At 48.7% G+C, this 62,381-nt stretch overlaps 2 protein-coding genes, 1 long non-coding RNA gene and 4 other non-coding genes across 7 annotated transcripts; 6 read left to right on the top strand and 1 right to left on the bottom strand.

Annotated features, from left to right (window-relative positions):
- Nucleotides 1-6,399: 6,399 nt before the first annotated feature.
- LOC136768667 (E3 ubiquitin-protein ligase ZNRF1) lies at nt 6,400-16,880 on the top strand. The gene is made up of 5 exons (XM_066722970.1): nt 6,400-7,096; nt 13,213-13,308; nt 13,451-13,556; nt 13,750-13,834; nt 13,970-16,880. The coding sequence occupies exons 1-4, from the start codon at nt 6,595-6,597 to the stop codon at nt 13,805-13,807; spliced, it is 762 nt and encodes a 253-aa protein (XP_066579067.1). The 5' UTR covers nt 6,400-6,594; the 3' UTR covers nt 13,808-13,834; nt 13,970-16,880.
- A 554-nt stretch (nt 16,881-17,434) lies between these two features.
- Nucleotides 17,435-17,517, top strand: trnal-uaa (transfer RNA leucine (anticodon UAA)). The gene has a single exon. It is a non-coding gene; the product is annotated as a tRNA-Leu (tRNA).
- Nucleotides 17,518-18,007: 490 nt separating this feature from the next.
- On the top strand, nt 18,008-18,089 carry trnas-aga (transfer RNA serine (anticodon AGA)). The gene has a single exon. It is a non-coding gene; the product is annotated as a tRNA-Ser (tRNA).
- A 2,827-nt stretch (nt 18,090-20,916) lies between these two features.
- trnas-aga (transfer RNA serine (anticodon AGA)) lies at nt 20,917-20,998 on the top strand. The gene has a single exon. It is a non-coding gene; the product is annotated as a tRNA-Ser (tRNA).
- Nucleotides 20,999-21,095: 97 nt separating this feature from the next.
- trnal-cag (transfer RNA leucine (anticodon CAG)) lies at nt 21,096-21,178 on the top strand. Its single transcript has one exon. It is a non-coding gene; the product is annotated as a tRNA-Leu (tRNA).
- An 824-nt stretch (nt 21,179-22,002) lies between these two features.
- LOC136768666 (uncharacterized) lies at nt 22,003-23,663 on the bottom strand. The gene is made up of 3 exons (XR_010822009.1): nt 23,143-23,663; nt 22,393-22,432; nt 22,003-22,148 (listed from the first exon to the last, which is right to left on the bottom strand). It is a non-coding gene; the product is annotated as an uncharacterized LOC136768666 (long non-coding RNA).
- Nucleotides 23,664-24,204: 541 nt separating this feature from the next.
- Nucleotides 24,205-28,356, top strand: sdr39u1 (short chain dehydrogenase/reductase family 39U, member 1). The gene is made up of 6 exons (XM_066722969.1): nt 24,205-24,353; nt 26,272-26,378; nt 26,690-26,772; nt 26,940-27,061; nt 27,243-27,395; nt 27,620-28,356. The coding sequence occupies exons 1-6, from the start codon at nt 24,338-24,340 to the stop codon at nt 28,084-28,086; spliced, it is 948 nt and encodes a 315-aa protein (XP_066579066.1). The 5' UTR covers nt 24,205-24,337; the 3' UTR covers nt 28,087-28,356.
- The last annotated feature ends 34,025 nt before the right edge of the window (nt 28,357-62,381 follow it).

Below are 62,381 nucleotides of genomic sequence, written 5' to 3'. Positions count from 1 at the left end.
AATGTACTCTGTACCAGTGTAAACAACACTACACAGCAAAATATCATTAGCAAATTTAACCCTTTTAAAGTGTACATGCACGACCATCCAAAATGTTTTAAATCAACACTCATGCATTGCTGGGTTCCCAACACTTCACTTCTTTATATATATATATATATATATATATATATATACACACTCACCTAAAGGATTATTAGGAACACCATACTAATACTGTGTTTGACCCCCTTTCACCTTCAGAACTGCCTTAATTCTACGTGGCATTGATTCAACAAGGTGCTGAAAGCATTCTTTAGAAATGTTGGCCCATATTGATAGGATAGCATCTTGCAGTTGATGGAGATTTGTGGGATGCACATCCAGGGCACGAAGCTCCCGTTCCACCACATCCCAAAGATGCTCTATTGGGTTGAGATCTGGTGACTGTGGGGGCCAGTTTAGTACAGTGAACTCATTGTCATGTTCAAGAAACCAATTTGAAATGATTCGACCTTTGTGACATGGTGCATTATCCTGCTGGAAGTAGCCATCAGAGGATGGGTACATGGTGGTCATAAAGGGATGGACATGGTCAGAAACAATGCTCAGGTAGGCCGTGGCATTTAAACGATGCCCAATTGGCACTAAGGGGCCTAAAGTGTGCCAAGAAAACATCCCCCACACCATTACACCACCACCACCAGCCTGCACAGTGGTAACAAGGCATGATGGATCCATGTTCTCATTCTGTTTACGCCAAATTCTGACTCTACCATCTGAATGTCTCAACAGAAATCGAGACTCATCAGACCAGGCAACATTTTTCCAGTCTTCAACTGTCCAATTTTGGTGAGCTTGTGCAAATTGTAGCCTCTTTTTCCTATTTGTAGTGGAGATGAGTGGTACCCGGTGGGGTCTTCTGCTGTTGTAGCCCATCCGCCTCAAGGTTGTACGTGTTGTGGCTTCACAAATGCTTTGCTGCATACCTCGGTTGTAACGAGTGGTTATTTCAGTCAAAGTTGCTCTTCTATCAGCTTGAATCAGTCGGCCCATTCTCCTCTGACCTCTAGCATCAACAAGGCATTTTCGCCCACAGGACTGCCGCATACTGGATGTTTTTCCCTTTTCACACCATTCTTTGTAAACCCTAGAAATGGTTGTGCGTGAAAATCCCAGTAACTGAGCAGATTGTGAAATACTCAGACCGGCCCGTCTGGCACCAACAACCATGCCACGCTCAAAATTGCTTAAATCACCTTTCTTTCCCATTCAGACATTCAGTTTGGAGTTCAGGAGATTGTCTTGACCAGGACCACACCCCTAAATGCATTGAAGCAACTGCCATGTGATTGGTTGGTTAGATAATTGCATTAATGAGAAATTGAACAGGTGTTCCTAATAATCCTTTAGGTGAGTGTATATATATATGTATTGTAATACCCAGACCCAGTAAGACAAGCAAACAGGTTATTCATATACAGGTCATGCTCAAAAGCACCACTACAAGCAGAAAAATAAACAAAAGAAAAAACAAATATGTGGTAGGTGTTGACTCAAAGACATGACTTCCAATTTAGTGTAGAAAAACACAAATGTAAATATATTGACACATTTTACACTCAAACAATAATTGCTTTAGAATAATTAATATTTACGCAATAATTAAGTGCTTATATAAACAATAACACAATAAAACATCAATTATTCTGGAAACTACCACAATGCATTGTGGAAAAGTTTAGTTATTTGGTTTTACATCAATACAGTGTTAATTCAACATTTTTTATTTTGACACCCAGTATTAACACTGACTCTCAAGATGGTTTAACTCTCAGAGTGTTAATTTCACCCAATGAATGTTGAAACGAACACTGATTTTTAACACTACATTTTAAGACTGTAATTTTAACACTATAGATTTTGTTGTGGAGTAGGGCATTAAATGACATGTGCCTGGCATGTACATTAATCAACAAATTATCTGTCTGTCTGTGTCTCATATTATCTGTAATGTGCTGGAGGGGGGGATGGGTGAGATGTTGTCCACCTGGGACAGACCACACCCACACCTAAGGCAGTGGAGGGGTTGTTGGCAGCAGTATCGCTGACGTCTTATCCACAGAATCACTATAAGAGAAACACAGTTTAATTATGAAACATTGAGGCCTTTTTCTCTTTCAGGAAATTGACCTTTCGTGATTGGTTTTAAGAGAAAACCGCAAATGATTGTATTGATCTTTCATTAATGTTTTATACCTGCGGTTACATATTAGATGATTGTGAATGGTTGTCTCGGTTCCCACTTGGTGGGCTTAACAGTAAACTGGTGTACCACACATCGCTTTTAAAAGGGATGAAACTCTGGGAGCACTGCCAACACAGGTTTCACCATCATAGCTGCTGGTCGAAACACATTGACTTAATTGCAGTAATTTTGCCTGCTAATCTACCCTGCTGGTTTTTGTTCCAACTGAGATCTCAATTGCTTAATTGAACCCTTCATTTAAATAATTTACGAAATCAGAGCCTTTTAGTTATTTTAAACAGGGGGTTACCGTTATGCATTAAATTTTATAAGGAACTTATACATTGTTACACAATGAAAACGTCGAAAGTAAGCAAATTAGTTCAATTAAGGGTTCAATGAAGTAATTGAGAGCTCCAGCAGGGTAAAGGGTCCTCAAAACCCAGGTTTGAGAAACACTGCTCTAGATGTCTCAAATTCATTTTGGACCTATTACCCGACCCCCCATGTCCTGTCTCTCTGCAACCCAAAACAACATGCTTTTGACTCTGTGCTTTGACACCGAAGTGCTGAAATCAGGGGAAATAATTTTTAAAAAAACAAGAATTGATAACTTATGGTTCTCAATTAAGAGCCGATCTCTGCATTTATGTTAGAATTTCATAAACTGGACTTTGAATTTTTCAACAACAACAACAACACAGAATATTTGTACATAATCTGTGGTATTACCTTGAACGAAGTCAACATGCCTCTATACGGGAGAGTGAGGTCCCTGTACAGGACGCGGCTTCTTACCTGGGAACTGGAGTCAGTGGAGGTGGCAGCGGCAGCAGCGACAGATCCAAGTGAACACTATCCTCCTTCTCTCTCAGCCAAGGGGTCCCTTGTGAAGGGGGGTGTGAGCAGAGAGAGTGTGAGAGGGAGGGGTTGAAGAAGAGAGGAACCTGTTCCTGTTAATGGCACTTTGGTTGGTTTCCAGAACAAGACACTGGAGTATTCAGCAAACCCAAATTGTAACAATTGTAGAACACGACAGAAATTAAAGTTTTTTCTACTTTTTATTTCCCTGGTCCTGGAGGACTGAGGGTCCAGTACACTAAACACTTACAAGAAAAACAGGTGTGTAGGTATTTCTGTGCATACAGAGTTGCAGAGGTCTGGAGCAAGCCATTCAAATTATGAAATTGAAATTAAAATTAAAGATGAATCATTGTTTTTTTTTTAATATAGAAATTGCTGGATTTCGTTTTTGTGGGATCGTTCAGTTAATCCAAGCGAGCACAAGGGGCTGAACAAAGCTTCTTGTGGATCCCTTGAGGTGTTCTAATGAGGAACTAAATGATAAGTGACCCTTGCGTTGATTATTCATTTGATTAATCCAGTTGATTGACTGATTAATTGGTTCTTGATTTGTTAACTGTGGTTGCTAATTAATGCAATCATTAATTAATACACTGGCAATATTTCCCCAAGGAGATTTATCATTTGTGGAGCCCAGAAGGAAACTCACAGGCACACACAGTATCGTTCAGCACCATGGACAGCAGAAGCAGTCATAGCGTGAGGCAGCCAAATATAGAAATAGAGAAATAAATAATCAATCAATTAATCTCTTGCTGTCACAGATTGAAGACAATACAAAATATTGAGTTATAGCCTGATGTTAATCCCTGGACTAGTTCTGTCACTATTCGTTAAAATGATAAAAACATGTAAGTCGCGTTAGGAGCAGTAATATATGCATCAGTGAGAGTGTGTAAAACTGCAGGTAGGTTAGGTAATTATGTGGAAATGTGGTAAAAGCATGGTAAAAAAAAAAAGTTAAAGTCATGTTCAACATTTAGTAAAATCATGTTAAAAAATTGGTACAGTGTATGGTAAAAACAAGGTATAATATGGTGCAGTATGGTGTAGCATGGTATAAACATGATTAAACATCTGGTTAACTATAGTATACATACGAACACATATGCACACGCCAGTGGTGGTACATTATAAGTATATATTAAGCATACAACATGGGCCAAAGAATGCACTGTGGCCGTTGTAATAGCAAGCAAAACGCAAGTCCGCAATTTATTCAACCAGAAATACTGCTCTTTATTAATGCCAAAAACCGTACTGGCGCAAACGATTATTTTTGCGGCACAAACCAGCACAAACGAATGTCACCACTTGGGATCGATTCAGAGTTTGTTGGAGTGCTAGGTGACGTCATCGCTGATCATAAAAAGATGAATATCTAAAAAACTAGAACCGCACTGGTGAAAACACATAGGACACATACCAACACAAAATAAAATTGCACAAATGTTTATTTTCAGGGCACAAGCCAGCACAAACGCACAAACGAGAGACTATTTCGGTTCCATCTGGATGTTGACGGGGTCCTGAGGTAACAGTTCATACAATATAATGTTTCATATCTCAGGAACCATAACGCCACAACAATGATTTCTGCGACACAAACCAGCACAAACGAATGAAAAATTGTGTTTTAATAATTTCAATACATGGTGTGCCAACTTCAACTGGAGGTCCTCTTCTGGGGGTTTGCAACCTTCAGCTTCGAACCTGCCCAGCAGAGGGCGTTACAGTAATATAACAGGAAAGCACATGACATGAGGTTTTAGGACTGCAATGGGAAATCAAGGTGCATCACAGCAATGTGGTGAGAATATTAGTAATCCTGGCGGGGAGACGGGGTGTATTTGATCATACATTTAGAGGAAGGGCGTCTGTTCGAAAGGCTGTAAATCCTTTCTGCTGATTGGCTATCCAACGTATGATTAACATCAGACTGGCTATCGGCCATACAACTATACAATGCGCAACCATTGAATTTGTTTATGTATTATAAACAAAAAGGATATGCAACGTACTAGATTAGGTATCTGTACGAAGTTTGATATGTATAGCACAATAGGAGGCGTTAGAATTCATCCAAATGGAATAATAATAATAATAATAATAATAATAATAATAATAATAATAATAATAATAATAATAATAATACACACTATGCAAGAGAACAATACTTTGAATGTAATTAAATCTTCATCTATGAGAAGTCTCCGTATAGATGATGTGTGAATTTCTGTGTGTGTGTGTGTGTGTGTGTGTATGTGTGTTCCGGGGCTGTGCATTAGTAATACTAGGTGAATCTCTTTAAATCCAGCACTATCTGCTCTCAGTTGTCTTGCTTAGGGCATCAGAAAGATCAGTGTTTCTCTATCCTGCGCCTGCGTCTCTCTTGTCACACTAGCCAACTGTTTCACATAATTCAATAACACTCTGAGTGGGCAGATACCAATTTGAGCTAATGTGGTTCGATCGAGGGTTGGAGTTATAACCTTCGGGGCTGAGAGACACTGTCCAGCAGACAGTCTGACACTGGGGCCGGTATTGACATATGATTAGCCTACTTCTCACATGGATTGACTCATCTGAGAGAGAGAGAGAGAGAGAGAGAGAGAGAGAGATGCACTTCCTCCTCCACTGCAATAAATATGCCAAATTAAGGGACACATTCTTTAATAAAAAACATAAATATTATAAAATCATTTTCTGAATTGATAAATGAAAAAAAAATAGCTATCCTCCTGGGGGAGGGACACACAGCCCCCCTGGCCGTCCAATATGTAGCCGCCTGCCACAGCCTGAGGGGCTCACTGTGAAAACATACTTGAGCACCAGCTGTAAACTATTAATAAAGTAAATGTACATGTCTATTAAGATTTTATTTATAAATTATATTGTACTGTTTAATTTTTTTCCTCCTTTTGCTTACCTTTTATTATTTTTCAATGTATGTATATAATATCAACTGCTTTGGCAACACTACGAAACTGTTTGTCATGCCAATAAAGCACCCTTGAATTGAATTGAATTGAGAGAGAGAGAGAGAGAGAGAGAGAGGTCGTATTGACCAGACGAGTGGTGGGTTTCTTTGCAAAAACCAAAATGAACTGACTTGTCACCGAAATCCTGGGCTGTACAGGCATGATGCACTTACTGTAACAGCATGAAGGAAATATTTTCCCTGTAACCCAAGAAGCGGGAATTTCCGTTTTGATGCAAGCGTGGAAGAAAGAAACAGAAACGTCATTATTCAAAATCACCATCCCGCCCTCTGATTGGACGGCGACATTGAGGCGGGCGTGTGACGTCAGAGCGCCCACAGACACAGGGCCGGCGCTTCCTGGCTGTGTGGGTTAGAGGTGAGCGGCGCAGGAGCAGCGCCCGTTAACCGTCAAAATACAGCAAGAAATCGCGTTTAGCAGTAAGAAGTGTGAAAGGGACTATCGTTGGGTTTTTAGTATATATTTGTATTATTAAAAACATCCTACCTGCATTGAACAGCCATGGGGACGCGGGCGAGCAGGTTTCAACAGGATGCCGGGACTGTGTTCGACAAAGACGGGCTCAGGCGAGACTCGTACCGGCGAGTTCGGGGCAAAAGGCCCACAAGCCTGGTGGTGGATTTCTCCGGCAGCTTCGACCCCGCGTCCGAGCCGAGCCAGACCCGTGCGGAGGAAGGAGGGGACTCGGATCGGGGGCGGTCGGCGGCGGGCAGCGAGGGCAGCCCCAGCCCCGCCGAGAGGATCGGCACAGAGGCCCTCCCGGAGCAAGGCAGCAGCGGCCACAGTGCCGGCGACAGTGCGACGCCTTCAGCCCCCGGCGCAGAGCGACTGTCCGGGGACGAAGCCGCCCGGGTGACCCTGCGCACTTTCTCCGAGCGGCTCCCGACGGGGCGGCTGTCCGGGCGGAACCTCGCTACACGATCGGGCCGGGTCCGCGGTTCCCACGCCCGGCCTTTGTCTGAGGCTTGGGTCGGCGTGTACAGGGTCAACACCAGGCATGGAAGTGAGTAGACTGAGGACTGAGTAACATGTGTGTGTGTACGTGTACGACAGACAATACAAATAATCAGATGAAGATCAGAAAGATCTGTTATGTAAATGTGTATATATGTATCTAATCTTTAACTTGTTTTCTTGGCTTGATTTCCAATAATGATATATGTGTGTGTGTGTGTGTGTGCATCCGATCTAATGTAACCCTGTCGGAGACGCAGCACTGGGAGTTGATCTGCATCTTCATCTATATTTGACTTGTTGAGTTCAAGCTGTTGCTTAGCGTCTGTGTTTTTTTTCGTCGTTACTGGGGAAGTTGCTGGGCTGGAGATGTTCATGCATCCTGAGAGAGAATGGCTTTGGGGGGAATAAGTGCAGGCATGTTGTGTTTGGGGTGGGGGGTTAGTGATTTGACTGGAGACATAGGAAGCTCTTTTGAAGAGTCTGCAGTGGTTTCCATTGTGTGGACTGGCAATGTTGTCATATAGCCGATGTCCCTGAACACCACCGGGCACAAGAGATTGTGTGTTTGCTGCCTTTGTTCTGTGATTGGGTGGTTTGGCTTTCCTGGCATGTGTACATCTTTGTAGCTGTGTGTGTACCTTTGGCATCTTTGCTGTCATTCACTAATCTGTTGAGTTTGGTATGGCGCACCAAGCTGCACTTGGCACTTGACTGCTTGGATCTTATTCAAAGATTACCAAGTAGGCCCTTGCTTGCAAGTGTTGGTGCGAGGGGACTCGGTTCTACAAGCCAAGTCTGCAACTCCACAGATCTCCGAAGTTTGCCTTGGCCTCCCTTATTTCTTCATTAGGTATGTACAGCTGTTCGAATATCTGATTATCGCTGCCTGTTCTGCACTTTCACATCAGTTCTGCAGGAATGTCTTCATCTTCATCCTCTACTTTTTCATTTTTTCTTCTTTGAAACCAGAGTACCAGTGGAATATCAGTATTGTATCGCAATGAAAACACTTCAGCCTTTTCCAGTCCCAACTTGTCTGCTGCCCTGAAAGGAATGAGCTCCTTTCTCTCCCTTTCAGAGCACTTTCTGCACTGCTGTGATTTTGCTGTATTGTGGTGTGTGCCTGTGCCAGAGAGCGTGCTTTGATACCTTGTCTGCACAAGCCAGGAATCTGGGTAGATGGGAGCCTTCCAAGGGCTCAGAGATGCAAAGTGAATGTAGACACAACAGAATGGGGAATTGAGCAGAAGAAAATACAAAGCAGAAACTGCTTCTTCTTGATCTCATAATTTGTCAGTTAGTTCTTGTTATGTTGTAGATGCACCCATTAAGAAAGTGTTGCCTGCCCTGAGCTTGGTTTAACTTGAGGCCTACACCAAGGATTGACTGTATAAGGTCATGCTGTGTGCAGCTGTAGAGTACAAGGGCAGGGCTCCAGTGCCACAAGGGTCTCTCATAGCCCTTCATCCTCAGGCTTGCATTGCTCAAGGCTCACCTCGAGGCTGGGCTCGTCTCCTCAGCACCTGCCTTGACCCTCCTTGGAGTGCTGCAGCATATGGAAACCCAGGGCCATTTTTCCTTTTTCCAGTTACAGCACAGTCTTGTATAGCTACCCAGCACAGGTCACAACCAGTGTGGGGCTATAACAACCCAAGTGCACTCAACCATCAAGGAATATGTGGATTTGTGTTTTGATCTTGTGGATTTGCTTTCAGGAGATTCACTAAGCTTTTGCTACCATGCTAAGCGGGGAAACTATATTAGAGAGAGGGGATGGATGGAAGCAGAAGTCTGTGCTCCTATTGTGATGTCATTCCACTGCAAGAACAGAATTCTCCCCTCGTGCTGGTGTGCGCCTTGTGTGCCTGGTGGTGGTGGTGCCGTTTTCTTCGCCCGCTTCTTGGGTTACGCAATCTGATTGCAAAATGATTTCAAACAACAACAAAAAACTCCAAACCATAACTTGACTGGGTGGCTGACTGACTCACTCACTGTCCAACAGGATCTCGGTGTGTCTGAACCTCTCCTCTGAAGCACAGTCTATCCTACATTACACTGCTGTGCTGAAGGCAGATTGCAGTCAAATGCACAGTATTCAAATACTTTACAAGCTTGTTTGTTTTCCTCACTAGGATGGAGGAGATCAGCTCCCAGGGGAGCGGGATGGGATTGAGAAGAGTGCCCCTTGCATGAGTAAGGGGTGATCCTATATTTCAGTCCGCCCCCCAGCCCCTTCAGAGTGACACACTCTGATTACTTGGCAAAAAGCCTGGGCTCGACCTGGAAACTTCCTGTCAGTGGGCTGCTGGGATGCTCGGTTATATTTAGAATCATCCTACTAATTTGTTTCGCTACAGACTTCCCACTGTTTGGACTACAGATGAAAATCCCTTCCATCCACACTTATTTTATTATTTTATTATTTATCTTGGGGAGCTGGAGCTTGGGCAGCTGTGTCCCTCAGGATTGACCTCAGAGAAATGTGGGTGTGAGGACAGAGGAGATCAAATCCCTGAAACCGACGTACGTTTCCAGGAAATGCTGCAGAGCTTTGTTGCTGAAGGGCGCTGGCTCTGTGCTTTCCAGGGTATTTCCCAGCCTCCACCGTAGCAGGGAGTGAATACTATGGCACAGAACAAAACGCAGTGCAGCTTCGGACAATGGAATAGGCTGCTCTGTGTGTTATGGGCGTCTGCCAATAAATAAATAAAAATAATAATAATAATAATAATAATAATGGGGGCAGTGTGGGTTGGCAGTGGTGCACGGCTGGCTAAAACGCGACCCCGGCAGATCAAGGTGGCACCTGGCAGTGACGGTGCTGTACAGCTGTGTGTACCTGCTGGCACTGGGAGGACATTAATTATCTCACTGTGTTTATGCATCTCTCTCTCTATTGCACTTCAGAGTGAAGAGTCACCTACTATGTAGGAATTCGTTTAGACCAGGGATGGCGAACCTGTGGCACGCATATCCGTATAGGTTGGCACACCAAGTGAGCGACTGTGTTTTTTTTGTTGTTTTTGCCAGCCCGCCCCTCAATTGTCTAAACTGATTGACACTTTAGAAAACCAGTCGGTATATTTGGCAGTGATGGCACCGCCCACAAGTCATTGAGCAACGTCACGTTATATTCCGAATATTCATGTTTTAGTTGGGTTCTTGTGCACAGATTTTCGCAGATTGGCACAGAACTGCAGAATCTTCCGCTCTTATTGGTGGAGCTGCGCAGATCCGTGCAGAACTGAAATTCTGCACTTCACGAACAAGATGTTAATGTTATGATGAGTGTTTATGCTGCGGTGCGGCACTGAGGGAGCAGGAGGAAGATTATTATTACTATTTTTATTTCTTGGCAGATGCTCTTATCCAGGGCGACTTACAACATAAGTGCAAACAAAGTGCAAAAATACAGTGAAGTACAACTGTACAAGATGATAGAAACTGTAAGTCTGTCATGTTGTGATTCATTATGGTCAACAGTGGATGGGTTTTGTTGAAAATGCGGGGGGAAAGCATTTTGTTTAGTGTTATCTCCTGTATCAAATGGAGAAATGGCCACAAACATTCATATTTAACACTCCACCAATTTAAAAACTTCATGAAGTTGGCAAAAAGCTTAATTCTCAAAAAAACTAATTTTGCCTTTGAGTACATTTGTGCACATTTCTACTCACGGTAGATTGATTACACTCCATTATTGTTGTCTTAAAATATAAGTGCCACACAATGTATATTAATCTACCAGTTTTAGTTACTTTACAAAATGTAAAAGCAGTAGATATTAAGTAAATGTATGTTGAAACAAACGAAGGTGCATTGATAATGAGTGAGTGTAAGTGCACACAAAACAATATGGAAGGGCTACTAATTCAGACAAAACTTCTACTTCTTGTATGTAATGGCAGGGCAATGGGTGAATCTGTGGGACTTTGTTTTTGGGTAGATTGTGATTGGAATGAGGTTTTTAAATTAACTTTAGCATTATAATCCTCTAACTTAAAGCGTGATGAAATGTGATTCATGCATTTTACTGCACTGTAGCAATACTGCAGTATTTAAAATATGTATTCACTTAATTGTATGATGCACGTATTCTTTATTCTTTAATGTTGTGACATGCTTTGGCATGGTGTTCCACTATTTACAATTAAGAGTGATTGATTTAATTTGAATGAGCATTAAAGATTCTCATTCCCCGAAATAAAAAGCGACACATTCCAAAAATGATCGAGCTAGTGAAGTGCTGTTACTATTGCTTTTTTTATATTTGTAAATTGCAACAAAAAACAATAAATATTGATTAAACAAATTGCTGTGTAGCCCCTGTGTAAACTTTTATATCCCTAATTCATCATTGGTATCCTTCGGCACTTACCTAGGTATACAAACCAGATTTTGGGCACTCCATTCAAAAAAAGGTTCACCATCCCTGGTTTAGACTGATCTGAATATAAGTTTCGTGTGACTTAAAATTCAAAATATTACAATCGTTTTTTTTTTTTTTGTAACTATAATGAAAAACTTTGTTCATGTTTTGACCAAAATTATCTGTGATGAAATTAGGGTTACAGTTTTCTCTGGGGTCAGGGTTAGAGTCCCCAGTGAACCCCTTCTTTTGTTAAGATTTTGGACGGTCTCTCTACTGGGTTTACCAGATGGGGCCTGGCTTAACATTGTGGGGTTGCCTGGGGTTGGGCTTCAGCCTGCTGTTCGGGCTTAAATTGAAGCAGGTCACCTACTGATGTAAAAGAACGGGGCACAGTGCCATGTCTCTCAGTCTGGCCCTATAAGGCAGTATCACGACTCATACATGACTGAGTAGGATTAGGGTGGCAAGCTAAAATAGTCTAAAGAAAAAAATAAAAGCCAAGTCAATCGCAGCTGTTAGTTTATGCAGTCTGGGGCTGAGTACCCCGGCCCACTGCAGCTTGCATACTTCAGCACTGCCACACAGGGCCCGGCCCGGCCCGGCCCGGCCCCTGCGCTCCATGCTGGGGCTGGGCAGGAATGCTGTGAGCTCCTAGGTCCTGCCTGGTCTTGTCCTGGCGCTCACAGACAATCCACAATAGCAGCATTGTCAGCCAGCGAGGTAAGGTGGGGCTTTTGAGTGGAAGGAGGTGTGTGTGTGTGTGTGTGTGTGTGTGTGTGTGTGTGTGTATGATTGTGAGAAGGGGTGTGTGTGAGTGTCATTCTATGAGTGTGATAAGAGATGTGTGTTTCTGCGTGTTGAAACGGACCCCAGGCCTATTCCATGGTATTTCCTCTGACTTCCCCTTCCTTAGAAATATTTGCACAGTGATGTAGTGTACCGATGTCCCAGCTGACTTATGATGAGAGAATAGCTTCCTGTATACCAGGGATTTATTTTTATTGATTTTATTTTTAAGCCTGAAGTATAATATAAGGAAGTGGAATGTCACAATGACCGTGAGAACTCCAGCTCGTGCTCTCAGGAGAATAGAACTCAGGCGGTCCAAATTTAATGATTTTAATTTAATTAAACGTCGCAATATTCTGAAAGTTTGTCTTTGCTGAAACAAAACCTGGATATTTCCGCTTTTAAATAAAAAATAAAATTAACTTGAGAGGCTTTATTTTTGCCAACCTGTTCTGATGGTGTCTTGCAAGTGTGTGGACTTTGACCTTTCATTTCTTCTCCTGGTGTGTCCCTGCCCTGTTTCTCACTGGAACTCGTCTGTTGGAAAGTCCTGGCCTTTCTTGGGTCCCTTCATTCTTTCTCTTTTTCATTCCTTCTGTCTGTCTCTCTCTGTCGGTGCCTATGTGCATCTGGGTTAGCCTAGTAACCCACATATAACCCTGCAGTCATGTCTGCTGCAGTCAGGTCCTGGTGTGTGATGCCCAGTACAGTAGAGCTGCCAGAAACCATTATGTATCATTGTGTGTGTGTTGGCTGTGGTGTCTCGCTTTGTTCACGCATTGCTGTCCCTTCCTGAGTAAGTCTATTTTGCTTTTGCTTTCCTCGGTTTTGCTTTTCATTTTCTCTTAAGTGTATTATTTTAATTATTTCTCTTTCCACCCCCCTCCAACCTCTAAATGTCAGTGCTTCTGTCCTGTTTAAATCGCTCTGTCCTGTATAAGAGTGGCAGTAGTCTTCTGCAATGTATTAAAGTTTCTCTTTCCCTCCCTCTTTTGCTCCAGCCATCAAGTGCCCATTCTGCACAAAGCCGTTTCCCGGGGGGCGTTTTGAAGAGCACCTGCTGAGCTGCCTGACCGCCCCCTCCCTGCCTTACAACAGTGAGTATCGACCCAGCCCCCCAGACACTCTGCACAAGAGAGACACACACGCACACACTGTACATCTGGGAGTGAAAGAGTAACATGAGGTGAGGAGGTGGACACTGCTGATGTTGGTCAATCTCTTTCTCTCCCTCTCCAGCGGACACCCTGTACAAAGACAGCGGGGAGTGCTCCATCTGCCTGGAGGACCTCGTCCAGGGCCAGACGATAGCCCGACTGGCCTGCCTTTGCATCTACCACAAGAGGTGAGTGAGGCTGCTCTCCCCTTGCCGTTTGACTGGGAGAGAGACCGGAACTCCCCAGGCGGGCTACACTATGCATACATGAAACCATACATTTTTAGAAAGAAAATCTAGAGAGGAAATTGGAGTTGATTCGGCTGGGAAGACGTGCAGAATTTCAGAAGTGATGCTGATCTCTCCGTCTCTCTGTCTCCAGTTGTATAGACTCGTGGTGTAAAGTCAAGCCTTGCTGCCCTGAGCACCCTTTCGACTGAGGAGCGACACTGCAAGGCACTTTTCAGGTAGGCCTCTGTGCTGTGTCTCTGGCCAGATCGAGCTGCTCACGCAGTATACTATAGCGGATGATTTGCTAGGGTTTTCCGGTGTCACTGAGAACTAACCCAATTCACTGTTTTTCTGTCTATTCTTCTCCCCAGGAATTCACACTTGGCTGGGAAAACAAAAACAACAAGGGGGGAAAAAATATGAAAAACGTGGACAAAAAAAAATGATTTGCACTAGAACTAAAAAAAAAAAAAACAGGAAGCAGCAGATTGAATGGGGGATGCTGACAAGAACTGAGATGGGAGCCGGGAGGAGGGTTCGTGGGCCAATGCGAATGCTTAACCCTGGCCCGGCCCGGTCTGGCCTAATTAAACTCCAGCCAAGCCCGGAGCTGTGTGCTCTGAACATGGGTGCCATGTGCCACACGTGCTGTGAGAGGGAGAGCGAGGAGATGGAGAGAGGGATGAAGGGCTGGAGGACTGAAGAAAGAGAACCCAGGAGGGATCCCATTGCTTCATTGCTTCATTTCTTACCGGAACAGGAAGGAATGGAGGGGGGAGACCCAATACCATGAAGCCTTAACCCTCCTCCCCATAAGAGGGGTGGAAGGAAGGAAACACCCCAAAAAATAAGGACACCACAATGGAGTGTGGGTCTAGTCTATCTGGGGAGGGAGGGGAGTGGGGTCTTGAGCTGAGGATTGTGTGCCACGTTCCCATTTAAAGACTTCAGGATCTGTGCTTAACCTGTGAATCTGCTGGATTGCTAAAGGACAGGGGCTCCCCAGTGTATTCCTTTTTATACAAGATCATCAAACGCTCCGGTCTGGTGCTCTCCCCACTTTGTGCCAAAAAGGGAGCGAAAGCCATTTGCTGCACAGTGGACAACCGAGTTTCTCTTCCTCCCACTTGCAGTTGCTCATGTATTATCTGTGTGTTTTTGCCCTTTGTAAAGTATTGAACCGTTGAAATAAGAGCTTCATTGATTAGGTTGCCGCTGTCTGCAGTCATTTACAAACTGTTCCATCAAAACCCTTCCTAAAAGCTTTTGCATTGAGTTTGCGTTCAGTTTCATTATTTTTTTTCCCCAGTTGGCGTAAGTCTGTCTCTGGGAAAGACTGGCATGTTTTTTTGTATGTTTTTTGGTCTTGTTTTTCTCTTTCTAAACTGGCAGTGTTGGTCCACAGTTTGACAGCTGCACCAGTGCGCCTTAATGTAACGCGTGAGACCATGTTTTTTTCAGTTACACCGGCCGGCTCAGTCTGTTACAACGGACAGCTGCGATCGTCATTTAGCTCCCCGACTGTTTCATTAGTCTGAGTTCACCCGAGCTGGTTCTGCCTGTTCTGTAGCTGCAGTCACAATGTCACACTGTTCTCCGACTAAACTAGACGGTTTGTGCGTTTCCTTGAAGTGCTTGCTTAGTCTCGCACAGTGCATTTTTGTTTTGAAGCGGGGTACCTGTACCGACTCGTTTTGTGTTCTGCCTACGGGAAGGTGCCTGCGTAGGTTTTCAATGCGGTTTAAGTGCTCCTTGAGTTACGGATTAGCTTTGGGAAGATTTATTTATTTATATATATATATATATATATATATATATATATATATATATTCAAATAATACATTAACATTGCACAGTGGAGGAATAGGACTGGGGAGTTCTCTTATTGATCCCTTGTGCTCTACACTGCACCAATCTAGCTGGACCTGTGCCTTTGCAGGGAAATGCACAAGATGGTTGTGCCCATTTCTGTTGCCAGTGAGCCAGGCGCTCTTGCTACAGCAGGCGATGGATGTTTGGAAAAAATCCGCACAGCCTTAAATTCTCTGAAGGGCAGTCCTCCCTGTTGTACTGAACGCGTGTGCTGGGTTTGAGTGTGGGGTTGGGTGGAGTGGAGTCAAGTAGCTTTAGTATTATTTGGGAAGCTGGATGTAAAACGGATTGTACCCCGGCGACCGCTACACCCCTTGCAATGATTCGGTTATGAATTAATGTAGCAATCGAGTGCGGAGGATGACATTAGGCAGGCAGAGGATTCTCCACTGTCCTACTATCAGCCAATCGATTATTTTACCGTGACTCCTAGATGCTGTTGGCCACCTCACTACAGACAATGTATCCACGTGTCCTGGAATTACAATGAGAGCCTAGTTTGAAGCCATGCAACAGAGACGTGGAGGAGAGGGATGGAAGTTGGGGAAGGTTTAATCTTAGGGGTGTACACAAGGGGTGGGACACATGGGTTCTCGAGTTAAAGATTCCCTTTTGTGTGTACGCTGTATTTCTCCATTACTAAATTGGCACCAGTCCAATGCACCCAAACACATAAAAAAAAAAAAAAAAAGTCAACGACCTCTTGCATAGACTGTCAACTCTTGCCTTTCTGCCTGAGTGATCACCGCAACCGACAGGAAGACGGTGTGTGACGGGAACCCTACCCCCTCTGACGGAGACCACACGCTGTCTGACTCAGTGTCTGACTGAAGCCGACTGAAATGCACGCTGGCAGCAGCGGCTGGTTTCTCTCTCTCTCTCATACGTGTACAGACACCCACAACCACAGTGACGCACTCTCTTACGAGCACTCAGGTTTCTACAGTGAATCAAATGCATGTGAATACACTTCGTCTCATACACCAGCACTGTTTTATATTGTTACTTACATGATGTCAGGTCTTCCCATGTTGTACTAGACGGAGTGAGTTACACGTCTATGATGAGGGTGGGGCGGGGTACTGCTTGTTTTTGTTTTTAGTATGCTTGTTTTCAATTCGAGATTCTGATGATATAGGAGTCGGGGTCAGTACAAAAATATGTATACATTTTGTAAAGCTGTAAACCTGGACAATCTGCCTTTAGGGCCAATGGGCTGTGCTAATTTTTTATTTATTCAACTGTAAATATATGATCTTTTTTTGGTTGCTTTTTTTTTATGTATATATATACTTAGGGGGGTATATATATATATATACACAGTTTGTATCCCAAAAATATTTTCTTTTTTTGTATGTTGCAAAAGTTGTTTTATATGTATTTTTTACTATATAAAAATTGTAAGTCATACCCGTTGTTGGTATTTTTTTGTGTGTGTGGTTGGTTAGAAATGCAAGAAGTGGTAACTATCACCTTAAGACAGAGGTTTTGAAACCGGTCCTGGAGTACCACCTGCCCTGCTGGTTTTTGTTCCAACCTAGGTTTAATTACTTAATTGAATGGTATATTGCTTTGTTAGGTCAATTAAGCATTCAATTAAGCAATTTTGAATTTTTCGTTTCCTTAGCAGTAAAGGTACTAGCCAGTTTGTGAATGTCTGTTTTGCGACCATTGACTTATCAGTATCAGTAACTCAAAATCAATGTAACGCAGCAAGGACACACGCACCCAATCACACACTATTAAATCAATCATTCAATCAATCAATCAAGAAAACGTGCAGCTGTCAAGTTATCTTCCAAGTTATCTGGCTAGCTCGCTTATCCAGCTACGAGGATCGGGACCCTGCTGGAGTTTAGTATGGTGGTTATACTCCTATCCTGCAATCAATGAAATGAAGTCATGCCATGTGAATAATAGCTTATTGTTGTTATAAGCCCTCTCGAATGCCATTATGACGTGACACCAGGATGGCCGAGTGGTTAAGGCGTTGGACTTAAGATCCAATGGACAATTGTCCGCGTGGGTTCGAACCCCACTTCTGGTAGAGTTGTAATATTTTCCATTTTTATTCTCACACCACCCCTGAAATAACATGCTTTTTAAGACGGGTACATACACAAATACACACCAGCGGCACACTCTAGACTAGATGTTTTGGATGCGGGGTGTCTTTGTGTGTGTCTGGGGCTGTGTGTCATTCGCCGCGCTGCCACAGCCTGTCAGGGTGTTCCTATGTGTGTATCATGATTATTATCTTCAGATTACATATAGGTAACATGCTATTGTGATTTCATGGAGGTGTGTCAGAGATGGAGAAACCGCGACCCCTGCTCGGTTACAATCCCCCGCAAAACGTGCATTAGTAACACATGGCACAGGGTACATATTCCCAGCGCACAGTCGTGTAGGTGTGTATGATGCGTGCAGGAATACAAGCTGCGGGCACTGCGTATTCTGATGCATCAGAAATGGCTGAAAAATGCTCACAATGCTGTTGTCACTTCACACATAAGAGCGCTGGCAGGGAAACAGCAGTAGTCGTGGCCGAGTGGTTAAGGCGATGGACTAGAAATCCATTGGGGTCTCCCCGCGCAGGTTCGAATCCTGCCGACTACGGTTCCTTTTATCTCGCCGACATGTTTTTGGGGAGGCGGCAGCAGTAGTGCTTTATATCTGCAGGCTAAATGCTCAATTTAAGGCGAGCTCCCGTTCATAAGTCCATAGCAGAAAGGAAAGTTATTTGATTGTGTCGCTCGTTCATTTCCCGATTCTCTTAATTTTCCAGGAACTACCAGACATGTGGCAGAGGATATCCCTCGGTGCATTCAAAATAGAGAATAAATAAATACTTTCCACAATCAAAATCAAATTCAAGTAAATAATGTAACTGTATTTTCGTCCATGTGCTCGACTCTCATTGGCTGCTGCCGGTCTCCGTTCTTATAATGATCTCTGGCTTGACTCGCATCTTTAATATGAATCATGTCTATGATGCTGAGCCCCGACTCTGGGGTTTGTCCCAATCAAACTCTCAATTACTTCATTGAACCTTAATTGAATTAACAATCTGTTTAGATTTTACTTTTCATATTGTGTAAAAAAAAAAGAGTTGGTTCTTTAATAAGTTATTTACACAATTATATACTTAACTTAAAACCACTATTAAAATGCTCTGATTAAGACATTTTTGATGGTTAGTTCAATTAAGGTTCAATTTAGCAATATCACTTGGAGAGCTTATCATTTGGCTGCTTCACGCTATGGGTACAGCATTTCAGGGAGTAATGATATGCTTTTAGCTCATATTAGTAGCTGTCCATCATGTATATCTGAAATCATTTTCAGTGCAGACACTTCTTAAAAGGCTGTTGTGCACAGCTGGGTCATTTACATTTATAACTTTCATAATGTCGGTTAAAGCTTCACTGGTTAATTGATGTTTAGCTTTCAAGGCAAGAAGTAGGAGTTGGTTCTGTTCAAGAGATGATTCTGTGACTTTGAGAATGTCTGAAGATACCTGGGAACAAGCAAAAGTAATATTACTATTAAGAATACAATTAAGGTGTAAAAGAAATGTAGTGTTTTATTTATATATAAACGGAAAGCACAAAATGTTTTCAAATATTTGCAGAACTGTTAGTTGTTTTAGGATGTTAATATGCAGAGACAAGCATACTTTCCTTTTTAATTTAACTTCAGCTGTGAATTATCCCCACTTTCTGATGTATCCTAATTTGCAATAGGTACCTGGGTGTGGATTTTGCAAAAATCCTGACATTACTGTTTCAAAAGGCAAACCATTTCTAGTGTATATCCTTACTACTGTAGATGGAAAGTAATTTTAAGGAATCACAAAGAAACAGTGGAAAGTGTGAAATAAGTATTTTGATGCACCATTTTAATTTAGGAAACTTACATGTTGTCTATCGTCAGCTTCTGTATCTGACAGCTCCGCATCACTGGCTGCATTAACAGCAACGACACTCTACAAAAAAGAAGTGTTAGGTTTGAGCATTCAGGACTTGTTTTGAAGATCCTGAATATCACTGGTCCACAGCTACTTTATCTATGAAACTAGGGGTTAGTCTCCATATACAAAATACTTTTCACACACACTTTAAATTTACAACTAAACTTACATGTTGATGTCTTTCGTCAGCTTCTGTATTTGATGGCTCAACAAAACTGGTTGCATTAACAGCAACGGCACACTACAAGAAAATAACATTATATTTAAACATTCAAAACTGGTTTAGCACTCAAACTCAGTTGTAGGGTAAACAAGGTCTATTTTTTGGATTGATTTTATAATTATGGTAGATGTTAAGTTTTTTTAATTTATAGCAAATAATCCCCTACCTTGATAAATGTTAGTCTTCAGTAATTTAGATTCCATGTGTAATTTTCCTGAGTAATGTATTATAGTTGATCTAGAACCACAATACAGACTCTTAATGTGCACTGTCTAATAGTTTAATAATACTGTTTATTAAATAAATTAAGTTTTTCAACATGTGAAAATCCTCTACATTAATGACTATATGCATTACATTAGACCTGGTCATTTTTGTATTTTCTCTTACTTTTCTTTTTTTCTATTTTTGTAGCTAATGTTAATGGCCCACAAAAAGGTCAGTTTGAACATTTTGAAGTAAGAGAAAATAGGTGCCAGAAGTGGGATGCAAATGCACGCCTCCAGAGAGACTGCGACCTTAACACAGCGCCTTAGAGCGCTCGGCCATCCTGACTCGCCAGTTTCTCACTTTACACGCTTTAAAAGTGCAACGCTGTGGTACATGTAACACTCATAATGTGGTTAAACACCCACTTGTGCCTTTACCTAGAGACAGTAACCTGGCCAGGAAGAAACTTCACTTCCCACAGTCCTCTGTTCCATCTCTCCTCCATTGGCTCATTCAAATCCTCCACTGTCCAATCACAGCCTAGGCAGCACCTGTTAGTATATACAGAGCAGCCATAGCTGGGGTGACTCCATTACTATTGTTTTGCAAACTTTTCTGCATCATCCTGTTTCTATTGTATGTACTTTGATCAAATCTACCAACAGTGCCTTCAGACATCTATATACTTCTTTGCTTTTCGTTTTCTAGTGGCTCTGTTGTTTTGTCTTGAGTGGGGTCCTGTCCAGTGTGGACTGCTGCATTCACCTTCACTCGTCACTCCTGGATCATTGCCCGGGAATAATGATCATCTGTGGACGTTGCTCTTTTATTTTGTTACTTTGCAGCACACTTCATTTCGTTTTGTTACTTTTCTTCAGCCTGTTCCCAATTCCATTTCCTGGACTGCATCCATTTCAATCCCAATTATCTGCTTTCAAAATAGACAATCTCGTCGTAATAAATACATCAATACAATTAAAAAAATAAGACAAACTAGGCTGTGCAAGAAAGGGAGAGAAAGAGAGAGAGAAACGGAAGCAGTAGTCGTGGCCGAGTGGTTAAGGCGATGGACTAGAAATCCATTGGGGTCTCCCCGCGCAGGTTCGAATCCTGCCGACTACGGTTCCTTTTTATTTCTTCTTTCTCTCGTTCCTTTTCTCGTTTAAATAGAATTTTAAATTTTTTTAGCACCTAACTATATTAAATACTTCACACCGAAGTCAGGATGGCCGAGCGGTCTAAGGCGCTGCGTTCAGGTCGCAGTCTCCCCTGGAGGCGTGGGTTCGAATCCCACTTCTGACAAAGTGTAATTTTTATTTTTGCAAACAGGGATTATACAGAGTGCGTGAATTACATACCTTTAAACGTCAAATATGTTAAATAAAGCACGGGTACTGCGGGTCAAATCTGTCCAGACCATCTTCAGATCACACATTACATAACAATTGTAAGTCTGTTAATACACTAATAACCTGGCTTGTAACCACACCCAGAGATCTGTACATATTGTTGTATGTATATGTATGAAGTTATACACAGCTCCAATTATTAGCCCATATGAGTTCAGTATTTAATTAATCACACTTTGTATATAGACATCACACTGTACCATCAAATCCATTATCATAATGACGGTTTAACCAGAACTCAGATCATTTCTAAACCACATAACTTCATCTGCATTTAATTTTGCTTTCTGCACCTCCCAGACGAAAAACTAGCAGGCCAGTGCGTTCAGTCACACTCTGTTCCTCTACTGCTGTGGTGAGCAACCTGCGGCACAAGACCACCCTCCCTAGCCCAACCAAAAAATATATATACATTTCGCTTATTGTCAATCAATGGGTTACTTCCTTAATAATTTACTGCATTGTTTTTTTAATATAGCAGTTGTGCGTTGCAATTGTGGCAAAGGGGGGTCTTGCGGCCCAGGCAGTTATCCGACATAGATTAATTTAGGTTGCCCACCACTGCTCTACTGGAAAAGGGCGGCCCCTGTCCTGCAGGCTTGACCGAATATTGTATCAAGCCTCTGCTGTACTGTAGCTCCCCAGCAGCAGGACCCCTGTATGTACCAACTAAAAATGCACACAGATCTCAAATCTCACACAAACACAAATACAGAATTTCACAAAATCATTTTTATTGAAGATGGTCAGATTTAAAAAATACACATACAGACAATTACTTCACGTGAACTACAACATGCATAGAGGCAGAATGAAGTGAGTTCCCTCTCCGGTCAGGAGAGCGAGGCAGCGGGAGGAGAGGCCTGCAACAGAGGAAGAGAGACCATTAAACGGGGGATCTTTTCACAGCCATTCTGTGGGGGTAGATTAGTCTAGTCACCAGCTCAGAGCATGTGCATAATCACAGAACAATCAGGTGAAACACGGACATGCAACTCATCATAGCTGGAACAGACAAGGTCCAGGGCTGGGGAGTCACAGTCCACACTACTCCAGGGACCAGGACCCTGATCATTCAAAACATTTAATCCATCTCACCATACATACCTGAGAGAGAGAGGGGCTCATTCCTGCAGACTCAATGTCCCTGTAGGAGGAGAGGGGAAGCAGAAAAACATGTTAGCCTTGAAGGGAAAAAAGGAGAAACATTCAGTAGTGATCGGCCATTGTCGGCATAGGGTGCATGCAAAATATCTGCTGCAATAGCGCCCTCCCAGCGGCCGGGCCCGGTCAGTGCAGTGGGTGTAATCATGAATTCAGCTGAAACACGGACTCACTTGCAGATCATCATTTCAGGCCCATGCCGCTGCATTAAAAAGCACTGGAGGTGGAATTTATAATCAGCCATAAAGCAGTTTTAAATCCCAAACGCGTATTGTATTGTGCGCACGATGCACTACCAAGCCGAGACAACGGGCGCGTCCAGCAGGGGTCGCTGTCCCCAAACACGTGGTCGGTGCGGGCAGACATGTGGGACTCATCCCAGTTAACAGAGCAGATCCACAGCCTAGCCTGCGATATTCCCAAGAAATTACAGCCTCTCCCACAACATCTGCGCTACAGACAGCCCCCATAAATCACATCTGCGAACAATTATCCACCTGTTACTGTACAGACAGCGGGAACAGAGACAGCCGCTTATTATAAAGGATATTCTAACGGGCCAGGCCTGTGCATTTCTCTGCAGGGTTGCACTTTTAGAGGTCCCCACCACGCTTTGATCAATGTTAGGGTTTATATGCATATCGCCCTGTACCTTTTAGTGCCCCCTCACCATGAAAAGTACTAACATCTTACCTGGTTCATTGCGTGCGGCTTCCCGGCTCCGTGTTACTTACACCAGCCCTGCAATACTGTACAAATCCCCACCATCTATAAACCCCCTCTAATCATAATTAACCGACATAATTCGCTATTATGACGCATGGCGTTACAACGTGGAGAACAATAGGCTCTTCCGCATTGTGTAAACTACGCAAGCTCCCGCTAGACGCAGTGCTGATGAAACTTCTCCAGTATATACATTTATAACTGAATCACTTCAAAACAAAATGAACAAGACTTGCTCCCAGTTTGATCACATTAAAAGCAGCGTGGGAACCTCAGGACTCACACTCCCGCTTCAACCCCAGCCCTGTTTAACCACGGCACGGTCTCGCCTAAAAATAAACCCACCCATAAACAAGAGCGTCAATCTAATACATATCTTACATCCTAGGCACGGCATAATGCTTAATGAGAGTGCATGTATAACCGCTACACTGCCTGCCCGTTCCTCTCCCAGGCTCAACAGACTGGCGCAGTCAGGAAGGGCGACTTTTATCACTTTATCAAACCACGTGTCTTTTCCCTCACAGGAGGTGACTCGACCACTTCCGGGAGAATAACACTACCACCCCCCCCGCCGCCTTTAAACCCACAGTCTACATGAACTCAAACTATCAATCAATGAGTAGTTATTGGATATAATAGAATAGTCGTGGTGCAAAACAGGTCTACAGTTACAATGCAGTAGAACAGCAATGATAAGAGGGGGCTGTACTGTAGTAGAAAAGGTACCGTTGCATATTCAGAATTAAAAATGGGGGTTACAGTAAAATGTTAGTAGGATATTCCCGGTAAATAGGGGTTGTAAAAGTGTAGGAGAATAAACATGGTGCAACACACGGCTACGGGGAATGTGCGGTTGAAGAGCCATGTTACAATAGACGAGCTGCTGAAGGTGCAGAAAACTCAGTGGCCCGTTCCCCCTTACAAAGATGGCGGCAGCAACCTGCCACTTCCTGTCTCCTTGACTAGCGGCTTCACTCGGATCATATGACTTATAGATAGGACTACGGCGAGCGCAGAAGCGCAATCTACCCAAATACAAAACAACTGCACCAGCCAGTTTCCACGTTTCCACGGGGTGGGGTGTACGTTACTGTACTGTACTGTATCGCACTGTATTGTATCGTTTCAGTGGTGTATTTTCTTCATCGGGTCCGCCGTCATGAGGGTCGTTATAGGTAAATACGTGTCGTATTGTGCTTTCCACGAACTGTCTTAGCAGAAACTTAAAATCGTTACGCAACGTTAACGCGTTCGCTCCAAGTTATGCAATCGACACTAGGAAAGCGAGCTAATAAAACCAGTGCAAACGGTTACGTTCAGCATATTAGCATTTCTGTGTATTAACTTTGTGCTTTCATGTAAAAAAGCGAGTTATTCGTATATGCAGGATGCTTTTAATTTTGAAGGTCAGTGTCTCAGTAATCAGTAATCACTTCGAGCATTTCATAACTACCCCATCGGAGCATGCATACTACATCTCACATTCAACAAACCCTTGAGACTATATACACCTGGAGTACACTGTACTGTATATATACACCTGGAGAACACACACTGTACTGTATATATACACCTGGAGTACACTGTACTGTATATATACACCTGGAGTACACACACTGTACTGTATATATACACCTGGAGTACACTGTACTGTATATATACACCTGGAGTACACACACTGTACTGTATATATACACCTGGAGTACACTGTACTGTATATATACACCTGGAGTACACACACTGTACTGTATATATACACCTGGAGTCCACACACTGTACTGTATATATACACCTGGACTACACACACTGTACTGTATATATACACCTGGAGTACACACACAGTACTGTATATATACACCTGGAGTACACTGTACTGTATATATACACCTGGAGAACACACACTATACTGTATATATACACCTGGAGTACACTGTACTGTATATATACACCTGGAGTACACACACTGTACTGTATATATACACCTGGAGTACACTGTACTGTATATATACACCTGGAGTCCACACACTGTACTGTATATATACACCTGGAGTCCACACACTGTACTGTATATATACACCTGGACTACACACACTGTACTGTATATATACACCTGGAGTCCACACACTGTACTGTATATATACACCTGTACTACACACACTGTACTGTATATATACACCTGTACTACACACACTGTACTGTATATATACACCTGGAGTCCACACTGTACTGTACATATACACCTGGAGTCCACACACTGTACTATATATATACACCTGGAGTACACACACTGTACTGTATATATACACCTGGAGTACACACACTGTACTGTATATATACACCTGTACTACACACACTGTACTGTATATATACACCTGTACTACACACACTGTACTGTATATATACACCTGGAGTACACACTGTACTGTATATATACACCTGTACTACACGCACTGTACTGTATATATACACCTGGAGTACACACACTGTACTGTATATATACACCTGGAGTACACACTGTACTGTATATATACACCTGTACTACACGCACTGTACTGTATATATACACCTGGAGTACACACTGTACTGTACATATACACCTGGAGTACACACACTGTACTGTATATATACACCTGGAGTACACACACTGTACTGTATATATACACCTGGAGTACACTGTACTGTATATATACACCTGAGTACACACACTGTACTGTATATATACACCTGGAGTCCACACACTGTACTGTATATATACACCTGGAGTACACACAGTACTGTATATATACACCTGGAGTACACACACTGTACTGTATATATATACACCTGGAGTACACACACTGTACTGTATATATACACCTGGAGTACACACACAGTACTGTATATATACACCTGGATTACACACACAGTACTGTATATATACACCTGGACTACACACTGTACTGTACATATACACCTGGAGTACACACACTGTACTGTATATATACACCTGGAGTACTGCACTGTGTAATGGTGTATAGATGCATTTGTTTATTACAATATATGTACAAATCATTGCTTGTTGGATTTGTATACTTTTATTATTATTATTCTCAGGCGGTGGTACAGGGTTTGTAGGCCGAGCATTGACCCAGTTGCTACGGAGTAAAGGTCATGAGGTCACTGTCATCTCCCGACAGCCAGGCCCTGGGCGGATCACATGGGTAAGAGCAGATTAAACATACACTATGGCTGTATTTGAAACTGTATACTACCCATACTACACATACTACATACCAACATTTCAACATTACCGAATACAGACTCTGTCTTCAGCAGCCTGGTTGTGTAATGTCCGTAACTGTTCTGTTTGAGAGAGAGAGAGAGAGTGCTGTTAAATCAGGGAGACCAGAGAGACACAGAGAGAACTTATATCAGTCCAGGTGTATTCCTGCGGTTCTGTGTGTGAGTGAGTGAGTGAGTGAGTCGCTCTGCTCGTTAAACTGATCCTCTCCGATCTGCTTCATCATTCTAGGATGACTTGAAGTCAAAAGGCCTCCCACCGTGTGATGGTGCTGTCAACCTGGCTGGGGAGCCTGTCCTCAACCCCCTGCGCTGGTCAGTGTTGCTTCCTGAGACACTGACTGATACATTGATTGACACACCGACTGACTGAAATACAGACTGACTGATTTATACACTGACTGACAGACACAAAAACAGATACAAATACTGATTGACCAACTGTCCCCCTCACTGACTCCCAGGCTCTCTCTCTCCCTCAGGTGGAATGAGAGCTATAAGCGGGACTTGGTGTCCAGCCGTGTGGAGACAACATGTGCTCTGGCCCAGGCCATCGCCACCGCCACGCAGCCTCCTCACGCCTGGGTCCTTGTCACCGGAGTGGGTAAATACAGCAAACACCTTCACAGACATTAGGGGTAGGGTTAGTGTCTGGTCATCAGTCAGTGAGTCGGTCAGTGTGTCAGTCAGTTAGTGTGTCTTTCAGTGTGTCAGTGTGTCAGTCAGTGTGTCAGTCAGTGTGTCACTCAGTCAGCTGATATTAACTCCCCCCCCCCCTCCCCCAGCATGCTATAAGCCCAGCGAGACTGAGCGCTACACAGAGGGCAGTGCAGTGGGGCAGTTCGACCTGCTGTCCCGGCTGGTGAAGCAGTGGGAGGAGGCCGGCGTCCTGCCAGAGACCGTCGCTCCGGGCACACGTCAGGTCATCGTCCGAGCCGGTCAGATACCCCTCCTCCATCCTTCTCTCTGAGTCTCAACCTCTTATTAACCCGACTTTCCTCACTCTCTTTCTTTCAGTCTCTCAGTAATGCTGCCTCTTTCTCTCTCTCTCTCTCTATATCTCTGTGTGTGGGTATCTCTGAGTCACACACAGTCAATCAGTGTGTTTTTGTAGCATTTTAAACCCCTCCCTCCTCTCTTTCTCTCCCTTCCCCCTGCCCAGGCGCTGTCCTGGGTCGCGACGGGGGTGCAGTACAGATGATGCTGTGGCCCTTCTGGCTGGGGCTGGGGGGGCCGCTGGGCAGTGGCCGCCAGCCCTTCCCCTGGATCCACGTGTCCGACCTGGCGGGCATCATCGCCCATGCCCTGCAGCAGGACAACAGAGGACCAAGACAGGGGGAGGGAGAGAAAGGAGAGGAGGAGGAGGTGGTGGGGGTACAGGGCATCCTGAATGGGGTGGCCCCGGCAGACGACACCAACGCAGATTTTGTGCGGGCGCTGGGCGGGGCCATGGGCCGCCCCACCCTGCTCTCCATGCCCGGCTTTGCCCTCAACGCCACCCTGGGCCGCGAGAGGGCCGTCATACTGCTGGAGGGCCAGAGGGTGGTGCCAGAGAGGACCCTGGCATCCGGGTATGTCTACAGATACCCCGACCTCCACTCCGCCCTCAATGAGATTGTGGGGTCTTGAACTGCAAGAGGGGGAGTTGTGTTGTGTGGGGTCTTAGGTCATAGAGGATTCTAGACTGTGGTGGTGGGGTGAGAGGATGGTCAGTGCACTGAGAGACCAAACTGTAAATAAAGTCATGAAAAAAATAAAAAAATCTGTGTCTTTGTCAGGAAGAATCACAACTCTCAAACAGGTGTTCCCAAGCAGCCCTTGTAGGGGCAGGTGTCAAACAGGGCCAAGCCCCTTCTATACGTGAACAATTGAGCGGGGAGACACGGCCTGGATGTTAACCACATATGCCAGCCCCTGTGCCTTAATGAGCCGCACAACGTCAGGGACCCCCCTACCTCCATCCAGGGCGCCATTCACCATCCGCCCTCGTTTCAGGGCTTAAGAGCAGGAGTGCTGAACTATCTAGCAGGTTAGGCTGTGATTACATTATTATTATTGATTATGAGTTATTTCTTAGCTGACGCCCTTAGCCAGGGCAATTTACAAACTACATGCATTCATCTATGTCTCTTCTTCTTCTTCTTCTTCTTCTTCTTCTACTTATTACTATAATGAATTGATCCAATGAATCACAGGTACTGAATAAATGATCTGACCATTATCAGAAAAAACAAAAATACTTGTCTTCTGTGTGAATACATTAGTGATGCGATTGGAAGATCTGAACCAGTCACGTCACATATATTAGCATACACGTTGCCATATCTAATTGTAAAGAGCACAGCTACAGTATGTGTAAAATTCTTGAATTGTTTTCTGTTATCATGATATTAAGTTCTGTATTAACTTTTTGACATACACGAAGATGAAAAACACATAAGAATTTCATTGATACGCTACATTTAAATCCACCACGATCTGGAGGATCTCGAATTTGAGGACCTACATATACCATGGCTAGACCAACTTCTCCTCCAGTGGGAAGAAGCTCACTGTAGAGGTCACATGCTGAGTGCCAGTCACTCCCCTCACCTCGGGGAAGGTCTGAGACAAGAGCCAATCGCTGCTCTAGCAGGGCATCACCTGACGCGGGTGAGCGAGCGCACAGCAAAGCGGGCCACTGGCGAGGCCCCGGAGCAGGAGAAGCCGCGGAGCAGCGTGTCGCTCCCCCGGTGGATGCAGCCTCGCCGGGCTTGGAAACACTCGCGGCTGGCAGCTGAGTGCGATGTGTGAGCTGAGAGACGCCTCTCACAACCCAATTCAGACTACTCTCCTCCCACTCTTTTCATTACAATTGACATCATTGTGTCACATTAAACACTACCTTCATATTTACGTTCTGATTTCACTTCTCATCAATTATTTGCCTAAAAAACTAAATCTATATAATCCGCCGTGTCGCGTTGCGTGCTGCGTGTCGCTGGACATGCTGCTCTCCGTTCTGCCCGACTCACCCTGACCTGCAGTAGGTGATGGAGAGGATGGGTCACGGTCCTGGCCTGAGAAAATGGGTGAAGATCATTCACAGCAGCATAAACCGCAGGGCCCTTGCGAACCGCCACCTGACCGAACCATTTCCGGTCGGACAGGGTTGTCCCCCGTTGGCCCTGCTGTACGTCCTCTGTTTGGAGCCGTTCGTGTATGGCATCCGTTTCTGCAGAGGGATGGGTGCTGCAGTCAATCAGGCCAAGAGCGAGGTCTACCTCTCTCACTAGGACCATGATCCTCCGTGCGATGGTCTTTGGGTCCAGCTCCTGCTTATTAAACAATCTGTTGTTCCGTCCATCCCACAGGGCCTGTTTCTCCGCGCAGACGACACGCCGCCAGCACCTCAGGGTTGGCGTTGTAAGTCCTCTGGACGGTCCGTACAGGATCTGCTGGGCGGTCGTCTGCGCGGGTACGGCAAATCTGTGGGGAAACGGACAGAACGAGAGACAGACCCTGCAAGCGAAGGGGCATTCTTTAAAAATGTGAGCATCTGTCTCCATTCCCAGGCAGCCCTTGTAGGGGCAGGTGTCAAACAGGGCCAAGCCCCTTCTATACGTGAACAATCGAGCGGGGAGACACGGCCTCACGGCCATCCAGGACACGCCTTTGTGTGTATCTGTGAGGCAAACGCGCGTAGCGTTAGCCCAGATATTCCGGCAGGTTTCAAGAGGAAAATCTTCTGTTCTGCTGGTGTCCTGGGTAGATCTCATCTGACTACAGCTGGTCTCTGTATTCCCAGGAGACCAGCGCGTCTGTGTGGAGGCCTACTTCGAGGGCAAAGGCTCGGAGCGCCCTGTAGGACAGCGTGGGATCCCACGAGTGCGGCCCGGTGTTTTCCAATGGCGCAGAGGCCGAGTGGTCTCAGGCTGCTGGCAACGTAAAATCGGTTCATGAAGCTCACTTTCTTGCCAGCAGCCTGGATGTTAACCACATATGCCAGCCCCTGTGCCTTAATGAGCCGCACAACGTCAGGGACCCCCCTACCTCCATGCAGGGCGCCCTTCACCATCCGCACTCATTTCAGCCTCTCCGTGTCACTCCCACAGACAAACCGAAATATGATTAGTAATGAACTGACGGGTGGGGTAGACCGGCGAGGCCCCGGAGCAGGAGAAGCCGTGGAGCAGCGTGTCGCTCCCCCGGTGGATGCAGCCTCGCCGGGCTTGGAAACACTCGCGGCTGGCAGCTGAGTGCGATGTGTGAGCTGAGAGACGCCTCTCACAACCCAATTCAGACTACTCTCCTCCCACTCTTTTCATTACAATTGACATCATTGTGTCACATTAAACACTACCTTCATATTTACGTTCTGATTTCACTTCTCATCAATTATTTGCCTAAAAAACTAAATCTATATAATCCGCCGTGTCGCGTTGCGTGCTGCGTGTCGCTGGACATGCTGCTCTCCGTTCTGCCCGACTCACCCTGACCTGCAGTAGGTGATGGAGAGGATGGGTCACGGTCCTGGCCTGAGAAAATGGGTGAAGATCATTCACAGCAGCATAAACCGCAGGGCCCTTGCGAACCGCCACCTGACCGAACCATTTCCGGTCGGACAGGGTTGTCCCCCGTTGGCCCTGCTGTACGTCCTCTGTTTGGAGCCGTTCGTGTATGGCATCCGTTTCTGCAGAGGGATGGGTGCTGCAGTCAATCAGGCCAAGAGCGAGGTCTACCTCTCTCACTAGGACCATGATCCTCCGTGCGATGGTCTTTGGGTCCAGCTCCTGCTTATTAAACAATCTGTTGTTCCGTCCATCCCACAGGGCCTGTTTCTCCGCGCAGACGACACGCCGCCAGCACCTCAGGGTTGGCGTTGTAAGTCCTCTGGACGGTCCGTACAGGATCTGCTGGGCGGTCGTCTGCGCGGGTACGGCAAATCTGTGGGGGAACGGACAGAACGAGAGACAGACCCTGCAAGCGAAGGGGCATTCTTTAAAAATGTGAGCATCTGTCTCCATTCCCAGGCAGCCCTTGTAGGGGCAGGTGTCAAACAGGGCCAAGCCCCTTCTATACGTGAACAATCGAGCGGGGAGACACGGCCTCACGGCCATCCAGGAGACGCCTTTGTGTGTATCTGTGAGGCAAACGCGCGTAGCGTTAGCCCAGATATTCCGGCAGGTTTCAAGAGGAAAATCTTCTGTTCTGCTGGTGTCCTGGGTAGATCTCATCTGACTACAGCTGGTCTCTGTATTCCCAGGAGACCAGCGCGTCTGTGTGGAGGCCTACTTCGAGGGCAAAGGCTCGGAGCGCCCTGTAGGACAGCGTGGGATCCCACGAGTGCGGCCCGGTGTTTTCCAATGGCGCAGAGGCCGAGTGGTCTCAGGCTGCTGGCAACGTAAAATCGGTTCATGAAGCTCACTTTCTTGCCAGCAGCCTGGATGTTAACCACATATGCCAGCCCCTGTGCCTTAATGAGCCGCACAACGTCAGGGACCCCCCTACCTCCATGCAGGGCGCCCTTCACCATCCGCACTCATTTCAGCCTCTCCGTGTCACTCCCACAGACAAACCGAAATATGATTAGTAATGAACTGACGGGTGGGGTAGACATAGAATACTGTTTATTTGGTTGAGTATTTCACATTTTACATAAATAAAAACAATTCCAATTTTAATACTTATGATTAAAATCATTTAAAATATCAGTTCTTAAAATCACTTAAAATTTTTTAAAATCTTGTGATTTTTAACAAAACTAAAACAATTAACTTTTAAATAAACGTGCTCAAATCAAATAAACAAAACGTGATAAAAGCAAAAACTGCACACCAACAAAAAAGTCAAATACATTGAAAATAACTGAAAATGCATTAGACAAAATAAAGAAACAATTAAAAAGGAAAAAATAAAAAACAAACAAAAAAGTCTAATGCATTTTAAATTAAACCCAAAAACGGTCAATGTATTTGACAACAAAATATAACAAAACTCTACCAAAAACCCTAAACAATTGTGATTTAAAAACAACTAAATCTTTAAAAACAATTAAGATTCGTTATTTAAAATCTTTTTTTAAAAACAGTCATCCGTAAAATCTTTAAAAGATCTTGGACTCGGGCTCCAGCAGGGGGAACTGACCGTCCCCGGAGGTGGGTCCCATCATGGGATCCTGAGCTCCCCCAGATCTTGTATGCGCCAGTTCTTATAGGCTTCCTCCTTGCCCCTCTGATGGACCTCCAGATTGACGTAGTCTTTTACAAACACCATGCCCCTCCGCGCGATGACGATCGGGTCCAGCTCCTGCTTATTGAACAAACAGATGTTCCGTCCCTCCCACAGTGCCTGCTTCACTGCGCAGACGACACGCCACCAGCACCTCAAGGTAGATGTAGAGATTCCCTTGGCTGGACCGTATAGGATCTGCTGGGCGGTCGCCCGCGCAGGAACGGCGAACCTGTGGAGGAACGGAGAAAACAGGAGCCAGACCCTGTGGGCGGAGGGGCACTCACTAAAGATGTGAGCCTCCGTCTCCTTCCCCAAGCAACCCTTATAGGGGCAGGTGTCATAAGGAGCTATGCCCCTTCTGTGCATGAACACTCGGGTGGGGAGACACCGACTCACAGCCATCCAGGAGACATCTTTCTGCGTGTTCGTGAGGCAAACGTGCGTAGCGTTAGCCCAGATAAACCGGCAGGTTTCGGGAGGGAAATCTTCTATCCGGCTGGTCTCCTGGGCAGATCTCATCTGACTACAGATGGTCTTGTAATCCCAGGAGGCCAGCACGACTTTATGGAGGCCTACTTTGAGCGCAAAGGCTCGGAGCGCCCTGTAGAACGGCGGGGGATCCCACGAGTGCGGCCTGGTGTTATCCATGGCGCAGAGGCCGAATGGTCTCAGGCTGCTGGCAAAATAAAAGCGGTTCATGAAACTCACTTTCTTGCCAGCAGCCTGGATGTTCTTGACCACATAGGCCAGCCCCTGCGCCTTTATCAGCCGCACAACGTCCGGGACCCCCCTGCCTCCATCCAGGGTACCCTTCACCATCTGAACTCTTTTCAGCCTCTCCATTTTGCTCCCCCAGACAAACCGAAATATAATTCGGGTCACTAGTTTTGCGATAACCTTGTCTGGGGGGAAGATCATTCCTACGTAGAGGAGTATCGGGAAGAGGATGGCCTTTACGACCAGCACCTTACCAGCCATCGTCAAGGTCCTTGTGCTCCAGCCGTGGATCTTCCTTTGGACCTTTGCTATGGCCTCCTCCCAGCTCCGGGTGCCCGTGTTGGTCCCGTCGATCGTGATCCCCAGAACCTTGATAAACGGCTTCACAGGGAACACTGTCGGCGGGCCCCGGCCGACAGGCCATGCCCTGGAGAGGTAGACCTCGCTCTTGGCCTTGTTCACAGCGGCCCCCGTCGCCCTGCAGAAGCCGTCCAGCAGTTCCTCGACCCTGGCCACGGACGGAGCGTCCGTGCAGACCACGGCCACGTCGTCCATATAGGCCAGGGCCTTCAGTTGCTCTCCGCCGGAACCCGGGAGATGGAAACCTGTCACCCGGACGTCCCGGCGGATCGCCTGCATGAACGGCTCCAAGCAGAGGACGTACAGCAGGGCCGACAGGGGACAACCCTGCCGGACCCCCGACCTGACCGGAAATGGTTCGGTCAGGTGGCGGTTCACAAGGACCCTGCTGCTTAGGCCGCTGTAGATGATCTTGACCCACTTCCTCAGGCCAAGAGCGAGACCCATCCTCTCCATAACAAGCTGCAGGTATTCGTGGCCCACTCTGTCGAAGGCTTTCTCCTGGTCCAAGCTGATTAGGACCAGGGGAAGCCCTCTCTCGTTCGAGTAGGCCACGACATCCCTGAGCAGCATGGCGTTGTCGGCCGCCGATCTCCCCCGGGCACCACAGACCTGGTCGGGACCCACGACTTGAGGGAGTGGCCGCTGCAGCCGGAGCGTCAGTGCTTTGGCCAGTATCTTGTAGTCGGTGCACAGGAGGCTGACTGGCCGCCAGTTCCTCAGATCTTTCGGGTCTCCCTTCTTGTGAAGAAGGGAGAGGATACTCTTCTTCATCGAAGGGGCCAATCTGCCCTCTCTGTACATCGACCCCAGGACCTGGCCCAGATCTTCCTTAAGCACCTCCCAAAAGATCTTATAGAACTCAGCAGGGATCCCGTCGGGACCCGGTGTCCTTCCAGAGTTAAGACTCTTTATCACCTGGGAGAGTTCAGTGGTGGTGATCTCTGGATCCTCCTCCTCCTCCTCGTCCCCCTCATTGCGGGACTCCAACAGGGACAGAAAGTGATGGATCAGATTTTGATCCACCACCTTCTGGTCGTACAACTCCCTGTAGAAATCCCGCACCACTGTCTCAACAGCCTCTCTGCCCTCCACCTCTTGCCCCGAGGAGTCGATCATGGAGGACATTGCAGGCCGCCTCTCCTTCGTTTTCTTGAAGAAGAAGCGGCTGCATTTCTCATCGTCCTCCATGATGCGGACCCTGGAAAGGACCTTGATCTTTTCTTGCTCCTCCCGATAGAGGGCGGAGAGACTCAGTTTGACCCGGGCCACCTCCTCAGCTAGGTCGAAGCCTCTGAGCTGTAAAAGACTCAGGCGCTGGAGGCGGGCGTTTAGATGGGAATATCTCGCCCGCCTCTCGCGAGCTTTCCGTTTCCCCAGCTGAATGAAGTAGCCCTTGGTTCTTTTCTTCATCATCTCCCACCACTCTATGGGAGAATCAAAAAGGTCCTTCAGGGTCCTCCACTCCTCTAGGCGTCTGCTAAAGGTCTTAATCACACGAGGGTCATCGAGCAGAGAGGTGTTGAGCTTCCAGACCCCAGGCCCCGACTCCCGTGTGCTCGGAATGAGCACCTCTGTCGTCAGGAGCCTGTGGTCTGAAAAGAAGACCGCCTCCGAAGACATGGCGGTCCTCTCCAGTGGCTTGCTGAGGAGGACGAGATCTATCCTGGAGAAGGAGGAGCCAGAAGAACTCACCCAGGTGAACAAAGGGACCAGGTCCCGACCTGCGTCGCAGAGTTCAAAGTCCTCCACGAACGCAGCGAGGTCCCTGCTGGATCTATCGTTGCGGGGCTTACTCCGGTCTACATCCCTCAGAGCACAGTTGAAATCACCTGAAATGATAACTGGCAAGGTGCCGATCAGGAGCGGGCGTAGCTGAGGGAGAAAGAGGACTCTCTCTCTCTGGCTGGTGGGGGCATAGACATTGACCAGCCTCAATACAGCCCCCTTGTATTTAAAATCGAGGCTGGCCAGTCTGCCCGCCTCTATAACCTTAAATGTTTTAACTGTTAAGAAGGGGTTTTTCAGGAGTACGGCAATCCCGTCCGCTCGGGACACATTGGACCCCGACCAGAAGGATTCTCCTAGGGTCCAAGTGTCCCGGAGATCTTTGTATTCTTTTTGGAACGGGATGCCGCACTCCTGCAAACAGATAATATCCGCCTTCATTCCAGCCAGAGAGTTTAAAACATCGGTCCTCTTTTTCACCTCAGCAATGCTCCTCACATTAATTGAAATAATGGTTAATGCCATAATGGCTGTGAGGGCAATTACCCGCTCCGTAACAATCATGTAAAGAAACCTTTCTCTTCCCCACTCCTCTCTTCTCCCTCACCTAGCTTAGCGCTAGCACCCATCATTTCAATCATTTGCCTCACCGCTTGATCCTCTAGGAAGACTATGGGGGGGGCTCGGCTCCCGCCACCCGGTAAGGCGGGCAAAACTCCACTGGGCTCAGGGCCCGTGGTGCTGGAGGTTCTCCCTGGTTCCTTTGAGGCCGACGAACAGATGGCAGGGCAGAGGCTTTATGTACAACTGGGGAGAAAACTGTGTAGACCCCGCTAGTTGTTCTTTTAACTAATGGTGGGGGAGGGGGTGGTCTCTCCCTTCCCGGCTGTCTGCCGCCGCAGGCCTCCTCCCCCAGCGCCAGTGACCTTGCCATCACGTCCCTGATGTCTTTCTGGGAAAGGACACTGGCGCCGACTCTCGTCTCCTGAGGACCTGCGGCTCTCCCACTACTGCCCACTCGGGGCAGTGGAGAAGGCCCACCACTCTCCTCTCCGGAGTCAGAGTGGGGCGTATAGAAATTTGAGGGAGGGGACTCTGGAGCGGGGGAGGAGCCGGCAGGGGGGGGAGAATCTGCAGAATGAATCCTTTTTTTCATCATACCCCCCCTACCCATGCTCCTCTTCTCAGCCCTCCTTCTCTTCCCCGCTACCACTGTCCACTCTCCCTCTGCCTCCACTTCTGACCCAGAGTCAGAGAGGGAGCCTATGAGGCTCCTGAGGATTGTTTCCTCTCTACCCCCATCTTGGGGTATCACCTTTGGAGGAGCCTCCGCTTGATTTTCTCTCTCTCCACCACCCCCGAGGGCCCGCGCCCTATTTGCATAGGAGGAGGGACAATTCCTAAAGAGGTGCCCTCCCTCACCGCACAGGTTGCAGGCCCTCTCCTGCTTGCAGGCCCTGGTCTGATGTTCCCCGCCGCAGACCTTGCACTTAACAACGGTACAGGCTGCGGCTAAATGACCCAGGGCCCCGCAGTTCCTACATAATTTGGGCATGCCATGATAAAAGACAAGCCCCCTATTTGCTCCTAAAACCACGGTGCTTGGTAGATGGCGTACTCCGCCGATGGCGGCCACTTCCACCTGCAGGCGCACCTGCCACCGCCGAGCACCGGTCCAGACCCCATCCTCATCATTAACTCTCCTGCTTTCAGACAGGATCTCACAGTGTCTCCTCAGCCATACTTCTACGTCGTACTCTGCCACTGCTTCGTTGTAAAACTGAATAGTTACAATTTTAATCTCTCTATCTGTCAGGGCGTCGACCACAAAGTCATTCAGGGGCATGCTGTCTTTTTTTTCCCTATACAGGTTCCAAAAACTCTCCAGCACTTGAGGGTTCTTAAAGCTCACCTCGAACACGTCCCTAGGTCCAGGCAGTTTTACCACACAGTTCAGCTCAGAAGGGGCAAAGCCCAGGCCCCTCTGCAGCACGGACCTGCTGAACTCCAGCCGGGTGAGGGCCGCGGTCTCGGCTCCAGCCTCACGGCTGAAGCGCACCGCATTATGGCGCCTCACACCGGCGGTTCGCTGGGCCATGCTGCACTTTCCTACCTTGGAGAAGGGTCGGGAGGCTCTCAATCCGGAGGTCGGGGCAAGTCCACCTGGCTGGGGAGCAGCTTCCACCTCCAGGGCTCTTGCAGGGAGCGGGCCTTGCGGGGAGAAGTCCGGGCCCTGGCTGCAGGAGGCCTCCCTCAGGGACGTTGCCGATCGGCCTGGTCGGTCCCTGGAATCCGAGGCCTCTCCTGGATCCTGGCTGGTGACGTCAGCGGGGAGCAGTCCTGGTCAGGCCGGGCTCCGGGTAGATGGTCGGCCGGGCTTCTGGATGGGACCCACTCCGTGAGGAGTCCGCCGACTCCTCTGGCTAGGTCCCCTGTCGCTCCCGGTCCGTCCCAATCTCCACTCGCCTCGGCCTCCGGACCGCTCCAAGGACCCAGGACTCTGCAGCTCTGTCAACCGGCACCTCCCCGTCTCGTCTGGTCTGGCCTGATGGATCAGCTCCCTGCAAGGAAAAAAGAAAGACTGTCAAGTACAGCTCAAAAAGCCCCCTGCTGGACAAAGGTTTCTCTCACTATTGGAGGGAAACCCGAGTCCAAGAGGGGTAGACATAGAAGTTACATACGTCTATTTACGCACTACGAGGGAGCACAGTTAAACAAGAAAGGGCTTAAGAGCAGGAGTGCTGAACTATCTAGCAGGTTAGGCTGTGATTACATTATTATTATTGATTATGAGTTATTTCTTAGCTGACGCCCTTGGCCAGGGCAATTTACAAACTACATGCATGCATCTATGTCTCTTCTTCTTCTTCTTCTTCTTATTACCATAATGAATTGATCCAATGAATCACAGGTACTGAATAAATGATCTGACCATTATCAGAAAAAACGAAAATACTTGTCTTCTGTGGCATCTGAATACATTAGTGATGCGATTGGAAGATCTGAACCAGTCACGTCACATATATTTGCATACACGTTGCCATATCTAATTGTAAAGAGCACAGCTACAGTATGTGTAAAATTCTTGAATTGTTTTCTGTTATCATGATATTAAGTTCTGTATTAACTTTTTGACATACACGAAGATGAAAAACACATAAGAATTTCATTGATACGCTACATTTAAATCCACCACGATCTGGAGGATCTCGAATTTGAGGACCTACATATACCATGGCTAGACCAACTTCTCCTCCAGTGGGAAGAAGCTCACTGTAGAGGTCACATGCTGAGTGCCAGTCACTCCCCTCACCTCGGGGAAGGTCTGAGACAAGAGCCAATCGCTGCTCTAGCAGGGCATCACCTGACGCGGGTGAGCGAGCGCACAGCAAAGCGGGCCACTGGCGAGGCCCCGGAGCAGGAGAAGCCGTGGAGCAGCGTGTCGCTCCCCCGGTGGATGCAGCCTCGCCGGGCTTGGAAACACTCGCGGCTGGCAGCTGAGTGCGATGTGTGAGCTGAGAGACGCCTCTCACAACCCAATTCAGACTACTCTCCTCCCACTCTTTTCATTACAATTGACATCATTGTGTCACATTAAACACTACCTTCATATTTACATTCTGATTTCACTTCTCATCATTTATTTGCCTAAAAAACTAAATCTATATAAACCGCCGTGTGGCGTTGCGTGCTGCGTGTCGCTGGACATGCTGCTCTCCGTTCTGCCCGACTCACCCTGACCTGCAGTAGGTGATGGAGAGGATGGGTCACGGTCCTGGCCTGAGAAAATGGGTGAAGATCATTCACAGCAGCATAAACCGCAGGGCCCTTGCGAACCGCCACCTGACCGAACCATTTCCGGTCGGACAGGGTTGTCCCCCGTTGGCCCTGATGTACGTCCTCTGTTTGGAGCCGTTCGTGTATGGCATCCGTTTCTGCAGAGGGATGGGTGCTGCTATCAATCAGGCCAAGAGCGAGGTCTACCTCTCTCACTAGGACCATGATCCTCCGTGCGATGGTCTTTGGGTCCAGCTCCTGCTTATTAAACAATCTGTTGTTCCGTCCATCCCACAGGGCCTGTTTCTCCGCGCAGACGACACGCCGCCAGCACCTCAGGGTTGGTGTTGTAAGTCCTCTGGACGGTCCGTACAGGATCTGCTGGGCGGTCGTCTGCGCGGGTACGGCAAATCTGTGGGGGAACGGACAGAACGAGAGACAGACCCTGCAAGTGAAGGGGCATTCTTTAAAAATGTGAGCATCTGTCTCCATTCCCAGGCAGCCCTTGTAGGGGCAGGTGTCAAACAGGGCCAAGCCCCTTCTATACGTGAACAATCGAGCGGGGAGACACGGCCTCACGGCCATCCAGGAGACGCCTTTGTGTGTATCTGTGAGGCAAACGCGCGTAGCGTTAGCCCAGATATTCCGGCAGGTTTCAAGAGGAAAATTTTCTGTTCTGCTGGTGTCCTAGGTAGATCTCATCTGACTACAGCTGGTCTCTGTAGTCCCAGGAGACCAGCGCGTCTGTGTGGAGGCCTACTTCGAGGGCAAAGGCTCGGAGCGCCCTGTAGGACAGCGTGGGATCCCACGAGTGCGGCCCGGTGTTTTCCAATGGCGCAGAGGCCGAGTGGTCTCAGGCTGCTGGCAACGTAAAATCGGTTCATGAAGCTCACTTTCTTGCCAGCAGCCTGGATGTTAACCTCATATGCCAGCCCCTGTGCCTTAATGAGCCGCACAACGTCAGGGACCCCCCTACCTCCATCCAGGGCGCCCTTCACCATCCGCACTCGTTTCAGCCTCTCCGTGTCACTCCCACAGACAAACCGAAATATGATTAGTAATGAACTGACGGGTGGGATAGACATAGAAGTTACATACGTCTATTTACGCACTACGAGGGAGCACAGTTAAACAAGAAAGGGCTTAAGAGCAGGAGTGCTGAACTATCTAGCAGGTTAGGCTGTGATTACATTATTATTATTGATTATGAGTTATTTCTTAGCTGACGCCCTTGGCCAGGGCAATTTACAAACTACATGCATGCATCTATGTCTCTTCTTTTTCTTCTTCTTCTACTTATTACTATAATGAATTGATCCAATGAATCACAGGTACTGAATAAATGATCTGACCATTATCAGAAAAAACGAAAATACTTGTCTTCTGTGGCATCTGAATACATTAGTGATGCGATTGGAAGATCTGAACCAGTCACGTCACATATATTTGCATACACGTTGCCATATCTAATTGTAAGAGCACAGCTACAGTATGTGTAAAATTCTTGAATTGTTTTCTGTTATCATGATATTAAGTTCTGTATTAACTTTTTGACATACACGAAGATGAAAAACACATAAGAATTTCATTGATACGCTACATTTAAATCCACCACGATCTGGAGGATCTCGAATTTGAGGACCTACATATACCATGGCTAGACCAGCTTCTCCTCCAGTGGGAAGAAGCTCACTGTAGAGGTCACATGCTGAGTGCCAGTCACTCCCCTCACCTCGGGGAAGGTCTGAGACAAGAGCCAATCGCTGCTCTAGCAGGGCATCACCTGACGCGGGTGAGCGAGCGCACAGCAAAGCGGGCCACTGGCGAGGCCCCGGAGCAGGAGAAGCCGCGGAGCAGCGTGTCGCTCCCCCGGTGGATGCAGCCTCGCCGGGCTTGGAAACACTCGCGGCTGGCAGCTGAGTGCGATGTGTGAGCTGAGAGACGCCTCTCACAACCCAATTCAGACTACTCTCCTCCCACTCTTTTCATTACAATTGACATCATTGTGTCACATTAAACACTACCTTCATATTTACGTTCTGATTTCACTTCTCATCATTTATTTGCCTAAAAAACTAAATCTATATAAACCGCCGTGTCGCGTTGCGTGCTGCGTGTCGCTGGACATGCTGCTCTCCGTTCTGCCCGACTCACCCTGACCTGCAGTAGGTGATGGAGAGGATGGGTCACGGTCCTGGCCTGAGAAAATGGGTGAAGATCATTCACAGCAGCATAAACCGCAGGGCCCTTGCGAACCGCCACCTGACCGAACCATTTCCGGTCGGACAGGGTTGTCCCCCGTTGGCCCTGCTGTACGTCCTCTGTTTGGAGCCGTTCGTGTATGGCATCCGTTTCTGCAGAGGGATGGGTGCTGCTGTCAATCAGGCCAAGAGCGAGGTCTACCTCTCTCACTAGGACCATGATCCTCCGTGCGATGGTCTTTGGGTCCAGCTCCTGCTTATTAAACAATCTGTTGTTCCGTCCATCCCACAGGGCCTGTTTCTCCGCGCAGACGACACGCCGCCAGCACCTCAGGGTTGGTGTTGTAAGTCCTCTGGACGGTCCGTACAGGATCTGCTGGGCGGTCGTCTGCGCGGGTACGGCAAATCTGTGGGGGAACGGACAGAACGAGAGACAGACCCTGCAAGTGAAGGGGCATTCTTTAAAAATGTGAGCATCTGTCTCCATTCCCAGGCAGCCCTTGTAGGGGCAGGTGTCAAACAGGGCCAAGCCCCTTCTATACGTGAACAATCGAGCGGGGAGACACGGCCTCACGGCCATCCAGGAGACGCCTTTGTGTGTATCTGTGAGGCAAACGCGCGTAGCGTTAGCCCAGATATTCCGGCAGGTTTCAAGAGGAAAATTTTCTGTTCTGCTGGTGTCCTAGGTAGATCTCATCTGACTACAGCTGGTCTCTGTAGTCCCAGGAGACCAGCGCGTCTGTGTGGAGGCCTACTTCGAGGGCAAAGGCTCGGAGCGCCCTGTAGGACAGCGTGGGATCCCACGAGTGCGGCCCGGTGTTTTCCAATGGCGCAGAGGCCGAGTGGTCTCAGGCTGCTGGCAACGTAAAATCGGTTCATGAAGCTCACTTTCTTGCCAGCAGCCTGGATGTTAACCTCATATGCCAGCCCCTGTGCCTTAATGAGCCGCACAACGTCAGGGACCCCCCTACCTCCATCCAGGGCGCCCTTCACCATCCGCACTCGTTTCAGCCTCTCCGTGTCACTCCCACAGACAAACCGAAATATGATTAGTAATGAACTGACGGGTGGGATAGACATAGAAGTTACATACGTCTATTTACGCACTACGAGGGAGCACAGTTAAACAAGAAAGGGCTTAAGAGCAGGAGTGCTGAACTATCTAGCAGGTTAGGCTGTGATTACATTATTATTATAGATTATGAGTTATTTCTTAGCTGACGCCCTTGGCCAGGGCAATTTACAAACTACATGCATGCATCTATGTCTCTTCTTTTTCTTCTTCTTCTACTTATTACTATAATGAATTGATCCAATGAATCACAGGTACTGAATAAATGATCTGACCATTATCAGAAAAAACGAAAATACTTGTCTTCTGTGGCATCTGAATACATTAGTGATGCGATTGGAAGATCTGAACCAGTCACGTCACATATATTTGCAAACACGTTGCCATATCTAATTGTAAAGAGCACAGCTACAGTATGTGTAAAATTCTTGAATTGTTTTCTGTTATCATGATATTAAGTTCTGTATTAACTTTTTGACATACACGAAGATGAAAAACACATAAGAATTTCATTGATACGCTACATTTAAATCCACCACGATCTGGAGGATCTCGAATTTGAGGACCTACATATACCATGGCTAGACCAGCTTCTACTCCAGTGGGAAGAAGCTCACTGTAGAGGTCACATGCTGAGTGCCAGTCACTCCCCTCACCTCGGGGAAGGTCTGAGACAAGAGCCAATCGCTGCTCTAGCAGGGCATCACCTGACACGGGTGAGCGAGCGCACAGCAAAGCGGGCCACTGGCGAGGCCCCGGAGCAGGAGAAGCCGCGGAGCAGCGTGTCGCTCCCCCGGTGGATGCAGCCTCGCCGGGCTTGGAAACACTCGCGGCTGGCAGCTGAGTGCGATGTGTGAGCTGAGAGACGCCTCTCACAACCCAATTCAGACTACTCTCCTCCCACTCTTTTCATTACAATTGACATCATTCTTTCACATTAAACACTACCTTCATATTTACGTTCTGATTTCACTTCTCATCAATTATTTGCCTAAAAAACTAAATCTATATAAACCGCCGTGCTGCGTGTCGCTGGACATGCTGCTCTCCGTTCTGCCCGACTCACCCTGACCTGCAGTAGGTGATGGAGAGGATGGGTCACGGTCCTGGCCTGAGAAAATGGGTGAAGATCATTCACAGCAGCATAAACCGCAGGGCCCTTGCGAACCGCCACCTGACCGAACCATTTCCGGTCGGACAGGGTTGTCCCCCGTTGGCCCTGATGTACGTCCTCTGTTTGGAGCCGTTCGTGTATGGCATCCGTTTCTGCAGAGGGATGGGTGCTGCTATCAATCAGGCCAAGAGCGAGGTCTACCTCTCTCACTAGGACCATGATCCTCCGTGCGATGGTCTTTGGGTCCAGCTCCTGCTTATTAAACAATCTGTTGTTCCGTCCATCCCGCAGGGCCTGTTTCTCCGCGCAGACGACACGCCGCCAGCACCTCAGGGTTGGTGTTGTAAGTCCTCTGGACGGTCCGTACAGGATCTGCTGGGCGGTCGTCTGCGCGGGTATGGCAAATCTGTGGGGGAACGGACAGAACGAGAGACAGACCCTGCAAGTGAAGGGGCATTCTTTAAAAATGTGAGCATCTGTCTCCATTCCTTGGACTCGGGTTTCACTCCAATAGTGAGAGAAACCTTTGTCCAGCAGGGGGCATCGAACTGTATTTGACAGTCTTTTTCTTTTCCTTGCAGGGAGCTGATCCATCAGGCCAGACCAGACGAGACGGGGAGGTGCCGGTTGACAGAGCTGCAGAGTCCTGGGTCCTTGGAGCGGTCCGGAGGCCGAGGCGAGTGGAGATTGGGACGGACCGGGAGCGACAGGGGACCTAGCCAGAGGAGTCGGCGGACTCCTCACGGAGTGGGTCCCACCCAGAAGCCCGGCCAACCATCTACCCGGAGCCCGGCCTGACCAGGACTGCTCCCTGCTGACGTCACCAGCCAGGATCCAGGAGAGGCCTCGGATTCCAGGGACCGACCAGGCCGATCGGCAACGTCCCTGAGGGAGGCCTCCTGCAGCCAGGGCCCGGACTTCTCCCCGCAAGGCCCGCTCCCTGCAAGAGCCCCGGAGGTGGAAGCTGCTCCCCAGCCAGGTGGACTTGCCCCGACCTCCGGATTGAGAGCCTCTGGACCCCTCTCCCAGGTAGGAAAGCGCAGCATGGCCCAGCGAACCGCCGGTGTGAGGCACCATAATGCGGTGCGCTTCAGCCGTGAGGCTGGAGCCGAGACCGCGGCCCTCACCCGGCTGGAGTTCAGCAGGTCCGTGCTGCAGAGGGGCCTGGGCTTTGCCCCTTCTGAGCTGAACTGCGTGGTTAAACTGCCTGGACCTAGGGACGTGTTTGAGGTGAGCTTTAAGAACCCTCAAGTGCTGGAGAGTTTTTGGAATCTGTATAGAGAAAAAAAAGATAGTATGCCCCTGAGTGACTTTGTGGTCGATGCCCTGACAGATAGAGAGATAAAAATAGTAACTATTCAGTTCTATAATGAAGCAGTGGCAGAGTATGATGTAGAGGTATGGCTGAGGAGACACTGCGAGATCCTGTCTGAAAGCAGGAGAGTTAATGATGAGGACGGGGTCTGGACCGGTGCTCGGCGGTGGCAGGTGCGCCTGCAGGTGGAAGTGGCCGCCATCGGCGGAGTACGCCATCTGCCGAGCACCGTGGTATTAGGAGCAAATAGGGGGCTTGTCTTCTACCATGGCATGCCCAAATTATGCAGGAACTGCGGGGCCCTGGGTCATTTAGCCGCAGCCTGCACTGTTGTTAAGTGCAAGGTCTGCGGCGGAGAACATCTGACCAGGGCCTGCAAGCAGGAGAGGGTCTGCAACCTGTGCGGTGGGGGAGGGCATCGCTTCAGGAATTGGGGGTGGTGGAGAGAGAGAATCAAGTGGAGGCTCCTCCAAAGGTGATACCCCAAGATGGGGGTAGAGAGGAAACAATCCTCAAGAGCCTCATAGGCTCCCTCTCTGACTCTGGGTCAGAAGTGGAGGCAGAGGGGGAGTGGACAGTGGTAGCGGGGAAGAGGAGGAGAGTAGAGAAGAGGAGCATGGGTAGGGGGGGTATGATGAATAAAAGGATCCACTCTGCAGATTCTCCCCCCCCTGCCAGCTCCTCCCCCGCTGCAGAGACCTCTCCCTCTAATTTCTACACGCCCCACTCTGACTCCGGAGAGGAGAGCAGTGGGCCTTCTCCACTGCCCCGAGTGGGCAGCCTGGTGGATGAGAGGCCCCCTAGAAATAACATTCCTCCTGCCCCACAACTGAGACTCTCCCAGGGGAGGGGTCAGGTATGCCCTCCCGGCAGTAGTGGGAGAGCCGCAGGTCCTCAGGAGACGAGAGTCGGCGCCAGTGTCCTTTCCCAGAAAGACATCAGGGACGTGATGGCAAGGTCACTGGCGCTGGGGGAGGAGGCCTGCGGCGGCAGACAGCCGGGAAGGGAGAGACCACCCCCTCCCCCACCATTAGTTAAAAGAACGACTAGCGGGGTCTATACAGTTTTCTCCCCAGTTGTACATAAAGCCTCTGCCCTGCCATCTGTTCGTCGGGCCTCGGCCTCAAAGGAACCAGGGAGAACCTCCAGCACCACGGGCCCTGAGCCCAGTGGAGTTTTGCCCGCCTTACCGGGTGGCGGGAGCCGAGCCCCCCCCATAGTCTTCCTAGAGGATCAAGCGGTGAGGCAAATGATTGAAATGATGGGTGCTAGCGCTAAGCTAGGTGAGGGAGAAGAGAGGAGTGGGGAAGAGAAAGGTTTCTTTACATGATTGTTACGGAGCGGGTAATTGCCCTCACAGCCATTATAGCATTAACCATTATTTCAATTAATGTGAGGAGCATTGCTGAGGTGAAAAAGAGGACCGATGTTTTAAACTCTCTGGCTGGAATGAAGGCGGATATTATCTGTTTGCAGGAGTGCGGCATCCCGTTCCAAAAAGAATACAAAGATCTCCGGGACACTTGGACCCTAGGAGAATCCTTCTGGTCGGGGTCCAATGTGTCCCGAGCGGACGGGATTGCCGTACTCCTGAAAAACCCCTTCTTAATAGTTAAAACATTCAAGGTTATAGAGGCGGGCAGACTGGCCAGCCTCGATTTTAAATACAAGGGGGCTGTATTGAGGCTGGTCAATGTCTATGCCCCCACCAGCCAGAGAGAGAGTTCTCTTTCTCCCTCAGCTACGCCCGCTCCTGATCGGCACCTTGCCAGTTATCATTTCAGGTGATTTCAACTGTGCTCTGAGGGATGTAGACCGGAGTAAGCCCCGCAACGATAGATCCAGCAGGGACCTCGCTGCGTTCGTGGAGGACTTTGAACTCTGCGACGCAGGTCGGGACCTGGTCCCCTTGTTCACCTGGGTGAGTTCTTCTGGCTCCTCCTTCTCCAGGATAGATCTCGTCCTCCTCAGCAAGCCACTGGAGAGGACCGCCATGTCTTCGGAGGCGGTCTTCTTTTCAGACCACAGGCTCCTGACGACAGAGGTGCTCATTCCGAGCACACGGGAGTCGGGGCCTGGGGTCTGGAAGCTCAACACCTCTCTGCTCGATGACCCTCGTGTGATTAAGACCTTTAGCAGACGCCTCGAGGAGTGGAGGACCCTGAAGGACCTTTTTGATTCTCCCATAGAGTGGTGGGAGATGATGAAGAAAAGAACCAAGGGCTACTTCATTCAGCTGGGGAAACGGAAAGCTCGCGAGAGGCGGGCGAGATATTCCCATCTAAACGCCCGCCTCCAGCGCCTGAGTCTTTTACAGCTCAGAGGCTTCGACCTAGCTGAGGAGGTGGCCCGGGTCAAACTGAGTCTCTCCGCCCTCTATCGGGAGGAGCAAGAGAAGATCAAGGTCCTTTCCAGGGTCCGCATCATGGAGGACGATGAGAAATGCAGCCGCTTCTTCTTCAAGAAAACGAAGGAGAGGCGGCCTGCAATGTCCTCCATGATCGACTCCTCGGGGCAAGAGGTGGAGGGCAGAGAGGCTGTTGAGACAGTGGTGCGGGATTTCTACAGGGAGTTGTACGACCAGAAGGTGGTGGATCAAAATCTGATCCATCACTTTCTGTCCCTGTTGGAGTCCCGCAATGAGGGGGACGAGGAGGAGGAGGAGGATCCAGAGATCACCACCACTGAACTCTCCCAGGTGATAAAGAGTCTTAACTCTGGAAGGACACCGGGTCCTGACGGGATCCCTGCTGAGTTCTATAAGATCTTTTGGGAGGTGCTTAAGGAAGATCTGGGCCAGGTCCTGGGGTCGATGTACAGAGAGGGCAGATTGGCCCCTTCGATGAAGAAGAGTATCCTCTCCCTTCTTCACAAGAAGGGAGACCCGAAAGATCTGAGGAACTGGCGGCCAGTCAGCCTCCTGTGCACCGACTACAAGATACTGGCCAAAGCACTGACGCTCCGGCTGCAGCGGCCACTCCCTCAAGTCGTGGGTCCCGACCAGGTCTGTGGTGCCCGGGGGAGATCGGCGGCCGACAACGCCATGCTGCTCAGGGATGTCGTGGCCTACTCGAACGAGAGAAGGCTTCCCCTGGTCCTAATCAGCTTGGACCAGGAGAAAGCCTTCGACAGAGTGGGCCACGAATACCTGCAGCTTGTTATGGAGAGGATGGGTCTCGCTCTTGGCCTGAGGAAGTGGGTCAAGATCATCTACAGCGGCCTAAGCAGCAGGGTCCTTGTGAACCGCCACCTGACCGAACCATTTCCGGTCAGGTCGGGGGTCCGGCAGGGTTGTCCCCTGTCGGCCCTGCTGTACGTCCTCTGCTTGGAGCCGTTCATGCAGGCGATCCGCCGGGACGTCCGGGTGACAGGTTTCCATCTCCCGGGTTCCGGCGGAGAGCAACTGAAGGCCCTGGCCTATATGGACGACGTGGCCGTGGTCTGCACGGACGCTCCGTCCGTGGCCAGGGTCGAGGAACTGCTGGACGGCTTCTGCAGGGCGACGGGGGCCGCTGTGAATAAGGCCAAGAGCGAGGTCTACCTCTCCAGGGCGTGGCCTGTCGGCCGGGGCCCGCCGACCGTGTTCCCTGTGAAGCCGTTTATCAAGGTTCTGGGGGTCACGATCGACGGGACCAACACGGGCACCCGGAGCTGGGAGGAGGCCATAGCAAAGGTCCAAAGGAAGATCCACGGCTGGAGCACAAGGACCTTGACGATGGCTGGTAAGGTGCTGGTCGTAAAGGCCATCCTCTTCCCGATACTCCTCTACGTAGGAATGATCTTCCCCCCAGACAAAGGTATCGCAAAACTAGTGACCCGAATTATATTTCGGTTTGTCTGGGGGAGCAAAATGGAGAGGCTGAAAAGAGTGCAGATGGTGAAGGGTACCCTGGATGGAGGCAGGGGGGTCCCGGACGTTGTGCGGCTGATAAAGGCGCAGGGGCTGGCCTATGTGGTTAAGAACATCCAGGCTGCTGGCAAGAAAGTGAGTTTCATGAACCGCTTTTATTTTGCCAGCAGCCTGAGACCATTCGGCCTCTGCGCCATGGACAACACCAGGCCGCACTCGTGGGATCCCCCGCCGTTCTACAGGGCGCTCCGAGCCTTTGCGCTCGAAGTAGGCCTCCATAAAGTCGTGCTGGCCTCCTGGGATTATAAGACCATCTGTAGTCAGATGAGATCTGCCCAGGAGACCAGCCGGATAGAAGATTTCCCTCCCGAAACCTGCCGGTTTATCTGGGCTAACGCTACGCACGTTTGCCTCACGAACACGCAGAAAGATGTCTCCTGGATGGCTGTGAGTCGGTGTCTCCCCACCCGAGTGTTTATGCACAGAAGGGGCATAGCTCCTTATGACACCTGCCCCTATAAGGGTTGCTTGGGGAAGGAGACGGAGGCTCACATCTTTAGTGAGTGCCCCTCCGCCTACAGGGTCTGGCTCCTGTTTTCTCCGTTCCTCCACAGGTTCGCCGTTCCTGCGCGGGCGACCGCCCAGCAGATCCTATACGGTCCAGCCAAGGGAATTTCTACATCTACCTTGAGGTGCTGGTGGCGTGTCGTCTGCGCAGTGAAGCAGGCACTGTGGGAGGGACGGAACATCTGTTTGTTCAATAAGCAGGAGCTGGACCCGATCGTCATCGCGCGGAGGGGCATGGTGTTTGTGAAAGACTACGTCAATCTGGAGGTCCATCAGAGGGGCAAGGAGGAAGCCTTTAAGAACTGGCGCATACAAGATCTGGGGGAGCTCAGGATCCCATGATGGGACCCACCTCCGGGGACGGTTAGTTCCCCCTGCTGGAGCCCGAGTCCAAGATCTTTTAAAGATTTTATGAATGATTGTTTTTAAAAGAAGATTTTAAATAATGAATCTTAATTGTTTTTAAAGACTTAGTTGTTTTTAAATCACATTGTTTAGGGTTTTTTTTAGGTATAGTTTTGTTATATTTTGTTGTCAAATACATTGACCGTTTTTGGGTTTAATTTAAAATGCATTAGACTTTTTTTGTTTGTTTTTTATTTTTACTTTTTAATTGTTTCTTTATTTTGTCTAATGCATTTTCTGTTATCTTCAATGTATTTGACTTTTTTGTTGGTGTGCAGTTTTTGCTTTTATCACGTTTTGTTTATTTGATTTGAGCACGTTTATTTTAAAGTTTATTGTTTTAGTTTTGTTAAAAAAATCACAAGATTTTAAAAATTTTAAGTGATTTTAAGAATTGATATTCTAAATGATTTTAATCACAAGTATTAAAATTGAAATTGTTTTATTTTAAGAAATGTAAAAATACTAAACCTAATAAACAGTAGTGGGAGAGCCGCAGGTCCTCAAGAGACGAGAGTCGGCGCCAGTGTCCTTTCCCATAAAGACCTTAGGGACATAATGGCAAGGTCACTGGCGCTGGGGGAGGAGGCCTGCGGCGGCAGACAGCCGGGAAGGGAGAGACCACCCCCTCCCCCACCACTAGTTAAAAGAACAACTAGCGGGGTCTACACAGTTTTCTCCCCAGTTGTACACAAAGCCTCTGCCCTGCCATCTGCTCGTCGGGCCTCGGCCACAAAGGAACCAGGGAGAACCTCCAGCACCACGGGCCCTGAGCCCAGTGGAGTTTCGCCAGCCTTACCGGGTGGCGGGAGCCGAGCCCCCCCCATAGTCTTCCTAGAGGATCAAGCGGTGAGGCAAATGATTGAAATGATGGGTGCTAGCGCTAAGCTAGGTGAGGGAGAAGAGAGGAGTGGGGAAGAGAAAGGTTTCTTTACATGATTGTTACGGAGCGGGTAATTGCCCTCACAGCCATCATGGCATTAATTATTATTTCAATAAATGTGAGGAGCATTGCTGAGGTGAAAAAGAGGACCGATGTTTTAAACTCTCTGGCTGGAATGAAGGCGGATATTATTTGTTTGCAGGAGTGCGGCATCCCGTTCCAAAAAGAATATAAAGATCTCCGGGACACTTGGACCCTAGGAGAATCTTTCTGGTCGGGGTCCAATGTGTCCCGAGCGGACGGGATTGCCGTACTCCTGAAAAACCCCTTCATAGTGGTAAAAACATTTAAGGTTATAGAGGCGGGCAGACTGGCCAGCCTCGATTTTAAATACAAGGGGGCTGTATTGAGGCTGGTCAATGTCTATGCCCCCACCAGCCAGAGAGAGAGTTCTCTTTCTCCCTCAGCTACGCCCGCTCCTGATCGGCACCTTGCCAGTTATCATTTCAGGTGATTTCAACTGTGCTCTGAGGGATGTAGACCGGAATAAGCCCCGCAACGATAGATCCAGCAGGGACCTCGCTGCGTTCGTGGAGGACTTTGAACTCTGCGACGCAGGTCGGGACCTGGTCCCCTTGTTCACCTGGGTGAGTTCTTCTGGCTCCTCCTTTTCCAGGATAGATCTCGTCCTCCTCAGTAAGCCACTGGAGAGGACCGCCATGTCTTCGGAGGCGGTCTTCTTTTCAGACCACAGGCTCCTGACGACAGAGGTGCTCATCCCGAGCACACGGGAGTCGGGGCCTGGGGTCTGGAAGCTCAACACCTCCCTGCTCGATGACCCTCGTGTTATTAAGACCTTTAGCAGACGCCTCGAGGAGTGGAGGACCCTGAAGGACCTTTTTGATTCTCCCATAGAGTGGTGGGAGATGGTGAAGAAAAGGACCAAGGGCTACTTCATTCAGCTGGGGAAACGGAAAGCTCGTGAGAGGCGGGCGAGATATTCCCATCTAAACGCTCGCCTCCAGCGCCTGAGTCTTTTACAGCTCAGAGGCTTCGACCTAGCTGAGGAGGTGGCTCGGGTCAAACTGAGTCTCTCCGCCCTCTATCGGGAGGAGCAAGAGAAGATCAAGGTCCTTTCCAGGGTCCGCATCATGGAGGACGATGAGAAATGCAGCCGCTTCTTCTTCAAGAAAACGAAGGAGAGGCGGCCTGCAATGTCCTCCATGATCGACTCCTCGGGGCAAGAGGTGGAGGGCAGAGAGGCTGTTGAGACAGTGGTGCGGGATTTCTACAGGGAGTTGTAAGATCAGAAGGTGGTGGATCAAAATCTGATCCATCACTTTCTGTCCCTGTTGGAGTCCCGCAATGAGGGGGACGAGGAGGAGGAGGAGGATCCAGAGATCACCACCACTGAACTCTCCCAGGTGATAAAGAGTCTTAACTCTGGAAGGACACCGGGTCCCGACGGGATCCCTGCTGAGTTCTATAAGATCTTTTGGGAGGTGCTTAAAGAAGATCTGGCCCAGGTCTTGGGGTCGATGTACAGAGAGGGCAGATTGGCCCCTTCTATGAAGAAGAGTATCCTCTCCCTTCTTCACAAGAAGGGAGACCAAAAAGATCTGAGGAACTGGCGGCCGGTCAGCCTCCTGTGCACCGACTACAAGATACTGGCCAAAGCACTGACGCTCCGGCTGCAGCGGCCACTCCCTCAAGTCGTGGGTGCCGACCAGGTCTGTGGTGCCCGGGGGAGATCGGCGGCCGACAACGCCATGCTGCTCAGGGATGTCGTGGCCTACTCGAACGAGAGAGGGCTTCCCCTGGTCATAATCAGCTTGGACCAGGAGAAAGCCTTCGACAGAGTGGGCCACGAATACCTGCAGCTTGTCATGGAGAGGATGGGTCTCGCTCTTGGCCTGAGGAAGTGGGTTAAGATCATCTACAGCGGTCTAAGCAGCAGGGTCCTTGTGAACCGCCACCTGACCGAACCATTTCCGGTCAGGTCGGGGGTCCGGCAGGGTTGTCCCCTGTCGGCCCTGCTGTACGTCCTCTGCTTGGAGCCGTTCATGCAGGCGATCCGCCGGGACGTCCGGGTGACAGGTTTCCATCTCCCGGGTTCCGGCGGAGAGCAACTGAAGGCCCTGGCCTATATGGACGACGTGGCCGTGGTCTGCACGGACGCTCCGTCCGTGGCCAGGGTCGAGGAACTGCTGGACGGCTTCTGCAGGGCGACGGGGGGCGCTGTCAACAAGGCCAAGAGCGAGGTCTACCTCTCCAGGGCATGGCCTGTCGGCCGGGGCCCGCCGACCGTGTTCCCTGTGAAGCCGTCTATCAAGGTTCTGGGGATCACGATCGACGGGACCAACACGGGCACCCGGAGCTGGGAGGAGGCCATAGGGAAGGTTCAAAAGAAGATCCACGGCTGGAGCACAAGGACCTTGACGATGGCTGGTAAGGTGCTGGTCGTAAAGGCCATCCTCTTCCCGATACTCCTCTACGTAGGAATGATCTTCCCCCCAGACAAGGTCATCGCAAAACTAGTGACCCGAATTATATTTCGGTTTGTCTGGGGGAGCAAAATGGAGAGGCTGAAAAGAGTGCAGATGGTGAAGGGTACCCTGGATGGAGGCAGGGGGGTCCCGGACGTTGTGCGGCTGATAAAGGCGCAGGGGCTGGCCTATGTGGTCAAGAACATCCAGGCTGAGACCATTCAGCCTCTGCGCCATGGATAACACCAGGCCGCACTCGTGGGATCCCCCGCCGTTCTATAGGGCGCTCCGAGCCTTTGCGCTCGAAGTAGGCCTCCATAAAGTCGTGCTGGCCTCCTGGGATTATAAGACCATATGTAGCCAGATGAGATCTACCCAGGAGACCAGCCGGATAGAAGATTTCCCTCCCGAAACCTGCCGGTTTATCTGGGCTAACGCTACGCACGTTTGCCTCACGAATACGCAGAAAGATGTCTCCTGGATGGCTGTGAGTCGGTGTCTCCCCACCCGAGTGTTCATGCACAGAAGGGGCATAGCTCCTTATGACACCTGCCCCTATAAGGGTTGCCTGGGGAAGGAGACGGAGGCTCACATCTTTAGTGAGTGCCCCTCCGCCCACAGGGTCTGGCTCCTGTTTTCTCCGTTCCTCCACAGGTTTGCCGTTCCTGCGCGGGCGGCCGCCCAGCAGATCCTGTATGGTCCTGCCAGGGGAATATCATCTTCTACCCTGAGGTGCTGGTGGCGTGTCGTCTGCGCAGTGAAGCAGGCCCTGTGGGAGGGACGGAACATCTGTCTATTCAACAAGCAGGAGCTGGACCCGATTGTCATCGCGCGGAGGGGCATGGTGCTTGTAAGGGACTACGTCAATCTGGAGGTCCATCAGAGGGGCAAGGAGGAAGCCTATAAGAACTGGCACATACAAGATCTGGGGGAGCTCAGGATCCCATGATGGGACCCACCTCCGGGGACGGTCAGTTCCTCCTGCTGGAGCCCGACTCCAAGACCTTTAATTATTTTATGGATGATTGTTTTTAAAACGATTTTAAAAATGAATCTTAATTGTTTTTAAAGATTTAGTTGTTTTTAAATCACTAATTGTTTAGGGTTTTTTTGGTTTAGTTTTGTTATATTCTTTTGTCAAATACATTGTCCGTTTTGGATTTAATTTTAAATGCATTGGACCTTTTTTGTTTGTTTTTTATTATTACCTTTTTAATTGTTTCTTTATTTTGTCCAATGCATTTTCAGTTATTTTCAATATATTTGACTTTAATGTTGGTGAGCAGTTTTGCTTTAATCACATTTGTTTTGTTGTTTTGTGCACGTTTATTTGAAGTTAATTGTTTTGTTTATCGTTAAAATCACAAAGATTTTAAATTTTTTAAGTGATTTTAAGAATTGATTTTAAAAGATTTTAATCATAAGTATTAAAAAATTGAATTGTTTTTATGTAAATGTAAAATACTATATACAATAAAACAGTATCTGTCTCCATTCCCAGGCAGCCCTTGTAGGGGCAGGTGTCAAACAGGGCCAAGCCCCTTCTATACGTGAACAATCGAGCGGGGAGACACGGCCTCACGGCCATCCAGGAGACGCCTTTGTGTGTATCTGTGAGGCAAACGCGCGTAGCGTTAGCCCAGATATTCCGGCAGGTTTCAAGAGGAAAATCTTCTGTTCTGCTGGTGTCCTGGGTAGATCTCATCTGACTACAGCTGGTCTCTGTAGTCCCAGGAGACCAGCGCGTCTGTGTGGAGGCCTACTTCGAGGGCAAAGGCTCGGAGCGCCCTGTAGGACAGCGTGGGATCCCACGAGTGCGGCCCAGTGTTTTCCAATGGCGCAGAGGCCGAGTGGTCTCAGGCTGCTGGCAACGTAAAATCGGTTCATGAAGCTCACTTTCTTGCCAGCAGCCTGGATGTTAACCACATATGCCAGCCCCTGTGCCTTAATGAGCCACACAACGTCAGGGACCCCCCTACCTCCATCCAGGGCGCCCTTCACCATCCGCACTCGTTTCAGCCTCTCCGTGTCACTCCCCCAGACAAACCGAAAAATGATTAGTAATGAACTGACGGGTGGGGTAGACATAGAAGTTACATACGTCTATTTACGCACTACGAGGGAGCACAGTTAAACAAGAAAGGGCTTAAGAGCAGGAGTGCTGAACTATCTAGCAGGTTAGGCTGTGATTACATTATTATTATTGATTATGAGTTATTTCTTAGCTGACGCCCTTGGCCAGGGCAATTTACAAACTACATGCATGCATCTATGTCTCTTCTTCTTCTTATTATTATTACCATAATGAATTGATCCAATGAATCACAGGTACTGAATAAATGATCTGACCATTATCAGAAAAAACGAAAATACTTGTCTTCTGTGGCATCTGAATACATTAGTGATGCGATTGGAAGATCTGAACCAGTCACGTCACATATATTTGCATACACGTTGCCATATCTAATTGTAAAGAGCACAGCTACAGTATGTGTAAAATTCTTGAATTGTTTTCTGTTATCATGATATTAAGTTCTGTATTAACTTTTTGACATACACGAAGATGAAAAACACATAAGAATTTCATTGATACGCTACATTTAAATCCACCACGATCTGGAGGATCTCGAATTTGAGGACCTACATATACCATGGCTAGACCAGCTTCTCCTCCAGTGGGAAGAAGCTCACTGTAGAGGTCACATGCTGAGTGCCAGTCACTCCCCTCACCTCGGGGAAGGTCTGAGACAAGAGCCAATCGCTGCTCTAGCAGGGCATCACCTGACGCGGGTGAGCGAGCGCACAGCAAAGCGGGCCACTGGCGAGGCCCCGGAGCAGGAGAAGCCGCGGAGCAGCGTGTCGCTCCCCCGGTGGATGCAGCCTCGCCGGGCTTGGAAACACTCGCGGCTGGCAGCTGAGTGCGATGTGTGAGCTGAGAGACGCCTCTCACAACCCAATTCAGACTACTCTCCTCCCACTCTTTTCATTACAATTCACATCATTGTGTCACATTAAACACTACCTTCATATTTACGTTCTGATTTCACTTCTCATCAATTATTTGCCTAAAAAACTAAATCTATATAATCCGCCGTGTCGCGTTGCGTGCTGCGTGTCGCTGGACATGCTGCTCTCCGTTCTGCCCGACTCACCCTGACCTGCAGTAGGTGATGGAGAGGATGGGTCACGGTCCTGGCCTGAGAAAATGGGTGAAGATCATTCACAGCAGCATAAACCGCAGGGCCCTTGCGAACCGCCACCTGACCGAACCATTTCCGGTCGGACAGGGTTGTCCCCCGTTGGCCCTGCTGTACGTCCTCTGTTTGGAGCCGTTCGTGTATGGCATCCGTTTCTGCAGAGGGATGGGTGCTGCAGTCAATCAGGCCAAGAGCGAGGTCTACCTCTCTCACTAGGACCATGATCCTCCGTGCGATGGTCTTTGGGTCCAGCTCCTGCTTATTAAACAATCTGTTGTTCCGTCCATCCCACAGGGCCTGTTTCTCCGTGCAGACGACACGCCGCCAGCACCTCAGGGTTGGCGTTGTAAGTCCTCTGGACGGTCCGTACAGGATCTGCTGGGCGGTCGTCTGCGCGGGTACGGCAAATCTGTGGGGGAACGGACAGAACGAGAGACAGACCCTGCAAGCGAAGGGGCATTCTTTAAAAATGTGAGCATCTGTCTCCATTCCCAGGCAGCCCTTGTAGGGGCAGGTGTCAAACAGGGCCAAGCCCCTTCTATACGTGAACAATCGAGCGGGGAGACACGGCCTCACGGCCATCCAGGAGACGCCTTTGTGTGTATCTGTGAGGCAAACGCGCGTAGCGTTAGCCCAGATATTCCGGCAGGTTTCAAGAGGAAAATCTTCTGTTCTGCTGGTGTCCTGGGTAGATCTCATCTGACTACAGCTGGTCTCTGTATTCCCAGGAGACCAGCGCGTCTGTGTGGAGGCCTACTTCGAGGGCAAAGGCTCGGAGCGCCCTGTAGGACAGCGTGGGATCCCACGAGTGCGGCCCGGTGTTTTCCAATGGCGCAGAGGCCGAGTGGTCTCAGGCTGCTGGCAACGTAAAATCGGTTCATGAAGCTCACTTTCTTGCCAGCAGCCTGGATGTTAACCACATATGCCAGCCCCTGTGCCTTAATGAGCCGCACAACGTCAGGGACCCCCCTACCTCCATGCAGGGCGCCCTTCACCATCCGCACTCATTTCAGCCTCTCCGTGTCACTCCCACAGACAAACCGAAATATGATTAGTAATGAACTGACGGGTGGGGTAGACCGGCGAGGCCCCGGAGCAGGAGAAGCCGCGGAGCAGCGTGTCGCTCCCCCGGTGGATGCAGCCTCGCCGGGCTAGGAAACACTCGCGGCTGGCAGCTGAGTGCGATGTGTGAGCTGAGAGACGCCTCTCACAACCCAATTCAGACTACTCTCCTCCCACTCTTTTCATTACAATTGACATCATTGTGTCACATTAAACACTACCTTCATATTTACGTTCTGATTTCACTTCTCATCAATTATTTGCCTAAAAAACTAAATCTATATAATCCGCCGTGTCGCGTTGCGTGCTGCGTGTCGCTGGACATGCTGCTCTCCGTTCTGCCCGACTCACCCTGACCTGCAGTAGGTGATGGAGAGGATGGGTCACGGTCCTGGCCTGAGAAAATGGGTGAAGATCATTCACAGCAGCATAAACCGCAGGGCCCTTGCGAACCGCCACCTGACCGAACCATTTCCGGTCGGACAGGGTTGTCCCCCGTTGGCCCTGCTGTACGTCCTCTGTTTGGAGCCGTTCGTGTATGGCATCCGTTTCTGCAGAGGGATGGGTGCTGCAGTCAATCAGGCCAAGAGCGAGGTCTACCTCTCTCACTAGGACCATGATCCTCCGTGCGATGGTCTTTGGGTCCAGCTCCTGCTTATTAAACAATCTGTTGTTCCGTCCATCCCACAGGGCCTGTTTCTCCGCGCAGACGACACGCCGCCAGCACCTCAGGGTTGGCGTTGTAAGTCCTCTGGACGGTCCGTACAGGATCTGCTGGGCGGTCGTCTGCGCGGGTACGGCAAATCTGTGGGGGAACGGACAGAACGAGAGACAGACCCTGCAAGCGAAGGGGCATTCTTTAAAAATGTGAGCATCTGTCTCCATTCCCAGGCAGCCCTTGTAGGGGCAGGTGTCAAACAGGGCCAAGCCCCTTCTATACGTGAACAATCGAGCGGGGAGACACGGCCTCACGGCCATCCAGGAGACGCCTTTGTGTGTATCTGTGAGGCAAACGCGCGTAGCGTTAGCCCAGATATTCCGGCAGGTTTCAAGAGGAAAATCTTCTGTTCTGCTGGTGTCCTGGGTAGATCTCATCTGACTACAGCTGGTCTCTGTATTCCCAGGAGACCAGCGCGTCTGTGTGGAGGCCTACTTCGAGGGCAAAGGCTCGGAGCGCCCTGTAGGACAGCGTGGGATCCCACGAGTGCGGCCCGGTGTTTTCCAATGGCGCAGAGGCCGAGTGGTCTCAGGCTGCTGGCAACGTAAAATCGGTTCATGAAGCTCACTTTCTTGCCAGCAGCCTGGATGTTAACCACATATGCCAGCCCCTGTGCCTTAATGAGCCGCACAACGTCAGGGACCCCCCTACCTCCATGCAGGGCGCCCTTCACCATCCGCACTCATTTCAGCCTCTCCGTGTCACTCCCACAGACAAACCGAAATATGATTAGTAATGAACTGACGGGTGGGGTAGACATAGAAGTTACATACGTCTATTTACGCACTACGAGGGAGCACAGTTAAACAAGAAAGGGCTTAAGAGCAGGAGTGCTGAACTATCTAGCAGGTTAGGCTGTGATTACATTATTATTATTGATTATGAGTTATTTCTTAGCTGACGCCCTTGGCCAGGGCAATTTACAAACTACATGCATGCATCTATGTCTCTTCTTCTTCTTCTTCTTCTTATTACCATAATGAATTGATCCAATGAATCACAGGTACTGAATAAATGATCTGACCATTATCAGAAAAAACGAAAATACTTGTCTTCTGTGGCATCTGAATACATTAGTGATGCGATTGGAAGATCTGAACCAGTCACGTCACATATATTTGCATACACGTTGCCATATCTAATTGTAAAGAGCACAGCTACAGTATGTGTAAAATTCTTGAATTGTTTTCTGTTATCATGATATTAAGTTCTGTATTAACTTTTTGACATACACGAAGATGAAAAACACATAAGAATTTCATTGATACGCTACATTTAAATCCACCACGATCTGGAGGATCTCGAATTTGAGGACCTACATATACCATGGCTAGACCAACTTCTCCTCCAGTGGGAAGAAGCTCACTGTAGAGGTCACATGCTGAGTGCCAGTCACTCCCCTCACCTCGGGGAAGGTCTGAGACAAGAGCCAATCGCTGCTCTAGCAGGGCATCACCTGACGCGGGTGAGCGAGCGCACAGCAAAGCGGGCCACTGGCGAGGCCCCGGAGCAGGAGAAGCCGTGGAGCAGCGTGTCGCTCCCCCGGTGGATGCAGCCTCGCCGGGCTTGGAAACACTCGCGGCTGGCAGCTGAGTGCGATGTGTGAGCTGAGAGACGCCTCTCACAACCCAATTCAGACTACTCTCCTCCCACTCTTTTCATTACAATTGACATCATTGTGTCACATTAAACACTACCTTCATATTTACATTCTGATTTCACTTCTCATCATTTATTTGCCTAAAAAACTAAATCTATATAAACCGCCGTGTGGCGTTGCGTGCTGCGTGTCGCTGGACATGCTGCTCTCCGTTCTGCCCGACTCACCCTGACCTGCAGTAGGTGATGGAGAGGATGGGTCACGGTCCTGGCCTGAGAAAATGGGTGAAGATCATTCACAGCAGCATAAACCGCAGGGCCCTTGCGAACCGCCACCTGACCGAACCATTTCCGGTCGGACAGGGTTGTCCCCCGTTGGCCCTGATGTACGTCCTCTGTTTGGAGCCGTTCGTGTATGGCATCCGTTTCTGCAGAGGGATGGGTGCTGCTATCAATCAGGCCAAGAGCGAGGTCTACCTCTCTCACTAGGACCATGATCCTCCGTGCGATGGTCTTTGGGTCCAGCTCCTGCTTATTAAACAATCTGTTGTTCCGTCCATCCCACAGGGCCTGTTTCTCCGCGCAGACGACACGCCGCCAGCACCTCAGGGTTGGTGTTGTAAGTCCTCTGGACGGTCCGTACAGGATCTGCTGGGCGGTCGTCTGCGCGGGTACGGCAAATCTGTGGGGGAACGGACAGAACGAGAGACAGACCCTGCAAGTGAAGGGGCATTCTTTAAAAATGTGAGCATCTGTCTCCATTCCCAGGCAGCCCTTGTAGGGGCAGGTGTCAAACAGGGCCAAGCCCCTTCTATACGTGAACAATCGAGCGGGGAGACACGGCCTCACGGCCATCCAGGAGACGCCTTTGTGTGTATCTGTGAGGCAAACGCGCGTAGCGTTAGCCCAGATATTCCGGCAGGTTTCAAGAGGAAAATTTTCTGTTCTGCTGGTGTCCTAGGTAGATCTCATCTGACTACAGCTGGTCTCTGTAGTCCCAGGAGACCAGCGCGTCTGTGTGGAGGCCTACTTCGAGGGCAAAGGCTCGGAGCGCCCTGTAGGACAGCGTGGGATCCCACGAGTGCGGCCCGGTGTTTTCCAATGGCGCAGAGGCCGAGTGGTCTCAGGCTGCTGGCAACGTAAAATCGGTTCATGAAGCTCACTTTCTTGCCAGCAGCCTGGATGTTAACCTCATATGCCAGCCCCTGTGCCTTAATGAGCCGCACAACGTCAGGGACCCCCCTACCTCCATCCAGGGCGCCCTTCACCATCCGCACTCGTTTCAGCCTCTCCGTGTCACTCCCACAGACAAACCGAAATATGATTAGTAATGAACTGACGGGTGGGATAGACATAGAAGTTACATACGTCTATTTACGCACTACGAGGGAGCACAGTTAAACAAGAAAGGGCTTAAGAGCAGGAGTGCTGAACTATCTAGCAGGTTAGGCTGTGATTACATTATTATTATTGATTATGAGTTATTTCTTAGCTGACGCCCTTGGCCAGGGCAATTTACAAACTACATGCATGCATCTATGTCTCTTCTTTTTCTTCTTCTTCTACTTATTACTATAATGAATTGATCCAATGAATCACAGGTACTGAATAAATGATCTGACCATTATCAGAAAAAACGAAAATACTTGTCTTCTGTGGCATCTGAATACATTAGTGATGCGATTGGAAGATCTGAACCAGTCACGTCACATATATTTGCATACACGTTGCCATATCTAATTGTAAGAGCACAGCTACAGTATGTGTAAAATTCTTGAATTGTTTTCTGTTATCATGATATTAAGTTCTGTATTAACTTTTTGACATACACGAAGATGAAAAACACATAAGAATTTCATTGATACGCTACATTTAAATCCACCACGATCTGGAGGATCTCGAATTTGAGGACCTACATATACCATGGCTAGACCAGCTTCTCCTCCAGTGGGAAGAAGCTCACTGTAGAGGTCACATGCTGAGTGCCAGTCACTCCCCTCACCTCGGGGAAGGTCTGAGACAAGAGCCAATCGCTGCTCTAGCAGGGCATCACCTGACGCGGGTGAGCGAGCGCACAGCAAAGCGGGCCACTGGCGAGGCCCCGGAGCAGGAGAAGCCGTGGAGCAGCGTGTCGCTCCCCCGGTGGATGCAGCCTCGCCGGGCTTGGAAACACTCGCGGCTGGCAGCTGAGTGCGATGTGTGAGCTGAGAGACGCCTCTCACAACCCAATTCAGACTACTCTCCTCCCACTCTTTTCATTACAATTGACATCATTGTGTCACATTAAACACTACCTTCATATTTACGTTCTGATTTCACTTCTCATCATTTATTTGCCTAAAAAACTAAATCTATATAAACCGCCGTGTCGCGTTGCGTGCTGCGTGTCGCTGGACATGCTGCTCTCCGTTCTGCCCGACTCACCCTGACCTGCAGTAGGTGATGGAGAGGATGGGTCACGGTCCTGGCCTGAGAAAATGGGTGAAGATCATTCACAGCAGCATAAACCGCAGGGCCCTTGCGAACCGCCACCTGACCGAACCATTTCCGGACGGACAGGGTTGTCCCCCGTTGGCCCTGATGTACGTCCTCTGTTTGGAGCCGTTCGTGTATGGCATCCGTTTCTGCAGAGGGATGGGTGCTGCTATCAATCAGGCCAA

Source organism: Amia ocellicauda, chromosome 14 (assembly GCF_036373705.1).
Source record: "Amia ocellicauda isolate fAmiCal2 chromosome 14, fAmiCal2.hap1, whole genome shotgun sequence".
Lineage (NCBI taxonomy): Eukaryota > Metazoa > Chordata > Actinopteri > Amiiformes > Amiidae > Amia > Amia ocellicauda.
This window is presented reverse-complemented; position numbering and strand designations above follow the sequence as displayed.

Bases quoted from the DNA above. Each gene is read 5' to 3' on its own strand.
- sdr39u1 (XM_066722969.1), top strand. The intron at 26,379-26,689 runs GTAAGAGCAGAT...TCATCATTCTAG, and splicing joins GCCCTGGGCGGATCACATGG to GATGACTTGAAGTCAAAAGG. The intron at 27,396-27,619 runs GTCAGATACCCC...CCCCCTGCCCAG, and splicing joins TCAGGTCATCGTCCGAGCCG to GCGCTGTCCTGGGTCGCGAC.
- LOC136768667 (XM_066722970.1), top strand. From the start codon at position 6,595: ATGGGGACGCGGGCGAGCAGGTTTCAACAGGATGCCGGGACTGTGTTC. The intron at 7,097-13,212 runs GTGAGTAGACTG...CTTTTGCTCCAG, and splicing joins GGTCAACACCAGGCATGGAA to CCATCAAGTGCCCATTCTGC. The intron at 13,557-13,749 runs GTGAGTGAGGCT...CTCTGTCTCCAG, and splicing joins CTTTGCATCTACCACAAGAG to TTGTATAGACTCGTGGTGTA.